This window comes from Triticum urartu, chromosome 3, assembly GCF_003073215.2.
Source record: "Triticum urartu cultivar G1812 chromosome 3, Tu2.1, whole genome shotgun sequence".
Lineage (NCBI taxonomy): Eukaryota > Viridiplantae > Streptophyta > Magnoliopsida > Poales > Poaceae > Triticum > Triticum urartu.
Window position 1 is genome coordinate 611411388 of NC_053024.1, and position 72089 is coordinate 611483476.

At 44.3% G+C, this 72089-nt stretch overlaps 1 pseudogene; it reads left to right on the top strand.

Annotated features, from left to right (window-relative positions):
- The first annotated feature begins 70341 nt into the window (after positions 1-70341).
- LOC125547017 overlaps positions 70342-72089 on the top strand; it is a 1787-nt pseudogene continuing 39 nt past the window's right edge.

The following is a 72089-nucleotide window of genomic DNA, read 5'->3' on the forward strand; positions in this document are numbered from 1 at the left end:
GTCAATATTAAACTTTTGTCTTGAATCTTATGGATCTAAATATTCTTGCCACAATAAAGAGAACTACATGGATAAATATGTTAGGTAGTATTCCACATCAAAAATTCTGTTTTTATCATTTACCTACTCGAGGACGAGTAGGAATTAAGCTTGGGGATGCTGATACGTCTCCAACGTATCTATAATTTTTGATTGTTCGATGCTATTATATTATCAACCTTGGATGTTTTATATGCATTTATATGCTATTTTATATGATTTTTGGGACTAACCTATTAACCCAGAGCCCAGGGTCAGTTTATGTTTTTTTTCCTTGTTTTAGAGTATCACAGAAAAGGAAAATCAAATGGAGTCCAATTGACTTGAAACTTCAAGGAACTTATTTTTGGAACGAAAGCAATCCAGAAGACTTGTGGTGCACATAAGGGAAGCAACGAAGAAGGCACGAGGTAGGGGGCGCCCTCCACCCTCGTGGCTCCCCCGACGTACTTCTTCCTCCTATATATATCCATATACCCTAAAAAATCCGACGAGCACAATAGATCGGGAGTTCCGCCGCTAGAAGCCTCCGTAGCCACCGAAAACCAATCTATACCCGTTCTGGCGCCCTACCGGAGGGGGAATCCCTCTACGGTGGCCATCTTCATCATCCCGGTGCTCTCCATGACCCCGAGGGAGTAGTTCTCCCTTGGGGCTGAGGGTATGTACCAGTAGCTATGTGTTTGATCTCTCTCTATCTCGCGCGTTCTTGAGGTGATACGATCTTGATGTATCACGAGCTTTGCTATTATATTTGGATCCTATGATGTTTCTTCCCCCCTCCACTCTCTTGTAATGGATTGAGTTTTCCCTTTAAAGTTATCTTATCGGATTGAGTCTTTAAGGATTTGAGAACACTTGATGTATGTCTTGCGTGGGATAACTGTGGTGACAATTGGCTATTCTATTGATTCCCTTGATGTATGTTTTGGTGATCAACTTGCGGGTTCCGCCCATGAACCTATGCATAGGGGTTGGCACACGTTTTCGTCTTGACTCTCCGGTAGAAACTTTGGGGCACTCTTTGAGGTTCTATGTGTTGGTTGAATAGACGAATCTGAGATTTTTTTGATGCATATCGTATAATCATACCCACGGATACTTGAGGTGCCATTGGAGTATCTAGGTGACATTAGGGTTTTGGTTGATTTGTGTCTTAAGGTGTTATTCTAGTACGAACTCTAGGGCTGTTTGTGAGACTTATAGGAATAGCCCAACGGATTGATTGGAAGAATAACTTTGAGGTGGTTTCGTACCCTACCATAATCTCTTTGTTTGTTCTCCGCTATTAGTGACTTTGGAGTGACTCTTTGTTGCATGTTGAGGGGTAGTTATGTGATCCAATTATGTTATTATTGTTGAGAGAACATGCACTAGTGAAAGTATGAACCCTAGGCCTTGTTTCCTAGCATTGCAATACCGTTTACGCTCACTTTTACCACTTTTTACCTTGCTGTTTTTATATTTTCAGATTACAAAAACCTTTATCTACCATCCATATACCACTTGTATCACCATCTCTTCGCCGAACTAGTGCACCTATACAATTTACCATTGTATTGGGTGTGTTGGGGACACAAGAGAATCTTTGTTATTTGGTTGCAGGGTTGCTTGAGAGAGACCATCTTCATCCTACGCCTCCTACGGATTGATAAACCTTAGGTCATCCACTTGAGGGAAATTTGCTATTGTCCTACAAAACTCTGTACTTGGAGGCGCAACAACGTCTACAAGAAGAAGGTTGTGTAGTTGACATCAGGATCACGGGTACAAAAGTTTGCGGTGGTGGAATTAGGTTTTCGTGGTGCTCCTCGATGGTTTGGGGGTACGTAGGTATATATAGGAGGAAGAAGTAGGTCGGTGGAGCCACGAGGGGCCCACGAGGGTGGAGGGCGCACCCAGGGGGTAGGCGCGCCCCTGCCTCTTGGCCTCCTCGTTGATTGCTTGACGTCCACTCCAAGTCCTCTAGATCACGTTTGTTCCAAAAATCACGCTCCCGAGGGTTTCATTCCGTTTGGACTCAGTTTGATATTATTTTTCTGCGAAACACTAAAATAGGCAAAAACAGCAATTTTGGCTGGGCCTCCGGTTAATAGGTTAGTCCCAAAAATAATATAAAAGTGTATAAATAAAGCCATTAAACATCCAAAACAGAATATATAATAGCATGGAACAATCAAAAATTATAGATACATTGGAGACGTATCAAGCATCCCCAAGCTTAATTCCTGCTCGTCCTCGAGTAGGTAAATTGTCGTGGAATTGTCATGGCAGATGTCCTAGGGAAAGGACTTAGTCGTAGGGCCATCGCAACTAGGAAGCTTAATGTGGTTAATTGGGACAAAGGACACGAGAGGTTTATACTGGTTCGGCCCCTTACGGTGAAGGTAAGGCCTAGTCCAGTTGATGTTGTATTGCTAGGTTTCGATGACCAAGGAGCGAATCCGCTAGCTTGGCTAACGATCTATTGATTCTTGTCCTAAGCTGCCACCGGGTCGTTCCCTTATATACAAGGGTTGATGCCTGGCGGCCTACAGAGTCCCGGCCGGCTCATAAAACGTGTCCGTCTCGGTGACTTCTTTTATATGCCTTTCTTTACAAGTCTTTCTTTACATATGGCGGTTCACAACATTGGGCCTTAAGCCGCCTCTGGGCTTAGGCCTTCTATAAGTCTTAATAAACTATCACCTTGAATAATTACTGGGCTTCTTTTCGTAACCCGCCATTGGGGTTGACCTGGCCCCTCCTGGGCGGGTCATACCTGGTAGCTATATCCCCAACATTAGGCCCCAGGTTGACTTGAACTTTGTTCTTTGTCAATCTTCAACACTTAGACGAAATCCATCTTCCTCTGTCTGTAAAAACTCTGTAACCCGCCATGACGTCATCTTCCGAAAACATGAAAGCCTGCCATGATGTCATCTTCAGCGGATCTTTATCTTTTAATATCTTCCGAGAATCGAGGCGTCCGTTTAGCTGGATAATCGTTATTTTGGTCTTCCTCAATTTTCGCGCGTGCCTGTTCACTTATCCCCTTATAAATAGGCTTGGCCGGTCTTTCCCCTTTCTTCTTCTTCCTTCCATCTTCTCGCCACCTCTCTGCCTCTCGAGCTCCGCCATCGCCATAGCGCCCACCGTCGCCTCTCAACGTCGGCCGCTGCATCACCCTGAGCTTGTCCCGAGAACCGCGGCAACCCTTCACAGAAGCTCTGCATTTGTAAGTTCCTACCTTTCTGCGCCCTTATATCTGTTTAGGGTTACGAGTTCATCAGCGTTCTTCGCCGTTCATCATGGACCTTCTTGTAGTTTCTTCTCCGTACCCTCTTTTGATCTAGAAGAGAAGTAGAACTTATGCGGTAGTGGTTTTACACCCATTTTAGATGCTAGTAGATCATTTTCCTTTGCACAGATACCTTGTTAGAGCTGATGAACTCCTTCGTGTTCGTTCTTTATGTCTAATTTTTTTTTCTTTTCTGACCCATTTTGATCTAGAATACTAGCAATAGCTTGGGAAATCTGTTTGTCTCAACACTTAGCCAATTCTGTTTCTGGTTTCCTTCGAATGTCTTTAGTCATGGCGGCTTATCACGCTGGCTCACTTTTCCCTTATATGTCATTAGCCCTTACTTAAGCCGCCGTTACTCATTTGCACCATCATCATTTAACTTTTAATTTCACCATTGAATTGAACCAGCACATTACTTTCTTTCCAGTTTGTCCTTTGCTCATCATGCCGTCAAAAGCACCAGCTGTCTGCAACTGGGTCCCTTCCACAGTTACTGAGGATACCTTGAAGGAATTTGTCACCATAGGATTTTTGCCAGGGAAAAATGTTATGTCTTATCGTGCACCTGACCCGGATGAAGAATGGCCTCAGCCCAAAGACGGTGAAGTTATCATTTTCACTGATCACATGAACCGGGGCTTTTCTCCACCCGGCTCAAAGTTCTTCTGAGACGTTCTACATTTTTTCAAGCTTCGCCCACAAGACATTGGACCCAACTCTATCTCCAATATCTGCAATTTTCAAGTTCTTTGTGAGGTATATCTTCAAGAAGAACCGATTGTGGTACTCTTAAGAGAATACTTTTACTTGAACCGACAGAATGAATGCACCAATAGCCTTAGTTTGGAGCTTGGTGGAATCTCAATCCATCGCCGATAAGGCGCCATCTTTCCCTTAATAGTCTTACCGAGCCATCCCAAAGATTTGAATCAGACCTGGTTCTACTGCCAAGACACGTCACCAGCCAATGAAAAACCACTGTCGGGTTATCGCGCGGAGCATCTGGATTCCAAGTTTGTGCTCCCTGACAAGCTTACCACTGCTGAACGCAAGAAGCTTATTCCATCTATTAAGAGGATTCAAGCTTTATTGGGGAACAACTTAACTGGAGTTGACCTGACCCGTTGCTGGGTCGCATGGCGGGTCATCCCTCTAAGCCGCCGATCCAAGTTAATGTATGAGTATAGCAGAGGCCCAAATGACTCTCTGCGTTATAGCACTGTTCAATTCACTGAAGAAGACGTTGTTGCAATGTCAACCATCCTCGTGAACGGTAAATACGAGGACTGCAGTAAGGTTGGGTTAAACCCCTTCTGCAAACTCAACCCGGCCCTAGAGGTGAAAACCCCTGACCTCTCTCTTTTTGTGTTTTCCTTAGTAGTTTAAATATTTGCATGACCTTTCAACCTCTTTATTTATTTACAGGCCAAATCTGACTTCTGGAAGGTCAAGTATGATCATGAAGCTCCTAAGAAGGCCAGAGCCGCTGCCATAGCCGCCAGGAGAACGACCCGGAAGCCCAAGAAGAAGAAGACTGCATCTGACTTATTCCACCTGGATGATGCTTCTGAGTCGGAGGTAGCCCTTGACTCCCTTGGCCAATTTTTTAACTATCGTATTGACACTGACTATTGCCAGGACGACACGGGGGCCAGCCAGGCCGTGGAAGAAGAGGTAACTATTTCCTCCGACTCAGCCCCTTTGCCAAGACAGAAACTTCGACTGGTAACCCGGAAAGTAAGGTTTTCGCACCCTTTGGCTTATCTGGACCATCATTTTCTTTTGAAAAAGAAGCAACATGAGAGCCGCCGTCAGGCCCGGACTAATGATGAGGATGAACCACCTTCCGATTTAAAACAAACTCCTCAAAAACGCCAAAATGAGGTTTCTTTCATCTTTGTCTTTTGCTTTCATTAATGGATCGATTCCCTTGCATCACTGACTTTATTTTACCTTTTGCAGGAGGTTTCTCGCTCTTCTGGCGACTCATCTCAGACTCAATTTCTGGATTTCAAAACTGTTCCTGGGTAAGGAAAAAAAATCATCTTTCCTCTGTATCTTTTAAAACTGCATCCTTACACTAACTGTCTCATAAAATCTTTCTTAGTGGTCAAGCCAAATCCAAGAAGGCCAAGGTGATTAAGCCATCAGAAGACCCGAAGGTTCCTGCACTTGAGCCGGCCATGCCAACTCCTCCCTCTCAAACTGAAGCACCTGAAGACCCGGCTATTCGTACTCAATTGGACCCTCCTGAGTTGTCAGCCGATGAGACCACCCTTAATCCGACCATTACTGAACCATCTAGCTCAGCTAATCCGCCAACAACTTCTGATACTGACGTGTTGATTACTGGTAGCCGGTTTGTTGAACCAGGGACCCCCACTGTACTAGCCCGTCATACTGCTAAGGAAGAAGCTTTGGAGAAGCAGAAAGTGCATTTTGATATCTCCCATTACACTCACCTTAATGTCAATGATGTGCTATCCGGCTATCTCAGTCATGTGCACTCCAGCCGTGACTCGGAAATCGAGATGGTCAAACAATTGCAGCTAAAATATGAGGTATGTTCTCCGGTTTACTTATACTCTGCCAGCCCCCAAGTCTTTAGATGATGAACTTGAATGATCTGTAGACTTTATGATATAAGTTGATACTTTGCCTCTAGGCTTTTCGGAAGTCCAATAGAGTAACGTAAAATTCACCTGTAGTCCCCAAGGGGCGGCTCAATTTATCATAAATGAACCAGTACTTAATTGCATAACTGTCTTTGGCTAGTCTCAATAAGTTTTGAGATCCGGCTCAATCGTGAAAAAACTTTCTGAATATTATGCATTAGCCCCCAAGTGCCAAGTGTTGTTACTTTGTAAAAGCCTTGGGACTTGAAACATATAAAAGTCATAAAAAATTGCTTTGGTAGACATTAGCCCCCAAGTGTCAAGTGGTATTGCAGAGCAAAGTACTTGAGACTTGAACCTTTATGACTTTTAGTTTAAGTCTTGACACACCTGTGAATGTTTTGTAGAACGCCTTATCTGAGTTGGGCTCACAGTTGACGGATGCCAAGACCCGGTTGGCGGAGCAGGAGACAGAGATAAAGACCACTGACTCTAAACTCCAATTGAGCCTCTCTGAATCTGAGAAATTGAAGACCAGCTTATCTGCAAAAAACAAGTCCTGGGCCGAAGAAAAGAAGCTACTGATACAACGTGCTGAGATAGCTGAGGCGACTCTTGAGGAGGTCACCACGGAGCTCACCGGCTTAAAAAACCATGTGTCTCAAATGGTCTCCGCCATCTTCGGTAAGTCATTTGTATTAATCACTTATACTTTATTTTGGCCAGGAATATAAGCCGCTTGCTGAACCTTTGTTAAAAACCACTCGCAGGTCCACGAAGTAGAAATCTAAGCCAAGATAGTGTGACAAAGCTGAAGGCAGTTTATACCTTGGTGGAGCAATTGTATACTAGCGCTCAACGAGCACTTGCCACTATCTCTCCTGCTAACCAAGGACCCAATCGGTTGAGCGATGTCTTGAAGAAGTTATCGATCTTACCCGCCAGGTTTCAAGAGGTCAAATGATCTTGTGCCAGAGCCGGAGCCCTAACTGCCCTGAGCCGCTCCAAAGCCTGGGTGCCAGATCTAGACCCGGTGGATGTGGCTAAGGGGTACCCTACCATGAAGGAAGACGAGGCTCCATTTGAGCAAGATAACTTTATTGCCTGTGTGAGGGGAGTTCATCCTCAAGCTACCATTCTTGGAGAGGAGACCAACATCGATAAATATCAGCCGGGTTTTGATATGGAGAATAAGAAGATGGAGACTCCCTCTTATAAGGTGACAGACCTTATCCCACCAGTTCGTCAACACACTTTTGCTCCGGAAGTTGACCCAGTCGGCCTGATTGACGATGAAGGGGAGTTCATCGCTCCGAACGGCTTTGACTGGTCCAATCCCAGCTTCCAACCAGTAGAAGGAGGTGAACCGGCAAGGGGAGAGTCATAACCATCTTGTGGGCTCTCAAAGCCTTGTAATAGATTATCTTGAAAACCGCATGTTTTGCCTATGCCATCGCGCATAAAATGTTGCATACGACTCTTTGGCAATGATGTCAATATAAATATGCAGCACATCTGCGATTACATCTACAATGTTTTAACTCTGTTCCTGTAAAAAGTGAAAGAGCTGGCCTGGCGGTTTAGCACCGGACGGGTCAAAACACCCGGTATATGTCTTTATGAAATTATCATAGAGGAAAAGATAAACAAGGCTGAAAAAACCCTTTGATTAATGAAAAAACACATGGAAACCTGTTCGTGAACGACACTGTCATACTTGTGTTCTTTGAATATGGATTGCCGGTTTTCATGACTCGGATGATGAGGTTGATAACCCAATCTTTTGTAGAAGTCAATACTTCCATATGCCTGATGACCGTTGATACGTCCATTTTGCATCATGCTTTTATATCAATATTTATTGCATTATGGGTTGTTATTACACATATTTCACAATACTATGCCTATTCTCTCTTATTTTACAAGGTTACATAAAGAGGGAGATGCTGCCAGCAGGGATTCTGGGCTGGAAAAGGAGCAAATATTAGAGACCTATTCTACAACAGCCCAAAAGTCCTGAAACTCCTCGAAAGACGATTTTTCCAAATAATATAAAAAAAATACTGAGAGCGAGAACTTCACCAGGGGGCCACACCCTGGCCCATGAGGTGGGGGCGCGCCCCCCTACCTCGTTGGGCCCCCTGGTGGCCCTCCGGTGGCCATCTTCTGCTATATGAAGTCATTCGATGGGAAAAAAATAAGAAGTCATCTTCTCAGACGAAACTCCGCCGCCACGAGGCGTAACCTTGGCGGAACCAATCTAGGGCTCTGGCGGAGCTGTTCTGCCGGGGAAACTTCCCTCCCGGAGGGGGAAATCATCGCCATCGTCATCACCAACGCTCCTCCCATCGGGAGAGGGAAATCTCCATCAACATCTTCATCAGCACCATCTCCTCTGAAAACCCTAGTTCATCTCTTGTATCCAATTCTTGTCTCCAAGTCTGGGATTGGTGCTAGTAGGTTGCTAGTAGTGTTAATTACTCCTTGTAGTTGATGCTAGTTGGTTTAATTGGTGGAAGATCATATGTTCAGATCCTATATGCATATTAATACCCCTCTGATTATGAACATGTTTATGCTTTGTGAGTAGTTACTTTTGTTCCTGAGGACATGGGAGAAGTCTTGCTATTAGCAGTCATGTGAATTTGGTATTCGTTCGATATTTTGATGAGATGTATGTTGTCTCTCCTCTAGTGGTGTTATGTGAACATCGACTACATGACACTTCACCATGGTTTGGGCCTAGAGGAAGGCATTGGGGAGTAATAAGTAGATGATGGGTTGCTAGAGTGACAGAAGCTTAAACCCTAGTTTATGCGTTGCTTCGTAAGGGGCTGATTTGGATCCATATGTTTCATGCTATGGTTAGGTTTACCTTAATACTTTTGTTGTAGTTGCGGATGCTTGCAATAGAGGTTAATCATAAGTGGGATGCTTGTCCAAGTAAGGACAGTACCCAAGCACCGGTCCACCCATATACCAAATTATCAAAGTACCGAACGCGAATCATATGAGCGTGATGAAAACTAGCTTGACGATATTCCCATGTGTCCTCGGGAGTGCTTTTCTCTATATAAGAGTTTGTCCAGGCTTGTCCTTTGCTACAAAAAGGATTGGGCCACCTTGCTGCACTTTATTTACTTTTGTTACTTGTTGCTCGTTACAAATTATCCTATCACAAAACTATCTGTTACCACTTATTTCAGTACTTGCAGAGAATACCTTGCTGGAAACCGCTTATCATTTCCTTCTACTCCTCGTTGGGTTCGACACTCTTACTTACCGAAAGGACTACGATAGATCCCCTATACTTGTGGGTCATCAAGACTCTTTTCTGGCGCCATTGCCGGGGAGTGAAGCGCCTTTGGTAGGTGGAATTTGGTAAGGAAAAATTTATATATTGTGCTGAAATTTACTGTCACTTGTTATTATGGAAAGTAATCCTCCGAGGGGCTTGTTCGGGGTATATTCACCCCGAACAGTAGAGCAAAGAGTTGCTCCTCAACCTACTCAACCTACTGAAAATGAAAATGAAAATGCCTGCTTTGAAATTCCTTCGGGTATGATAGAAAAACTGCTAGCTAATCCCTTTTTAGGAGATGGAACAAAACATCCTGATGAGCATCTAATATATGTGGATGAAGTTTGTGGATTATTTAAGCTTGCAGGTGTACACGGGGATGTTGTTAAGAAGAAGGTCTTCCCTTTATCTTTGAAGGGAGACGCATCGACATGGTATAGGCTATGTGATGATATGGGGTCTTGGAATTACAAACGATTGAAATTGGAATTTCATCAGAAGTTTTATCCTATGCATCTTGTTCATCGTGATCGCAATTACATATATAATTTTTGGCCTCGCGAAGGAGAAAGCATCGCTCAAGCTTGGGGGAGGCTTAAATCAATGTTATAGTCATGCCCCAACCATGAGCTCTCGAGAAAAATGATTATTCAAAATTTCTATGCTCGGCTTTCTGATAACAATCTCACCATGCTTGATACTTCTTGTGCTAGCCCTTTTATGATGAAGACTATTGAATTCAAATGGGATTTATTGGAAAGAATTAAACGAAACTCTGAAGATTGGGACCTCGACAAAGGTAAGGAGTCAGGTATAACACCTAGTTTTGATTGTGTTAAATCTTTTATGGATACCAATATTTTTCGTAAATTTAGTACTAAATATGGACTTGACTCTGAGATAGTAGCTTCTTTCTGTGGATCTTTTGCTACTTATGTCGATCTCCCCAAGGAGAAGTGGTTTAAATATCATCCTCCCATAGAAGTAAAAGTAGCTACACCAATTAAAGTTGAAGACAAGATTGTCACTTATAATGACCCTATTGTTCCTACTTCTTATGTTGAGAAACCACCTTTCTCTGTTAGGATAAAGGATCATGCTAAAGCTTCAACTGTAGTTCATAATATCAATATTAAAACATATACACCTCCTGAGAAAGTTAAAGTTGAACCTCATATTGCTATTATTAAAGATCTCTTGTCCGATAATATTGATGGGCATGTTATTTATTTCTGTGATGAAACTGCTAGAATTGCTAAACCCTGTGCTAAAGATAAACCTAGACCTGTGGTAGGCATGCCTGTTATTTCTGTTAAAATAGGAGATCATTGTTATCATGGCTTATGTGATATGGGTTCTAGTGCTAGTGCAATACCTTATTCCTTATACAAAGAAGTTATGCATGATATTGCACCTGCTGAGATGGAAGATATTGATGTCACAATTAAACTTGCCAATAGAGATACTATTTCACCAATGGGAATTGTTAGAGACGTTGAAGTCTTGCGTGGGAAAACTAAATATCCTGCTGATTTTCTTTTTCTTGGTTCCCCACAAGATAGCTTTTGCCCCATTATATTTGGTAGACCCTTCTTGAACACTGTTAATGCTACCATAGATTGCAAAAGAGATGTTGTTACTATCGGTCTAGATGATACGACTCATGAATTTAATTTCTCTAAATTTAGTAGACAACACCGTGAAGAAGAATTACCTAGTAAGGATGAAATTATTGGTCTTGCTTCTATTGCCATACCTCCTAGTGATCCTTTAGAACATATTTGCTAGACCATGAAAATGATATGTTTATGAATGAAAGAAGGGAATTAGATGAGGTATTCTTTAAACAGGAACCTATTCTGGAAAATAATTTACTTGTTGAAATCCTAGGGGATCCTCCTCCGCCCAAGGGTGATACCGTGTTTGAGCTTAAACTGTTACCTGATACTCTTAAATATGCTTATCTTGATGAGAAAAAGATATATCATGTTATTATTAGTGCTAACCTTTCAGAGCATGAGGAAGAGAGATTATTGAAAACTCTCAATAAGCATCGTGCTGCTATTGGGTATACTCTTAATGATCTTAAGGTCATTAGTCCCACTCTATGTCAACATAAAATTAATTTGGAAGAAGATGCTAAACCAGTTCGTGATCATCAACGATGGCTGAATCCTAAAAATGAAAGAAGTGGTAAGAAAGGAAATACTAAAGCTCCTTAAGGCAGGTATAATCTATCCCATTGCTGATAGTCAGTGGGTAAGTCCTGTCCATTGTGTCCCTAAGAAGGGAGGTACTACTGTCGTTCCTAATGATATAAAGATGAATCGATTCCTCAAAGAATTATTACAGGTTATAGGATGGTAATTGATTTCCGCAAATTAAATAAGGAAACTAAAAAGGATCATTACCCCTTACCTTTTATTGATTAAATGCTAGAAAGATTATCCAAACATACACATTTTTGCTTTCTAGATGGTTATTCTGGTTTCTCTCAAATACCTGTGTCAGCCAAAGATCAATCAAAGACTATTTTTACATGCCCTTTTGGTACTTTTTCTTATAGACGTATGCCTTTTGGTTTATGTAATGCACCTGCTACCTTTCAAAGATGCATGATGGCTATATTCTCTGACTTTTGTGAAAAGATTTGTGAGGTTTTCATGGACGACTTTTCCATCTATGGATCTTCTTTTGATGATTGCTTAAGCAACCTTGATCGAGTTCTGTAGAGATGTGAAGAAACTAATCTTCTCTTGAATTGGGAAAAGTGCCACTTTATGGTTAATGAAGGTATTGTCCTGGGGCACAAAGTTTCTGAAAGAGGTATTGAAGTTGATAAAGCCAAGGTTGATGCTATTGAAAAGATGTCATGTCCCAAGGACATCAAAGGTATAAGAAGTTTCCTTGGTCATGCCGGATTTTATAGGAGGTTCATTAAGGACTTCTCAAATATTTATCGGCCTCAGACTAATTTATTACAAAAAGATATACCATTTGTTTTTGATGATCATTGTGTAGAAGCATTTGAAATACTTAAGAAAGCATTGATCTCTGCACCTATTGTTTAGCCACCTGACTGGAATTTACCCTTTGAAATTATGTGTGATGCTAGTGATTACGATATAGGTGTTGTTCTAGGGCAAAGAGTTGATAAGAAATTAAATGTTATTCAATATTCTAGTAAAACCCTAGACAAAGCTCAAAGAAATTATGCTACCACTGAAAAAGAATTCTTAGCAGTTGGATTTGCTTGTGATTAGTTCAGACCTTATATTGTTGATTCTAAAGTAACTATTCACACTGATCACACTGCTATTAAATATCTCATGGAAAAGAAAGATGCTAAACCTAGACTTATTAGATGGGTTCTATTGCTGCAAGAATTGGATTTACATATTGTTGATAGAAAGGGAGCTAAGAACCCCGTTGCAGACAACTTGTCTAGGTTAGAAAATGTGTGTGATGACCCACTACCTATTGATGATAGCTTTCCAGATGAGCAATTAAATGTCATAAATGCTTCTCATACTGCTCCATGGTATGCTGATTATGCTAATTATATTGTTGCTAAGTTTATACCACCTAGTTTCACATACCAGCAAAAGAAAAAGTTCTTCTATGATTTGAGGCATTACTTTTGGGATGACCCACATCTTTATAAAGAAGGAGTAGATGGTGTTATTAGACATTGTGTACCTGAGCATGAACAGGAACAGATCCTACGCAAGTGTCACTCCGAAGCTTATGGAGGACACCATGCTGGAGATAGAACTGCACATAAGGTATTGCAATCTGGTTTTTATTGGCCTACTCTCTTCAAGGATGCCCGTAAGTTTGTCTTATCTTGTGATGAATGTCAAAGAATTGGTAATATTAGTAGACGTCAAGAAATGCCTATGAACTATTCACTCGTTATTGAACCATTTGACGTTTGGGGCTTTGACTATATGGGACCCTTTCCTTCCTCTAATGTATATACACATATTTTAGTTGCTGTTGATTACGTTACTAAGTGCGTAGAAGCTATTCCAACTAGTAGTGTTGATCATAACACTTCTATTAAAATGCTTAAAGAAGTTATTTTTCCAAGATTTGGAGCCCCTAGATATTTAATGACTGATGGTGGTTCACATTTCATTCATGTGCTTTCCGTAAAATGCTTGCTATATATGATGTTAATCATAGAATTGCATCTCCTTATCACCCTCAGTCTAGTGGTCAAGTAGAATTGAGTAATAGAGAGCTCAAATTAATTTTGCAAAAGACTGTTAATAGATATAGAAAGAATTGGTCCAAGAAACTTGATGATGCATTATGGGCCTATAGAACTGCATACAAAAATCCTATGGGTATGTCTCCTTATAAAATGGTTTATGGAAAAGCATGTCACTTACCTCTCGAACTAGAACACAAGGCATATTGGGCTATTAAAGAGCTCAATTATGATTTCAAACTTGCCATTGATAAGAGGTTATTTGATATTAGCTCACTTGATGAATGGAGAACCCAAGCCTATGAAAATGCCAAGTTGTTTAAAGAAAAAGTTAAAAGATGGCATGACAAAAGGATACAAAAGCGTGGGTTTAATGTAGGTGATTATGTATTTCTATACAACTCTCGTTTAAGATTTTTTGCAGGAAAACTTCTCTCTAAATGGGAAGGTCCTTACGTTATCGAGGAGGTCTATCGTTCCGGTGCTATAAAAATCAACAACTTCGAAGGCACAAATCCGAAGGTGGTGAACGGTCAAAGAATTAAACATTATATCTCAGGTAATCCCATAAATTTTGAAACCAATGTTATTGAAACCGTAACCCCATAGGAATACATAAGGGACACTTTCCGGAACGTTCCAGACTCCGAAAAGGAATAGGTATGTGGTACGGTAAGTAAACCGACTCCAAAACAGTTTTTGAGGCAATATTTCTCCGTTTTGGTATATTTAGAAAAATGGAAAAATAAGTAGCAGTCCGGGAAGGACACGAGGGCTCCGCGAGGGTGGAGGGCGCGCCCCCCTACCTCGTGGGCACCTCGTGTGCTCTCCGGACTCCGTTTTCGTTCACGACACATATTTTGCTCGGTAAAAATTCATTATATAATCTCCCGGGGGTTTTGACTCCCGTATCACGCAAAAATCTCCTGTCTTTGTTTCGAGCTGTTTTTGTGATAGATCTAGATTATCATGACGTCTCCAAGTGCTCCCAAGGACAAGTTCTTCGAGAAGGTCATCAACCCTTACCTCGCGGAGGTGCAGCGAGACCCTCAAAAACCATTGAGAAGCGTGATGGGTTGCTACACATCCGTCATGCTGAGGGGCCGAAGGGGACCGGAAGCATGGAGACGAGGCTCGAAGCAATGGATCAACAAGTTTTCAAGTGTCAGGGGATGGTGGAGCGTGGACTCAACTCCAACCACATGATGATCGCAGAGTTCACCAACAAACACAAGCTGGATGCCGACAACATCGGGGAGACCATCTTCAAGCTTCACGAGAAAATCGAGCACCTTCAAGCTCAAATCTATGACCTGCAAAACCAAAACTATAAGTATGAATATAGATTCAAAAGGATGAGTTTGGCTGCAGATTTGAGTATCCCGGAGACTCGATCATCCTTCTATGATGGTGAGCCTATGCCTTGGAAGAAGGACGACAAGCCTACGCCATCAACAAAGTCACCACCGTCTCCACCAACAAAGAAGAATTGAGTATCTGGTATGGGCACTCCACTTGGCAACTGCCAAGCTTGGGGGGAGTGCCCCGGTATCGTATCACCATCACTTTTATCTTTACCGTTTCTCTTAGTTCGATCCTTTTGGTAATATCTTGATCTAGTAGAATAACAGTTCTTAGTATGATCTAGTTGTGAGTTTTGCTTTATTATCCTTCTATGTAATTGAGTCCGTGAGCTATATATAATAACGATTAGTGTTGAGTCAAAGGCTTGATTATTTTGCCATGATCCTAAGTGAATAAAAGAAAAGAGAAAGAAATAAAAAGAAACAAAGAGATCATATGGATCTTATGGAGAGTAATGAGCTCACATAGAAAAAGTATGATGAATAAAAGTTGTTGAGAGTTGACAAACATAGTTTTGGTCATCGTTGCAATTAATAGGAAGTAATAAAGAAAGAGAGGTCTTCACATATAGATATGCTATCTTGGACATCTTTTATGATTGTGAGCACTCATTAAAATATGACATGCTAAAAGAGTTGACGTTGGACAAGGAAGACAAAGTAATGGGTTATGTTTTCTTACATCTGAGATAAATTATATTATCAGGGATCTTCCAACATGGTTGAGCTTGCCTTTCCCCCTCGTGCTAGCCAAATTCATCGCACCAAGTAGAGATACTACTTGTGCTTCCAAATACCCTGAAACCAGTTTTGCCATGAGAGTCCTCTATACCTACCTATGGATTGAGTAAGATTCTCCAAGTAAGTTGTCATCGGTGCAAGCAATAAAAATTGCTCTCTAAATATGTATGACTTATTAGTGTGGGAGAAAATAATCTTTATATGATCGTGTGATATGGAAGAAATAAAAGCGACAGACTGCATAATAAAGGTCCATATCACAAGCGGCAATATAAAGTGACGTTCTTTCGCATTAAGATTTTGTGCATCCAAGCATAAAAGCGCATGACAACCTCTGCTTCCCTCTGCGAAGGGTCTATCTTTTACTTTTATCTCCTACCTTGCATATGAGTCATGGTGATCTTCACCCTTCCTTTTTACATTTTATCCTTTGGCAAGCACAGTATGTTGGAAAGATCCTGGTATATATGGCTAATTGGATGTGAGTGTTCATGAACAATTATTGTTGACATTACCCTTGAGGTAAAACGTTGGGAGGCAAAACTATAAGCCCCTATCATTCTCTGTGTCCGATTAAAACTCCATACCCATAAGTATTGCATGAGTGTCAGCAATTGTGAAAGACTATATGATAGTTGAGTATGTGGACTTGCTGAAAAGCTCTTATATGTTGACTCTTTCCTATGTTATGATAAATTGCAATTGCTCCATGACTGAGATTACAGTTTGTTAGTTTTCAATGAAGTTTACGATTCATACTTGAAATTGTGATTGAATTATTACTCTAGCATAAGAAATCATATGACAAGAATTATATAAGTTGTTGTTCTAAGAATGATCATGATGCCCTCATGTCCGTATTTTATTTTTATCGACACCTCTATCTCTAAACATGTGGACATATTTTTCGTTTTCGGCTTTTCACTTGAGGACAAGCGAGGTCTAAGCTTGGGGGAGTTGAGACGTCCATTTTGCATCATGCTTTTATATCAATATTTATTGCATTATGGGTTGTTATTACACATTATGCCACAATACTTATGCCTATTCTCTCTTATTTTACAAGGTTTACATAAAGAGGGAGAATGCCGGCAGCTGGGATTCTAGGCTGGAAAAGGAGCAAATATTAGAGACCTATTCTGCATAGCTCCAAAAGTCCTGAAACTCCAAGGAAGACATTTTCCAAATATATAAAAATATTGAGAGCAAGAACTTCACCAGGGGGGCCACACCCTGCCCACGAGGGTGGGGGCGCGCCCTACCCCCCTAGGCACGCCCCCTACCTCATAGGCCCCCTGGTGGCCCTCTGGTGGCCATCTTCTGCAATATGAAGTCTTTCGATGGGAAAAAAATTAGAAGCCATCTTCTCGGACAAAACTCCGCCGCCATGAGGCGGAACCTTGGCCGAACCAATCTAGTGCTCTGGCGGAGCTGTTCTGCCGAGGAAACTTCCCTCCCGGAGGGGGAAATCATCGCCATCGTCATCACCAACGCTCCTCTCATTAGGAGAGGCCAATCTCCATCAACATCTTCATCAGCACCATCTCCTCTCAAAACCCTAGTTCATCTCTTGTATCCAATTCTTGTCTCCAAGTCCGTCATTGGTGCTAGTAGGTTGCTAGTAGTGTTAATTACTCCTTGTAGTTGATGCTAGTTGGTTTAATTGGTGGAAGATCATATGTTCAGATCCTATATGCATATTAATACCCCTCTGATTATGAACATTTTTATGCTTTGTGAGTAGTTACTTTTGTTCCTGAGGACATGGGATAAGTCTTGCTATTAGTAGTCATGTGAATTTGGTATTCGTTCGATATTTTGATGAGATGTATGTTGTCTCTCCTCTAGTGGTCTTATGTGAACGTCGACTACATGACACTTCACCATTGTTTGGGCCTAGAGGAAGGCATTGGGGAGTAATAAGTAGATGATGGGTTGCTAGAGTGACAGAAGCTTAAACCCTAGTTTATGCGTTGCTTCGTAAGGGGCTGATTTGGATCCATATGTTTCATGCTATCGTTAGGTTTACCTTAATACTGTTGTTGTAGTTGCGGATTCTTGCAATAGAGGTTAATCATAAGTGGGATGCTTGCCCAAGTAAGGACAGTACCCAAGCACCGGTCCACCCACATACCAAATTATCAAAGTACCGAACGCAAATCATATGAGCGTGATGAAAACTAGCTTGACGATATTCCCATGTGTCCTCGGGAGCGATTTTCTCTATATAAGAGTTTGTCTAGGCTTGTCCTTTGCTACAAAAAGGATTGGGCCACCTTGCCGCACTTTATTTACTTTTGTTACTTGTTGCTCGTTACAAATTATCCTATCACAAAACTATTTATTACCACTTATTTCAGTACTTGCAGAGAATACCTTGCTGGAAACCGCTTATCATTTCCTTCTGCTCCTCGTTGGGTTCGACACTCTTACTTATCGAAAGGACTACGATAGATCCCCTATACTTGTGGGTCATCAACCGTTATGCCTTGGCAATTCATTGTCAAATAACCGAGCCGGTTTAATTTGAAACCATACTGACGGTTAGATTTGAGATCAATAAGACAATAACATTAAGCTTCACACAATGTAAATCAAAACATTTATTTAAAAACTGGAGGCTTCTGATTCGAATACGATCAGTAAACCGGACCAAAGGGGTTAAGCTAAGATTCGAATACGATCATATAGCCCCCTGTGGCTTTGGCGTTGCGCCGATCAAGAGGGTGCCGACAGCTATGTTCTCTTTGGTTCAAATACGACCTATGTTTGAATAGGAAGCCCCCAAATGACCTTGAGAGGTTTTTAACGACCCTGATTCGAATACGATCCAAGTCGGACCCAAAAGGGGTTAATCTATGATTCGGATACGATCAAGAAGCCCCCTAGTGAGTTTGGCCTTGAGCCGATCAAGAGGGTTACGACATCTATGTTCTCTTTGGTTCGAATACGACCTATGTTTGAAGAGGAAGCCCCCAAGTGACCATGAGGTTTACAGCTACATTCGAATACGATCATGAGCCGGACCAAAAGGATTAAGCTATATTCGGATACGATCAGCCCCCTTTTGGTCATTTTAAACAATGAAAATAATAAAGATATATGATCATTGAAAGGGAAAAGGACAGAGGTCCTGCTTTATTACTTATCATAATATATACAACGTCAAAGTATGTACATGACGAGAGTCGGTGGCTTAAGTATAGTATGGCCGAAGTTGAGCAATGTTCCATGGCCGGCGGGTCTCCTCCTTCGACTTACGTGAGTCTTTATGCTCTCGAACGTCAATGAGGTAATATGACCCGTTGTTTAGGTTCTTGCTGACCACAAAGGGGCCTTCCCAAGGCGGGGATAGCTTGTGTGCATTAGACAGACCCTGGATGAGCCGGAGCACCAGGTCACCTTCTTGAAAGGTTCTGGACTTAACCCGGCGGCTGTGATAACGGTGCAGGTCCTGTTGATAAATTGCTGATCGAGCCGCTGCCAAATCTCTCTCCTCATCTAACAAGTCAAGTGCATTCTGTCGGGCTTGTTCATTATCAGCTTCAACGTAAGCCGCCACGCGAGGCGAGTCAAGACGGATGTCACTAGGCAGCACTGCTTCTGCCCCATAAACCATGAAGAAAGGTGTATAACCTGTAGACCTGTTAGGAGTGGTATTAATGCTCCACAACACCGAAGGTAATTCCTCTACCCAACAACCCGGCGTCTGATGTAAGGGAACCATAAGTCGGGGCTTGAGACCTTTTAGGATTTCCTGATTTGCTCTCTCAGCTTGACCATTGGATTGGGGTGAGCTACTGAAGAAACATCAAGGCGGATATGCTCACGTTGACAAAACACCTCCATAGCACCTTGGGACAAATTAGTGCCATTGTCGGTTATAATGTTGTGTGGAAAACCAAAGCGAAAAATCTCCTTTTTCATGAACTGAACCGCCGTGGCTGCATCACACTTGCTCACTGGCTCTGCCTCAACCCATTTCGTGAATTTGTCAACTGCCACCAAAAGATGTGTCTTTTTATCTTTGGACCTTTTGAAAGGCCCGAGCATGTCAAGCCCCCAGACTGCAAACGGCCATGTGATTGGAATCATCCGCAACTCTTGAGCCGGCACGTGCGCTCGCCGTGCAAATTTTTGACATCCATCACACCTACTGACCAGCTCCTCCACATCAGCGAGAGCCGTTAGCCAGTAAAAACCATGATGAAAAGCTTTGGCCACAAGAGACTTTGATCCGGCGTGATGAACACAATCCCCTTCATGGATCTCACGAAGAATTTCTTGACCTTCTTCAGGAGAAACACAACGTTGAAACGCTCTAGTGACGCTGCGATGATACAACTCACCGTCAGAAATTGTCATTGACTTCGACCGCCGGGTTATCTGTCGGGCCAGGGTCTAGTCCTCTGGCAACTCGCCCTGGGTCATATAAGCCAAGAACGGTACTGTCCAATCTGGAATGACATGAAGAGCCGCCACTAACTGTGCCTCCGGGTCAAGAATGGCCAAGTCTTCCTCTGTAGGCAACTTAACGGACGGGTTATGTGAAACATCCAAAAAGGTGTTAGGTGGTACTAGCTTACGCTGAGATCCCAACCGGCTTAACGCATCGGCCGCTTCATTCTTTCTGTGGTCAATGTGTTCCACTTGATAACCCTTAAAATGCCCCGCAACAGCGTCGACCTCACGGCGGTAAGCCGCCATGAGAGGATCCTTGGAATCCCACTTGCCTGACACCTGTTGAACCACCAAATCTGAATCGCCAAGGCACTGTACCTGGCTCAGACTCATCTCTTTAGCCATTCGAAGACCATGGAGCAAGGCTTCATATTCTGCTGCATTGTTAGTACAAGGAAACATCAATCGCAACACATAACAAAACTTGTCACCTCGAGGAGAAGTTAAAACAACTCCAGCCCCCGATCCTTCCAACTGTCTGGACCCATCAAAGTGAATCGTCCGATATGTGTTGTCTGGTTTCTCCTCTGGCATCTGCAATTCTGTCCAGTCATTAATGAAGTCAACCAGCGCTTGAGATTTGGTCGCAGTATGCGGCACATACTTCAAACCATGAGACCCAAGTTCAATAGCCCACTTGGCAACTCGTCCCGTGGCTTCTCTATTTTGAATAATGTCTTCTAGAGGAGCAAAGCTAACCACAATGATTGGGTGACCCTGAAAGTAATGTTTGAGCTTCCGGCTTGCCATGAACACCCCATAAACGAGCTTCTGCCAATGTGGATATCTTTGTTTAGATTCAATGAGCACCTCACTGACATAGTAAACCGGCCGTTGGACCGGATGTTCCTTGCCAGCCTCATTGCGCTCCACAACAATGGCCACACTAACAACACGTGAGTTAGCAGCCACATACAACAACAACGGCTCTTTCTCAACTTAAGCAGCAAGAACCGACCGCTCAGCGAGCTGTTTCTTGAGATCCTCAAAAGCAGAGTTAGCAGCATCACTCCAGACAAAATTATCCGCCTTCTTCATCATTTGATATAAAGGCGTCGCCTTTTCCCCTAACCGGCTTATGAACCGGCTTAAGGTTGCGACACGACCCGCCAACCGCTGGACGTCATTGATGCACGCCGTTTTAGCCAGAGATGTAATTGCCTTAATTTTCTCCGGGTTAGCCTCAATACCTCTGTTAGACACCAAAAAAAACCCAAGAGTTTGCCAGTTGGGACTCCAAAAACACCTTTGGTCGGGTTAAGCATCATCTTGTAGACCCGAAGGTTATCAAAGGTCTCCTTCAGATCAGTTACCAAGGTTTCCTTCTCTCTAGATTTCAGCACTATGTCATCCACATAAGCATGAACATTACACCCAATCTGACTGTGAAGGCAATTTTGTACACATCGTTGCTAAGTCGCCTGGGCACTTTTCAGCCCAAAAGGCATAGACACATAGCAGAAGGCTCCAAACGGAGTGATGAAAGCTGTCATCTCCTGGTCCTTAACTGCCATCTTGATCTGATGATAACCCGAATAGGCATCCAAAAAACTCAAACGCTCGCAACCCGCCGTAGCATCAATGATCTGATCAATGCGAGGGAGGGCAAAAGGGTCAGCCATACAAGCTTTGTTTAAATCGGTGTAATCCACACACATACGCCAGGTGTCATTCTTTTTTAGTACAAGCACCGGGTTAGCCAACCACTCCGGGTGAAAAACTTCAACAATGAACCCGTCCACCAAGAGCCGGGCCACCGCTTCTCCAATTGCCTTGTGCCTTTCCTCATTAAACCGTCGAAGAAACTACCTGACTGGCTTAAATCTCGGATCAATATTGAGAGTGTGCTCAGCGAGTTCTCTCGGGACACCCGGCATGTCAGAAGGCTTCCATGCAAAGATGTCCTGGTTCTCACGGATGAACTCGATGAGCGCGCTTTCCTATCTTGGATCCACTGATAATGAACTGTTTGGATGAGTCTCCAGGCACAAAATCAACCATCTTAGTGTCATCAGATGAGCGCTTTATTAGTAACAATATCTTTTATATACTTAGCATAAGGATTCATTTTGAGCATATCAGTTAATCTCATACTCAAAAAGATAGGTCTAATCATTTCTGCAAAGCGCTCAAAATCCTCATCATCCTTTTTCTTGGATGGTTTGGGAGGAAAAGGCATGGGTTTCTGAACCCAAGGCTCTCTTTCTTTACCATGTTTCCTAGCAACAAAGTCTTTCTTATCATAACATTGATTCTTTGATTGTGGGTTATCAAGATCAACAGCAGGTTCAATTTCTACATCATTATCATTACTAGGTTGAGCATCATCATGAGCATTATCATTAACATTATTACTAGTTTCAGGATCATTACCAGATTGAATTTCAGCATCAGAAATAGAAATATCATTTGGATTCTCAGGTGTTTCAGTGATAGGTTTACTAGAAGCATGCAAAGTCCTATCATTTTTCCTTTTCTTCCTTTTAGAAGGACTAGGTGCATCTATATTATTTCTCTGAGAATCTTGCTCAATTCTCTTAGGGTGGCCTTCAGGATACAAAGGTTCCTGAGTCATTCTACCAGTTCTAGTAGCCACTCTAACAGCATTATCATTATTCTTACTATTCAATTCATTGAGCAAATCATTCTGAGCTTCAAGTACTTGTTCTACTTGAGTGGTAACCATAGAAGCATGTGTACTAATAAGTTTAAGTTCACCTTTAACATTAGCCATATAATCACCCAAGTGTTCAAGCATATTTGACTTGTATTTCAATTGTCTACAAAAATAAGCATTAAAATCTTCTTGCTTAGCCATAAATTTATCAAACTCATCTAAGCATGGGCTAGCAATTTTAGTAAATGGGATTACAGCTTTATCATATCTATAGAGAGAATTTAACTTTACTACCTGTGTCGGGTTATCAAGACCATGAGTTTCTTCAATAGCTGATGGATCAATATCATATGTTTCTTCAACAGGCGGTAAATTAACACCGTGTATTTCTTCAATAGGAGGTAAATTCTTAGCATCTTCGGCGTTAATACCTTTTTCTTTCATAGATTTATTTGCCTCTTGCATATCTTTAGTACTGAGAAATAGAATACCCCTTTTCTTCGGAGTTGGTTTAGGAATAGGCTCAGGAATTGGCTCCAGAGGCGTCCAATTATTTTCATTTGTCAACATATTATTCAATAGAATTTCAGCTTCATCCGGTGTTCTTTCCCTGAAAACAGAACCAGCACAACTATCCAGGTAATCTCTGGAAGCATCGGTTAGTCCATTATAAAAGATATCAAGTATTTCATTTTTCTTAAGAGGATGATCAGGCAAAGCATTACGTAATTGGAGAAGCCTCCCCCAAGCTTGTGGGAGACTCTCTTCTTTAATTTGCACAAAATTATATATATCCCTTAAAGCATCTTGCATAAGCAGGGAAATATTTGGCAGAGAAGTAATAAATCATATCCAGGGACTACGCACACAACCAGGATCAAGAGAATTAAACCATATCTTAGCATCACCCTTTAATGAGAACAGAAATATTTTAAGGATATAAAAGTAACGAGTTCTCTCATCAGTAGTGAACAGGGTGGCTATATCATTTAATTTAGTAAGATGTGCCACAACAGTTTCAGATTCATAACCATGAAAAGGATCAGATTCAACCAAAGTAATTATATCAGGATCAGCAGGGAATTCATAATCCTTATCGGTAACACAGATAGGTGAAGTAGCAAAAGCAGGGTCAGGTTTCATTCTAGCATTTAGAGATTGCTTGTTCCATTTAGCTAATAACCTCTTAAGTTCGTATCTATCTTTGCAAGCTAAAATAGCTAAAGAGGCTTCTTGATCAAAAACATAACCCTCAGGAATAACAAGTGATTCTTCATCATCACTTTCATCAGTATTATCAGATTCAATATTTTCAATCTCTCTAGCCCTAGCAAGTTGTTCATCAAGGAATTCACCAAGTGGCACAGTAGTATCAAGCATAGAAGTATTTTCATCATAAGTATCATGTATAGCAGAAGTAGCATCATTAATAACATGCGACATATCAGAACGAATAGCAGAAGCAGGTTTAGGTGTCGCAAGCTTACTCAAAACAGAAGGTGAATCAAGTGCAGAGCTAGATGGCAGTTCCTTACCTCCCCTCGTAGTTGAGGGATAAATCTTGGTTCTTGGATCTTTCAAGTTCTTCATAACGATAAGCAGATATAAATCCCAAGTGACTCAAAGAATAGAGCTATGCTCCCCGGCAACGGCACCAGAAAATAGTCTTGATAACCCGCAAGTATAGGGGATCACAACAGTTTTCGAGGGAAAAGTATTCAACCCAAATTTATTGATTCGACACAAGGGGAGCCAAAGAATACTCTCAAGTATTAGCAGCTAAGTTGTCAATTCAACCACACCTGGAAACTTAGTATCTGCAGCAAAGTATTTAGTAGCAAAGTAATATGATAGTAGTGGTAACGGTGGCAAAAGGTAACAGTAGTAAAAGTAATGTTTTTGGTGTTTTGTAGTGATGATAACAATAGCAATGGGAAAGTAAATAAGCGAAGAACAATATATGGAAAGCTCGTAGGCAATGGATCGGTGATAGAGGATTATGCCGGATGCGGTTCATCATGTAACAGTCATAACCTAGGGTGACACAGAACTAGCTCCAGTTCACTGATATAATGTAGGCATGTATTCCGAATATAGTCATACGTGCTTATGGAAAAGAACTTGCATGACATCTTTTGTCCTACCCTCCCGTGGCAGCGGGGTCCTTACGGAAACTAAGGGATATTAATGCCTCCTTTTAATAGAGTACCAGAACAAAGCATTAACACATAGTGAATACATGAACTCCTCAAACTACGGTCATCACCGGTAAGTATCCCGATTATTGTCACTTTGGGGTTAACGGATCATAACACATAATAGGTGACTATAGACTTGCAAGATAGGATCAAGAACTCTCATATATTGATGAAAACATAATAGGTTCAGATCTGAAATCATGGCACTCGGGCCCTAGTGACAAGCATTAAGCATAGCAAAGTCATAGCAACATCAATCTCAGAACATAGTGGATACTAGGGATCAAACCCTAACAAAACTAACTCGATTGCATGATAGATTCCATCCAACCCATCACCGTCCAGCAAGCCTACGATGGAATTACTCACGCACGGCGGTGAGCATCATGAAATTGGTGATGGAGGATGGTTGATGATGACGATGGCGACGGATTCTCCTCTCCGGAGCCCCGAACGGACTCCAGATCAGCCCTCCCGAATGGTTTTAGGGCTTGGCGGCGGCTCCGTATCATAAAACGCGATGAATTCTTCTCTCTGATTTTTTTCTCCTCGAAACACGATATATAGAGTAGGAGTTGGAGTCGGGGAGGCACCAGGGGGGCCACGAGGTAGGGGGGCGCGCCCCCCACCCTCGTGGAGAGGTGGTGGGCCCCCTGGCCTTCATCTTTTGCAGGTATTTTTTATATTTTCCAAAAAGTTTCTCCGTGAAGTTTCAGGTCATTCCGTGAACATTTGTTTCTGCACATAAATAACACCATGGTAATTCTGCTGAAAACAGCGTCAGTCCGGGTTAGTTCCATTCAAATCATGCAAGTTAGAGTCCAAAACAAGGGCAAGAGTGTTTGGAAAAGTAGATACGACAGAGACGTATCAACTCCCCCAAGCTTAAACCTTTGCTTGTCCTCAAGCAATTCAGTTGACAAACTGAAAATGATAAAGATAAACTTTTACAAACTCTGTTTGCTCTTGTTGTTGTAAATATGTAAAGCCAGCATTCAAGTTTTCAGCAAAGATTATAACTAACCACATTCGCAATAACGCTTAGGTCTCAAGTTTACTCATATCAATGGCATAATCAACTAGCGAGCAATAATAATAAATCTCGGATGACAACACTTTCTCAAAACAATCATAATATGATATAACAAGATGGTATCTCGCTAGCCCTTTCTGAGACCGCAAAACATAAATGCAGAGCACCTTTAAAGACCAAGGACTGACTAGACATTGTAATTCATGGTAAAAGAGATCCAGTCAAGTCATACTCAATGTAAATTAACAGTAATGAATGCAAATGACAGCGGTGCTCTCCAACAGGTGCTTTTTAATAAGAAGATGATGACTCAGCATAAAAGTAAATAGATAAGCCGTTCGCAGAGGGAAGCAGGGATTTGTAGAGGTGCCAGAGCTCAGTTTTGAAACAGAGGTGAATAATATTTTGAGCGGTATACTTTCATTGTCAACATAACAACCAAGAGATGGTGATATCTTCCATGCTACACACATTATAGGCGGTTCCCAAACAGAATGGTAAAGTTTATACTCCCCCTTCCACCAACAAGCATCAATCCATGGCTTGCTCGAAACAACGAGTGCCTCCAACTAACAAGAGTCCCAGAGGGAGTTTTGTTTGCAATTATTTTGATTTAGTTTGCATAAAGCATGTGACTGGGCATCCCGGTGACCAGCCATTTATCTCGTGAGTGAGGAGCGGAGTCCACTCCTCTTGAGAATAACCCGCCTAACATGGAAGATACGGACAGCCCTAGTTGATACATGAGCTATTCGAGCATACAAAAGAGGATATTTATTTGAAGGTTTAGAGTTTGGCACATACAAATTTACTTGGAACGGCAAGTAGATACCGTATATAGGTAGGTATAATGGACTCATGTGGATTAACTTTGGGGTTTAAGGGATTGGATGCAAAAGCAGTATTCCCGCTTAGTACAGGTGAAGGCTAGCAAAAGACTGGGAAGCAACCAGCTAGAGAGCGACAATAGTCATGAACAAGCATTAAAATTAATCAACACCGAATGCAAGCATGAGTAGGATATAATCCACCATGAACATAAATATCGTGAAGGCTATGTTGATTTTGTTTCAACTACATGCGTGAACATGCGCCAAGTCAAGTCACTTAAATCATTCAGAGGAGGATACCACCCTATCATACCACATCATAACCATCTCAGTAGCATGTTGGCACGCAAGGTAACCCATTATAACTCATAGCTAATCAAGCATGGCACAAGAAACTATGATCTCTAGTTGTCATTGCAAACATGTTTATTCATAATTGGCTAAATCAGGAATGATGAACTAATCATATTTACAAAAACAAAAGAGGTCGAGTTCATACCAGCTTTTCTCATCTTAGTCAGTCCATCATATATCGTCATAATTGCCTTTCACTTGCACGACCGAATGATGTGAATAATAATAATAGTGCACGTGCATTGGATTAAGCTGGAATCTGCAAGCATTCAATAAATAGGAGAAGACAAGGCAATATAGGCTCTTTTGTCAGATCAACAATAATGTATACAAGAGCCACTTCAACAATTTAATCATGGTCTTCTCCTATCGACCCCCAAAGGAAAGAAAAGAAATAAAACTATTTACACAGGAAAGCTCCCAACAAGTAAAAGAAGAGCATGAAATATTTTTGGGTTTTCTTTTAATTTACTACTACAAGCATGGAAAGTAAACTAATTAAAAGCTACAACTATTTTTTTGGTTTTTCTTAAGGTTTATTAAACACACAAGAAGAAAGCATAAAAAGGGAAATAAACTAGCATGGATGATACAATGAAAAAGTATGAGCACCGACATCTAGCAATGAGTGTGTAAATAAATGTAATGTTAGTGGGAAATACGTACTCCCCCAAGCTTAGGCTTTTGGCCTAAGTTGGTCTATGGCCATGACTGGCCTGGTGGATATCCATAATAATTGTTGGGGTTGTACTGAGAAGAAGAAGACTCCGATTGCCACTGGCTAGCAATCATCTCTGGATCCCACTGGTAATTAGACTGTCGTGAGGGATCAACTTGTGGTTCCGGTTCTGGCTCTATGGCTGGTGCAGGGTTCTGGTAGGCGTGAATAGCCTTCAACGGAACAAGGCACTGGCCTGCAGATAAATCAAACAAAGAAGGAGCAAGCAGGGTAATAGTCTCAGGATGATGTTTATCAAAAAACAATTTATATTTAAGCTCTCCTTCTCTATTCTTAACAATAAAATCATGTGCCACCATACTTTTATAATCTAGATAAACACGAGGCAGCACTTTTTCTTCCTTCTCATAATTCCTAATAGGTATGTTAAAATGTGCAGCTAGGCGTGAAGCATAGATGCCTCCAAAGATGGGGCCCTTGGTACGGTTCAGACTTAACCGTTTAGCAATAATGCCGCCCATACTAACAGAGTTATGACTGAATAAACCTTGGAGCAAAATAATAATATCAGGGACACTAAGGTTTCCACAGTTTCCGCGACCAATTAAACAACGACTAGCAAATAATGCAAAATATCGTAAAACAGGAAACTGTATGCTAGTGATTCGTGCATCGGAAACCTTCCTTGTTTCCCCTACAGTGATAGTATCAATAAACTCGTCCACATCATCGCGATGTGGTTCCTGTGTCTTGCCCTCGAAAGGGACTAAACAAACCCGACAAAAATCATAAGGTGACATCTCCTTATGCTCATCATATAAATGAAACTCCACCGTAGGTGGGGAGCTCCTAGAATGGAAATGAAAGTTTTGCACAAAGATATTTGTGAGTAAGAGATACTGATCGCATTGGTCGTGGAGGAAAGCGGTGAGGCCTGCATTCCTAGCCAATTCATGAAAATCTTCATAAATCTCGGCTGCTCTCAAGAAATCATCGGAAGGCCATTCACACGCCAGAACCTCCATGGTGTGAGGAACATTATACTTAGGCTTCGGTGCCTTTTCCTTCGAGCTTCGGCTCGATGAGCCCCTCAAAAGTCTCTTCATCGTTTTCTGAAAAATTCTGAAATTTTTAGTAACTTCAAAATAAAAGTAAACCAAACTCAATAATATTGATAGCAACTACTCCTACAAGTGCTTACAGGTGTCCTTGAAGTTCTGAATGAACCGGGCCTTTAACTCCGCCCATGAGCCGATGGAGTTGGGTGGCAACCCTTTCAACCAAGTGCGTGCTGTTCCATCCAACATCATAGTGAAATATTTAGACATTGTTGCGTCGCTGACCCCCAATAGCTCCATCGCCATCTCATAACTCTCAATCCATGCCCCAGGCTGCAAGTCGGCCGTGTAATTAGGCACTTTACGAGGCCCCTTAAAATCTTTTGGCAAGCGCTCATTACGTAGAGGCGGCACCAGGCAAGGGACACCTCCTGTCCTTGTGGCCACTCCTGCCTCGACAGAGGTTGCTGGATAAACCGGAAAAGCCTGATGAGCCGCCTGCTCAGCTGCCAGTTGAACCGCCCGCTTAGCCTCCTGACGGATCCTCTCCTGATCCAACAAGTTAAAAGCTCCGTCCTGCGCCGGGTCATGCCTGTGCGGTTGGTTACGGCGTTGGGCATTGCTTGACATAGCCGCTGAATACATATGCCTTCTATAGCTCAGGCTCCGGCTTGGGCGAGGGGTTGAATGCATCCTGTCTCGACTACAAGAATACGCATCCTGCTGTGCCAGGGCTGTCTGATGAAGTTCTCTAAGCCTTCAAGTTTCGATTGTCGTTGGAGAGTCGCCTTCCATTGGGAGAGCCGCCAAACGGGCCGACGCAGCAATTAAATTCTCCAAAGGGTTAGAGAAGTGACCTGGTGGTACTGGCGCGTAATGAGGCAGAGCTGTATTCACACGGGGTGGTTCCATGACCCTTGGCTGAACCGGCGCCCCCGGCCCGGGTGTTGTGATCCGGTTTGCCTCCGACGGGTTGCTGGGACCGGCTCCGAGTGTGTGGAAAAGGTTCCTGGGATCGTAAGCCAGAGGTAGACGTGATTGAGTTTTCTAGTGTCTTCTCTTCACGACCTCATTTGAGGCGTTCAGATCCACCGAGAGCCGGAAAGTCTCTGCTTGAAGCTGCTGAGCACGAGCATCCAAAGCCGCCCACTCCACAACCATCATGACTTCTTCTTCTGCTAAATTTCCTTGGCCTGTGCCATCTCTTCGCGTAGTCGTGCCACCTCTGCGTCATGCTGAGCCTTATCCGCCGGCTCCACTACAGCAGTCAACAAAGCCGTCATCTTATCCATGAGGTCCATTAGTACCTAAGCCGGAGGGCGCGCGGGGTCTCCTGACCCGGCTGCTGCCGACCCGGTGGTTATTATTGCCACAGCCGTAGAGTTCTGCCCGGGTTGAGTGCCAGCCATGAAGACTCCGGCTCGATTCGGCGGCTCAGAGGGGTCCGGAATACTGTTGCCATCGGAACAGCCCCCAAGCACGCCATCTTGTAGCTGATACAAAGAATCGGTCTCGCCTGTTGACGACGCAGCGTCGGAATAGATGGCCGTCTCACCACTGTCTATTGATCCTTCAGAAAACTCCCCTCCATGGATGCAACCCACGAAGGCGCGCCGCACGGCAGGTTGAGCCCGGGCGGGTCTCGCTCGCTGAGCCGTCTCGATGAGGTCGGTGCAGATGTCCGGCTCAGGGCCCGGCTCGCCGATCCGGCCGATGAAGACGTGGATTCCGCCGAAGGGGACCCGGTACCGTACTCAATTGAGCCGGCGTCGGGGCCCAACCTTCATCGTTGATGTAGAGCTTTCCGCGATGACTCTTGGTCATCCGGCCCACAGCGTATCCCATGAGCCCTTCGAAGTTGCCCTTCAAGAACTCAAATCCATCGTGCGCTGGCCCCACGATGGGCGCCAACTGTCGTGGAATTGTCACGGCAGATGTCCTAGCAAAAGGACTTAGTCGTAGGGCCATCGCAACTAGGAAGCTTAAAGGGGTTAATTGGGACAAAGAACACGAGAGGTTTATACTAGTTCGGCCCCTTACGGTGAAGGTAAGGCCTAGTCCAGTTGATGTTGTATTGCTAGGTTTCGATGACCAAGGAGCGAATCCGCTAGCTTGGCTATCGATCTGTTGATTCTTGTCCTAAGCCACCGCCGGGTCGTCCCCTTATATACACGGATTGACGCCTGGCGGCCTACAGAGTCCCGACCGGCTCATAAAACGTGTCTGGCTCAGTGACTTCTTTTATATGCCTTTCTTTACAAGTCTTTCTTTACATATGGCAGTTCACAATATTGGGCCTTAAGCCGCCTCTGGGCTTAGGCCTTCTATAAGTCTTAATAAACTATCACCTTGAATATTACTGGGCTTCTTTTCGTAACCCGCCATTGGGGTTGACCCGGCCCCACCTGGGCGGGTCATACCTGGTAGCTATATCCCCAACATAAATGATAAAAACAGAATTTTTGATGTGGAATGCTTCTTAGCATAATTTTCAATGTAATCCTCTTTATTGTGGCATGAATATTTAGATCCGAAAGATTCAAGATAAAAGTTTAATGTTGACATAAAAACAATAATACTTCAAACACGCTAACCAAGCAATTATGTCTCATCAAAATTACATAGCCAAAGCAAGCTTATCCCTACAAAATCATATAGTTAGGCTATGTTTCAATTTCGTCACACAAAACGTTCTCATCATGCATAACCCCAATGACAAGCCGAGCAATTGGTTCATACCTTTTAACGCGCTTCAGCCTTTTCAACCCTTAGGCAATACATGAGTGCAAGCCATGGATATAGCACTATGGGTGGAATAAAGTATAATGATGGGGGTTATGAGAAGACAAAAAGGTAGAAAGTCTCATATTGACGCGGCTAATCAATAGGCTATGGAGATGCCCATCAATTGATGTCAATGAGAGGAGTAAGGATTGCCATGCAACGGATGCACTAGAGCTATAAATGTATGAAAGCTCAACAAAAGAAACTAAGTGGGTGTGCATCCAACTTGCTTGCTCACGAAGACCTAAGGCATTTTGAGGAAGCCCATCATTGGAATATACAAGCCAAGTTCTATAATGAAAAATTCCCACTAGTATATGAAAGTGACAATATAGGAGACTCTCTATCATGAAGATCACGGTGCTACTTTGAAGCACAAGTGTGGAAAAAGGATAGTAACATTGTCCCTTCTCTCTTTTTCTCTCTTTTTTAAAGTCCAGAATCTCATCCCGACTTGTGGGGGAATCATAGTCTCCATCATCCTTTCCTCACATGGGACAATGCTCTAACAATGATGATCATCACACTTTTATTACTTACAACTCAAGAATTACAACTCAATACTTAGAACAAAATATGACTCTGTGTGAATGCCTCCGGCGATGTACCGGGATATGCAATGAATCAAGAGTGACATGTATGAAAAATTATGAATGGTGGATTTGCCACAAATACGATGTCAACTACATGATTATGCAAATCAATATGACAATGATGGAGCGTGTCATAATAAACGGAACGGTGTAAAGTTGCATGGCAATATATCTCAGAATGGCTATGGAAATGCCGTGATAGGTAGGTATGGTGGCTATTTTGAGGAAGATATAAGGAGGTTTATGTGTGATAGAGCGTATCATATCACGGGGTTTGGATGCACCGGCAAAATTTGCACCAACTCTCAAGGTGAGAAAGGGCAATGCACGGTACCTTAGAGGCTAGAAAATTGTGGAAGGTTGAGAGTGAGTATAATCCATGGACTCACATTAGTCATAAAGAACTCATATACTTATTGCAAAAGTTTATTAGCCCTCGAAGCAAAGTACTACTACGCATGCCCCTAGAGGGATAGATTGGTAGGAAAAGACCATCGCTCGTCCCCAACCGTCACTCATAAGGAAAGCAATAAAATAACACCTTATGTGTCAAAATTGTCACACAACTTTTACCATACGTGCATGCTACGGGACTTGCCAACCTTAACACAAGTATTTCTCAATTTCACAATTACTCAACTAGCACACTCTAATATTACCACCTTTATATCTCAAAACACTTATCAAGTATCAAACTTCTCATGATATTCAATGAACTCAATATGGAAGTTTTTATTATGCTCATCTTAGATGCCTATCGCCTTCGGATTAATTTCACAATTAAAGCAAATTACCATGCTGTTTAAGACTCTCAAAATAATGTAAGTGAAGCATTAGAGATCAATAATTTCTATAAAATAAAACCACCACCATGCTCTAAAAGATATAAGTGAAGCACTACAGCAAAAACTATATAGCTCAAAAGATATAAGTGAAGCACGTAGAGTATTATAACAAATTCCGAATCATGTGTGTCTCTCTCAAAAGGTGTGTACAGCGAGGATGATTATGATAAACTAAAAAGCAAAGACTCAAATCATACAAGACGCTCCAAGCAAAACACATATCATGTGGTGAATAAAAATATAGCCCCAAGTAAAGTTACCGATAGACGAAGATGAAAGAGGGGATGCCTTCCGGGGCATCCCCAAGCTTAAGCTTTTGGTTGTCCTTGGATTTTACCTTGGTTTGCCTTGGGAATACCCAAGCTTAGGCTCTTGCCAATCCTTGTTCCATAATCCATCAAATCTTTACCCAAAACTTGAAAACTTCACAACACAAAACTTAAAAGAAAATCTCGAGAGCTCCGTTAGTAAAAGAAAACAAACCACCACTTCAAGGTACTGTAATGAACTCATTATTTATTTATATTGGCATTAAATCTACTGTATTCCAAATTTTCTATGGTTCATAAACTCTATTAGTAGCCATAGATTCATCAAAATAAGCAAACAACACAAGAAAAACAGAATCTGTCAAAAACAGAACAGTCTGTAGTAATCTGTAGGTTTCGAATACTTCTGGAACCCCAAAAATTCTAAAATAAATTGCTGGACGTGAGGAATTTATCTATTAATCATCTTCAAAAAGAATTAACTAAATATAACTCTCCAATAAAAAATGGCAGCAATTCTCGCGAGCGCTAAAGTTTCTGTTTTTTACCAAGAATAATAGGGAAGTGTTCCATGCCTTTCCTTAACGGAAATTGGAATCTAATATTCCCTTGCTTCATATCAATGATTGCACCAATCGTTCTAAGGAAAGGTCTACCAAGAATAATAGGACATGAAGGATTGCAATCTATATCAAGAACAATGAAATCTACGGGCACATAATTCATATTTGCAACAATAAGAACATCATTAATTCTTCCCATAGGTTTCTTAATGGTGGAATCCGCAAGGTGAAAGTTTAAAGAACAATCATCAAATTCACGGAAACTTAGAAAATCACACAAAGTTTTTGGGATCGTGGAAACACTAGCACCCATATCACACAAAGCATAGCATTCATGATCTTTAATTTTAATTTTAATTGTAGGTTCCAATTTATCATAAAGTTTTCTAGGGATAGAAACTTCCAACTCAAGTTTTTCTTCATAAGATTGCATCAAAGCATCAAAAATATGTTTAGTAAAAGATTTATTTTGACTATAAGCATGAGGATAATTTAGCACAGATTGCAACAAGGAAATACAATCTATCAAAGAGCAATTATCATAATTAAATTCCTTGAAATCCAAGATAGTGGGTTCATTGCTATCTAAAGTTTTAACCTCTTCAATCCCACTTTTAACAATTTTAGCATCGAGATCTAAAAACTCCGAACTTTTGGGACGCCTTCTAACTAAAGTTGAATCATCTCCAGTCCCATCATTATCAAGATTCATATTGCAAAACAAAGATTTAATAGGGGACACATCAATAACTTTTAGATCTTCATCTTTATTCTCATAAAAACTAGAAGAACACTTATACGTCCATTTTGCATCATGCTTTTATATCGATATTTATTGCATTATGGGCTGTTATTACACATTATGTCACAATACTTATGCATATTCTCTCTTATTTTACAAGGTTTACATGAAGAGGGAGAATGCCGGCAGCTGGGATTCTGGGCTGGAAAAGGAGCAAATATTCTAGACCTATTCTGCATAGCTCCAAAAGTCCTGAAACTTCACGGAAGTTATTTCCAGAATATATAAAAAATATTGAGCGAAGAAAGTTTCAGAGGGGGGCCACACCTTGGCCACGAGGGTGGGGGCGCGCCCCCTGCCTCGTGGGCCCCCTGGTGGCCCTCCGATGCCCATCTTCTGCTATAAGAGGTCTTTCGTAGAGGAAAAAATGAGAAGCAAGCTTTGGGAAGAAACTCCACCGCCACGAGGCGGAACCTTGGCAGAACCAATCTAGGGCTCTGGTAGAGCTGTTCTGCCGGGGAAACTTCCCTCCGGGAGGGGGAAATAATCACCATCGTCATCACCAACGATCCTCTCATCGCGAGGGGGTCAATCTCCATCAACATCTTCACCAGCACCATCTCATCTCAAACCCTAGTTCATCTCTTGTATCCAATCTTTGTATCCAAACCTCATATTGGTACCTGTGGGTTGCTAGTAGTGTTGATTACTCCTTGTAGTTGATGCTAGTTGGTTTACTTGGTGGAAGATCATATGTTCAGATCCATTATGCATATTAATACCCCTCTGATTATGAACATGAATATGCTTTGTGAGTAGTTAGGTTTGTTCCTGAGGACATGGGAGAAGTCTTGCTATTAGTAGTCATGTGAATTTGGTATTCGTTCGATATTTTGATGAGATGTATGTTGTCATATCCCTCTAGTGGTGTCATGTGAACGTCGACTACATGACACTTCACCATTGTTTGGGCCTAGAGGGAGGCATTGGGAAGTAAAAAGTAGATGATGGGTTGCTAGAGTGACAGAATCTTAAACCCTGGTTTATGCGTTGCTTCGTAAGGGGCTGATTTGGATCCATATGTTTCATGCTATGGTCAGGTTTACCTTAATACTTCTGTTGTAGTTGCGGATGCTTGCAATGGGGGTTAATCATAAGTGGGATGCTTGTCCAAGTACGGACAGTACCCAAGCACCGGTCCACCCACATATCAAATTATCAAAGTACCGAACGCGAATCATATGAACGTGATGAAAACTAGCTTGACGATAATTCTCATGTGTCCTCGGGAGCGCTTTAATTCATATAAGAGTTTGTCCAGGCTTGTCCTTTGCTACAAAAAGGATTGGGCCATCTTGTTGCACCTTATTTACTTCTATTACTTGCTACTCGTTACAAATTACCTTATCACAAAACTATCTGTTACCGATAGTTTCAGTGCTTGCAGAGAATACCTTACTGAAAAATGCTTATCATTTCCTTCCGCTCCTCGTTGGGTTCAACACTCTTACTTATCGAAAAGGCTACGATAGATCCCCTACACTTGTGGGTCATCAAACACGCCTTCACAAAGCAATCTTTCTTAGCACGCATCCTAGCGGTTCTTTCCTTGCACTCATCAATGGAAATTTTCATGGCTTTGAGAGACTCATTGATATCATGCTTAGGTGGAATACATCTACGTTTCAAAGAATCAACATCAAGAGAAATTCTATCCACGTTCCTAGCCAACTCATCAATCTGAGGCAATTTTTCTTCAAGCAAAGCATTGAAATTCTTTTGAGAAATCATAAATTCTTTAACACTAGTCTCAAAATCAGAGGGCATCTTATTAAAATTTCCATAAGAGTTGTTGTAGGAATTACCATAATTATTAGAGGAATTATTAGGGAACGACCTAGGATTAAAGTTTCCTTTATACGCATTGTTACCAAAATTATTCCTACCAACAAAATTCACATCCAAAGATTCATTATTATTCTCAATCAAAATAGACAAAGGCATATCATTAGGATCAGAAGAAACACTCTTATTTGCAAACAATTTCATAAGCTCATACATGTTTCCATTCAAAACATTAATTTCTTCAATCGCATGAACCTTTTTACTAGTAGATCTTGCAGTGTGCCATTGAGAATAATTAACCATAATATTATCTAGGAGTTTAGTAGCTTCTCCTAAAGTGATTTCCATAAAAGTGCCTCTCGCGGCCGAATCTAAAAGATTTCTAGAAGCAAAATTCAATCCGGCATAAAAAAATTGTATAATCATCCATAAATTCAAACCATGAGTAGGGCAATTACGTATCATTAATTTCATCCTCTCCCAAGCTTGTGCAACATGTTCATGATAAAGTTGCTTAAAATTCATAATATCGTTTAAAAGAGAGATGATCTTAGCGGGAGGAAAATACTTAGAGATAAAAGCATCTTTGCACTTATTCCAAGAATCAATACTATTTTTAGGCAAACCTGAAAATCAAGTTTTAGCGCGATCTCTAAGAGAAAACAGAAATAGCTTCAATTTAACAATATCATTGTCCACATCTTTCTTCTTTTGCATATCACACAAATCAACAAAGCTATTTAGATGGGTAGCAGCATCTTCACTACGAAGGCCGGCGAATTGATCTTTCATGACAAGATTCAACAAAGCAGCATTAATTTCACAAGATTCAGCTTCAGTAAGAGGAGCAATCAGGGTATTAAGAAAATCATTGTTGTTGGTATTGGTAAAGTCACACAATTTAGTATTGTCTTAAGCCATCATGACAAGCAAGCAATCCAACACGCAAGCGAACAAGAAGCAAGCGAAAAAGAGGCGAACGCAAAAGAGGGCGAATAAAACGACAAGGGTGAAGTGGGGGAGAGGAAAACGAGAGGCAAATGGAAAATAATTCAATGCGGGGGATAAGAGTTTGTGATGGGTACTTGGTATGTCTTTACTTGTGCGTAGACTCCCCGGCAACGGCGCCAGAAATCCTTCTTGCTACCTCTTGAGCACTGTGTTGGTTTTCTCTTGAAGAGGAAAGGGTGATGCAGCAAAGTAGCGTAAGTATTTCCCTCAGTTTTTGAGAACCAAGGTATCAATCCAGTAGGAGGCCATGCTCAAGTCCCTTGCACCTACACAAACAAACAAGAACCTTGCAACCAACGCGATAAAGGGGTTGTCAATCCCTTCACGGTCACTTGCAAAAGTGAGATCTGATAGAAAAGATAAGATAATATTTTTGGTATTTTTATGATAAAGACTAAAAGTGAAGAAAGCAAAATAATCGGTGCAAGAAATAGCTTGTTGACGGGAGATTAATATGATGGAAAATAGACCCGGGGGCCATAGGTTTCACTAGTGGCTTCTCTCAAGATAGCATAAGTATTACGGTGGGTAAACAAATTACTGTCGAGCAATTGATAGAATTGAGCATATTTATGAGAATATCTAGGTATGATCATGTATATAGGCATCACGTCTGTGACAAGTAGACCGACTCCTACCTGCATCTACTACTATTACTCCACACATCGACTGCTATGCAGCATGCATCTAGAGTATTAAGTTCATAAGAACGGAGTAACGCTTTAAGCAAGATGACATGATGTAGAGGGATAAACTCATTCAATATGATATAAACCCATCTTTTTATCCTCGATGGCAACAATACAATACGTGTCGTTTCCCCTACTGTCACTGGGATCGAGCACCGCAAGATTGAACCCAAAGCTAAGCACTTCTCCCATTGCAAGAAAGATCAATCTAGTAGGCCAAACCAAACTGATAATTCGAAGAGACTTGCAAAGATAACCAATCATACATAAAAGAATTCAGAGAAGATTCAAATATTGTTCATAGATAATCTTGATCATAAACCCACAATTCATCGGATCTCGACAAACACACCAGAAAAGAAGATTACATCGAATAGATCTCCAAGAAAATCGAGGAGAACTTTGTATTGAGATCCAAAGAGAGAGAAGAAGCCATCTAGCTAATAACTATGGAGCCGAAGGTTTGAGGTAAACTACTCACACATCATCGGAGTGGCTATGGTGTTGATGTAGAAGCCCTCCGTGAACAATGCCCCCTCCGGCGAAGCGCCGAAAAAGGCCCCAAGATGGGATCTCACGGGTACAGAAGGTTGCGGCAGTGGAATTAGGTTTTCGTGGTGCTCCTCGATGGTTTGGGGGTACGTAGGTATATATAGGAGGAAGAAGTAGGTCGGTGGAGCCACGAGGGGCCCACGACGGTGGAGGGCGCGCTCAAGGGGGTAGGCGCACCCCCCTACCTCGTGGCCTCCTCGTTGATTGCTTGACGTCCACTCCAAGTCCTCTGGATCACATTTGTTCCAAAAATCACGCTTTCGAAGGTTTCATTCCGTTTGGACTCCGTTTGATATTCTTTTTCTACCAAACACTCAAATAGGCAAAAAAACAGCGATTTGGGATGGGCCTCCGGTTAATAGGTAGTCCCAAAAATAATATAAAAGTGTATAAATAAGCCCATTAAACATCCAAAACAGAATATATAATAGTATGGAACAAACAAAAATTATAGATACGTTGGAGACGTATCAGTTTCCGGCGAGGAATGCCCTATCTAGCGGTGCAGGGCGGTGGGCGGCGCCGGGATCGGCAGGGTGGTGGCCGAGCGCGCGGGGGTGGGAGGCGAATCTGGACGATTGGCTTGACTTTTCGCCTGACAGTGTGGCCCAGGCGTGTTTTCCCCTTGCGCCCCCTGTGCACTGGGTTCGGCCTGCGATCGCCGGGCCCAAAAACGGGCCGAGCCAACGGATTTCGACGTCTTGGGGCCGCAAGTGGAGGGTTTTTTCGACGCCGGCACGTAAAAAGTGTTGGAAATATGCCCTAGAGGCAATAATAAATTAGTTATTATTATTATATTTCATTGTTGATGATAACTGTTTATTATCCATGCTATAATTGTATTGATAGGAAACTCAGATACATGTGTGGATACATAGACAACACCATGTCCCTAGTAAGCCTCTAGTTGACTAGCTCGTTGATCAATAGATGGTTACGGTTTCCTGACCATGGACATTGGATGTCGTTGATAACGGGATCACATCATTAGGAGAATGATGTGATGGACAAGACCCAATCCTAAGCCTAGCACAAAGATCGTGTAGTTCGTATGCTAAAGCTTTTCTAAATGTCAAGTATCATTTCCTTAGACCATGAGATTGTGCAACTCCCGGATACCGTAGGAGTGCTTTGGGTGTGCCAAACGTAAAAACGTAACTGGGTGGCTATAAAGGTACACTACAGGTATCTCCGAAAGTGTCTGTTGGGTTGGCACGAATCGAGACTGGGATTTGTCACTCGGTGTAAACGGAGAGGTATCTCTGGGCCTACTCGGTAGGACATCATCATAATGTGCACAATGTGACCAAGGAGTTGATCACGGGATGATGTGTTACGGAACGAGTAAAGAGACTTGCCGGTAACGAGATTGAACAAGGTATCGGGATACCGACGATCGAATCTCGGGCAAGTATCGTACCGCTAGACAAAGGGAATTGTATACGGGATTGATTAAGTCCTTGACATCGTGGTTCATCCGATGAGATCATCGTGGAGCATGTGGGAGCCAACATGGGTATCCAGATCCCGCTGTTGGTTATTGACCGGAGAGTTGTCTTGGCCATGTCTGCATGACTCACGAACCCGTAGGGTCTACACACTTAAGGTTCGATGACGCTAGGGTTATAGGGAAAGTAGGTATGCGGTTACCGAATGTTGTTCGGAGTCCTGGATGAGATCCTGGACGTCACGAGGAGTTCCGGAATGGTCCGGAGGTAAAGATTAATATATAGGAAGTATGGTTTTGGCCACCGGAAGTGTTCTGGGCATCACCGGTAGTGTTCCGGGACCACCGAAGGGGTCCGGGGGTCCACCAGGTGGGGCCACCAGCCCCGGAGGCCTACATGGGCCAATAGTGGGAAGGGACCAGCCCCTAAGTGGGCTGGGGCGCCTCCCCACCAAGGCCCATGCGCCTAAGGGGAAAAGGGGGCAAACCCTAAGGGCAAATGGGCCCTAAGGCCCATGCCTGGTGCGCCTCCCTCTCCCCCTCCACTTGGCCGCCACCCCAGATGGGATTGGGGCTGCCGCCACCCCTATGGTGGGAACCCTAGGTGGGGGCACAGCCCTCCCTCTCCCCCTATATATAGTGGAGGCAAAGGGGCATCCCAACACGCGATTCAATCTCCCTGTTGGCGCAGCCCTACCCCTCTCCCTCCTCGTCTCTCGTAGTGCTTGGCGAAGCCCTGTTGGAGTACCGCGCTCCTCCACCACCACCACGCCGTCGTGCTGCTGCTGGATGGAGTCTTCCCCAATCTCTCCTTCTCCCCTTGCTGGATCAAGGCGTAGGAGACGTCACCGGGCTGTACGTGTGTTGAACGCGGAGGTGTCGTCCGTTCGGCACTAGGATCATCGATGATTTGGATCACGACGAGTACGACTCCATCAACCCCGTTCACTTGAACGCTTCCGCTTACAGATCTACAAGGGTATGTAGATGCACTCTCCTTCCCCTCGTTGCTAGATTACTCCATAGATTGATCTTGGTGATGCGTAGAAAATTTTGAATTTCTGCTACGTTCCCCAACAGTGGCATCATGAGCTAGGTCTATGCGTAGTTACTATGCACGAGTAGAACACAAAGTAGTTGTGGGCGTCGATATTGTCAATTATCTTGCCGTTACTAGTCTTATCTTGATTAGGCGGCATCATGGGATGAAGCGGCTCGGACCAACCTTACACGCACGCTTATGTGAGACCGGTTCCACCGACTGACATGCACTAGTTGCATAAGGTGGCTGGCGGGTGTCTGTCTCTCCCACTTTAGTCGGATCGGATTCGATGAAAAGGGTCCTTATGAAGGGTAAATAGAAATTGGCATATCACGTTGTGGTTTTGGCGTAGGTAAGAAACGTTCTTGCTAGAAACCTATAGCATCCACGTAAAAACTTGCAACAACAATTAGAGGACGTCTAACTTGTTTTTGCAGCATATGCCTTGTGATGTGATATGGCCAAAAGGATGTGATGAATGATGTATGTGATGTATGAGATTGATCATGTTCTTGTAATAGGAATCACGACTTGCATGTCGATGAGTATGACAACCGGCAGGAGCCATAGGAGTTGTCTTAATTTATTTATGACCCGCGTGTCAACATAAACGTCATGTAATTACTTTACTTTATTGCTAAAGCGTTAGCCATAGTAGAAGAAGTAATGGATGACGTGACAACTTCAAGAAGACACAATGATGGAGATCATGGTGTCATGCCGGTGACAACGATGATCATGGAGCCCCGAAGATGGAGATCAAAAGGAGCAAAATGATATTGGCCATATCATGTCACTATTAGATTGCATGTGATGTTTATCATGTTTTACATCTTATTTGCTTAGAACGACGGTAGCTTAAATAAGATGATCCCTCATTAAAATTTCAAGAAAGTGTTCCCCCTAACTATGCACCGTTGCGAAAGTTCGTCGTTTCAAAGCACCACGTGATGATCGGGTGTGATAGATTCTAACGTTCACATACAACGGGTGTAAGACAGATTTACACACGCAAAACACTTAGGTTGACTTGACGAGCCTAGCATGTACAGACATGGCCTCGGAACACAAGAGACCGAAAGGTCGAGCATGAGTCGTATGGTAGATACGATCAACATGAAGATGTTCACCGATGATGACTAGTCCGTCTCACATGATGATCGAACACGGCCTAGTTGACTCGGATCATGTTTCACTTAGATGACTAGAGGGATGTCTATCTGAGTGGGAGTTCATTAGATGAACTCAATTATCATGAACATAGTCTAAATTGTCTTTGCAAATATGTTGTAGATAAATAGCTCACGTTGTAGCTCCCTGTTTCAATACGTTCCTAGAGAAAAATTAAGTTGAAAGATATTGTAAGCAATGATGCAGACTAGATCCGTAGTCCGAGGAGTGTCCTCACTGCTACACAGAAGGCTTACGTCTTTGATGCACCGCTCGATGTGCAAACCCCTACAACGTCGTCTGTGTATATTGTGAACACCTGACAGACACGTCCTGATGACTACTTGATAGTTTAGTGCACCATACTTTACGGCTTAGAATCGGGATTCCAATGACGTTTTGAACGCCACAGAACATATGAGATGTTCCAAGAGCTGAAATTGGGATTTCAGGCTCATGCCCGTGTTGAGAGGTGTGAGACCTCTGACAAGTTCTTTTGCCAACAAGATGGAGGAGAATAGCTCAGCTAGTGAGCATGTGCTCAGAATGTCTGGGTGCTACAATCACTTAAATCAAGTGGGAGTTAAACTTCCAGATAAGATAGTGATTGATGGAGTTCTCTAGCCACTATCACTGAGCTACTAGATCTTCGTGATGAACTATGACATGCAAGGGATGGAGTTGTTCCCAGAGCTGTTCGCGGTGCTTAAGACTGCAAAAGGTAGAAATCAAGAAGGAGCATCAAGTGTTGATGGTTTAATAAGACCACTGGTTTCAAGAAGGGCAAGGGCTAGAAGGGAAACTTCATGGATGGCAAACCAGTTGCCGCTCCAGTAAAGGAACCCAAGGTTGAACCCAAACCCGAGACTAAGTGCTTCTATTGTAAGGGGAACGGTCACTGGTAGCGGAATTACCCCAAATGCATGGTAGATAAGAAGGCTGGCAACTTCAACAAAGTAAATACGTGTTATTAATGTGTACCTAACTAGTACTCCTAGTAGCACCGAGGTATTGGATACCGGTTCAGTTACTATTATTGGTAACTTGAAGCAAAAGCTACATACTAAACGGAGACTGGCTAAGGGCGAGGTGACGATGTGTGTTGGAAGTGTTTCCAAAGTTGATGAGATCACCATCGCACGCTCCATCTGCCTTCGGGATTAGTATTGAACCTAGATACATGTTATTAGGTGTCTACGTTGAGCATGAATATGATTAGATCATGTTCATTGCAATACGGTCATTCATTTAAGTTAGAGAATAATGGTTATTCTGTTTACATGAATGATACCTTTCATGGTCATGCACCCTATGTGAATGGTTCATTGAATCTCGGTCGTGGTAATACACATGTTCACGCCAAAAGATGTAGAGTTAATAATGATAGTACCACTTTCTCGTGGCACTGCCGCTTAGGTCATATTGGCGTAAGATGCATGAAGAAACTCCATGTCGATGGATGTTTGGAGTCACTTGATTTTGAATTGCTTGACACATGCCAGCCATGCCTCATGGGCAGGATGACTAAGACCCCGCTTTCAGGTACAATGAAACGGGCAAGTGACTTGTTGGAATCATACATGTTGATGCGTGTGATCCAATGAGAATTGAAGCGTGTGGTGGATATCGCTATTTTCTCATCTTCACTGACGATTTGGGTAGATATAGGTATATCTACTTAATGAAGTACAAGTCTGAAACGTTTGAAAAGTTCAAGCGATTTCAGAGTGAAGTTAAGAATCATCATAACAATAAGATCATGTTCCTACGATCTGATCAAAAGGGGATTTTCTGAGTTATGAGTTTGGCAAATCACTTAAGACATTGTGGAATTGTTTCGCAGTTGAATCCACCTGGAACACCACAGTTGTAATGGTGTGTCCGGACGTCGTAATCAAACCCTATGAAATATGGTGCGATCTATGATGTCTCTTACCAATCTACCATTTTCAGTTTGAGGTTATGCGTTAGAGACAGCTGCATTCACTTTAGATAGGACACCATCTAAGTCCGATGAGACGATGTCGTATGAGCATTGGTTTGGCAAGAAACCAAAGTTGTCGTTTCTTAATGTTTGGGGCTGCGATGCTTAAGGCTTCAGCCAGAGAAGCTCGAACCCAAAGCGGACAAACACATCTTCATAGGATACCCAAAGGTGATAGTTGGGTATACCTTCTATCTCAGATCCGAGGGCAAATTGTTTGTCGCTAGGAACGGGTCCTTTCTCGAGAAGGAGTTTCTCTCGAAAGAATTGAGTGGGAGGAAGATAGAACTTGATGAGGTTGTCGAACCTTTATTTCAACCAGAGAGTGATGCAACACAGAAAGATGTTTTCTGTGGAGCCTACGTCTGTTGAATAGGAAGTTAATGATAGTGATCATGAAGCTTCGGATCAAGTTGCTATCGAACCTCGTAGGTCGACAAGGATATGTACTACTCCTAAGTGGTACGGTAATCCTGTCTTAAATGTCATGTTGTTAGACAACAATGAACCTACGAGCTATGGAGACGCGATGGTGGGCCCGTATTCCGACAAATGGTTAGAAGCCATGAAATCCGAGATAGGATCCATATATGGACTTTGGTGGACTTGCCCGATGATCGGCAAGCCATTGAGATAAATGGATCTTTAAGAAGAAGACGGACGTGGGCGGTAATGTTACCATCTATGAAGCTCGACTTGTGGGAAAGAGTCTTTTCACAAGTTCAAGGAGTTGACTACGATGAGAATTTCTCACCCGTAGCGATGCTTAAGTCCGTCGGAATCATGTTAGCATTAGCTGTATTTTTCGATTATGAAATCTTACAGATGGATGTCAAAACAAGTTTTCTTACCAAGTTTTCGTAAGAGAAGTTGTATGTGATACAATAAAAGTTTTTGACGATCCTAAGGATGCTAAAAGGTATGCTGGCTCCAGCAATCCTTCTATGGACTAGAGCAAGCATCTCGGAGTCGGAATATATGCTTTGATGGAGTAATCAAAGCTTTTAGGTTTATAAAATGTTTGTTAGAAACTTGCATTTACAAGAAAGTGAGTGGGAGCACTACAACATTTCTGATAAGTATATGTGGATGACATATTGTTGATCCGAAATAATGTAGAATTTCTGGAAAGCATAAACGGTTTGTTTGAAGAGTGATTTTCAAAGGAAGACCTGGATAAAGCTGCTTACATATTGGGCATCAAGATCTATAGATATAGATCAAGACGCCTGATGATACTTTCAAAGAACGCACACCTTGACATGTTTTTGAAGGAGTTCAAAATAGATCAGTCAAGGAAGGGGTTCTTACCTGAGTTGTAAGGTGTGAAGTTGAGTAAGACTCAAAGATTGACCACGGCAGAAGAAAGAGGAAGGACGAAGGTCGTCCCCTATGATCTTGTCATAGGCTCTATACAGTATGCCATGCTGAGTACCACATCTGATGTGTGCCTTGCCACATGTCTGGCAAGAGGGTACAAAGGTGATCTAGGAGTAGATCACCAGATAGCGGTCAAAATTATCCTTAGAGGAATAAGGAAATGTTTCTCGGTTATGGAGGTGATAAAGAGTTCAACGTAAAGAGTTACGTCGATGCAAGCTTAACACCTATCCGGATAGCTCTGAGTAGAGATACCGAATATGTATAATGGAGCAACAATTTGGAATAGCTCCAAGTGGAACGTGGTAGCAGCATCTACGATATAAAGTTTTGCGAAATACATAGGGATCTGAATATGGCAAGACCTGTTGACTACAACCTCTCTCACAAGCATAACATGATCAAACCCAGAACTCTTTGAGTGTTTATCACATAGTGATGTGAACTAGATCATTGAGTCTAGTAGACTCTTGGATGTTGGTCACATGGCGATGTGACCTGTGAGTGTTAATCACATGGCGATGTGAACTAGATTATTGACTCTAGTGCAAGTGGGAGACTGTTGGAAATATGCCCTAGAGGCAATAATAAATTAGTTATTATTATTATAGTTCATTGTTCATGATAATCGTTTAGCATGGCATACTGTATAGAGCCTATGACAAGTATCATTTCCTTAGACCATGAGATTGTGCAACTCCCGGATACCGTAGGAGTGCTTTGGGTGTGCCAAACGTCACAACGTAACTGGGTGGCTATAAAGGTACACTACATGTATCTCCGAAAGTGTCTGTTGGGTTGGCACGAATCGAGACTGGGATTTGTCACTCCGTGTAAACGGAGAGGTATCTCTGGGCCCACTCGGTAGGACATCATCATAATGTGCACAATGTGATCAAGAAGTTGATCACGGGATGATGTGTTACGGAACGAATAAAGAGACTTGCCGGTAACGAGATTGAACAAGGTATCGGGATACCGACGATCGAATCTCGGGCAAGTATCGTACCGCTAGACAAAGGGAATTGTATATGGGATTGATTAAGTCCTTGACATCGTGGTTCATCCGATAAGATCATCGTGGAGCATGTGGGAGCCAACATGGGTATCCAGATCCTGCTGTTGGTTATTGACCGGAGAGTTGTCTCGACCATGTCTGCATGACTCACGAACCCGTAGGGTCTACACACTTAAGGTTCGATGACGCTAGGGTTATAGGGAAAGTAGGTACGCAGTTACCGAATGTTGTTTGGAGTCCCGGATGAGATCCCGGACGTCACGAGGAGTTCCGGAATGGTCCGGAGGTAAAGATTAATATATAGGAAGTATGGTTTTGGCCACCGGAAGTGTTCTGGGCAGCACCGGTAGTGTACCGGGACCACCGGAGGGGTCCGGGGGTCCACCAGGTGGGGCCACCATCCCCGGAGGCCTACATGGGCCAATAGTGGGAAGGGACCAGCCCCTAAGTGGGCTGGGGCGCCTCCCCACCAAGGCCCATGCGCCTAAGGGGAAAAGGGGGCAAACCCTAAGGGCAGATGGGCCCTAAGGCCCATGCCTGGTGCGCCTCCCTCTCCCCCTCCACTTGGCAGCCACCCTAGATGGGATTGGGGCTGCCGCCACCCCTAGGGTGGGAACCCTAGGTGGGGGCGCAGCCCTCCCTCTCCCCTTATATATAGTGGAGGCAAAGGGGCAGCCCAACACGCGATTCAATCTCCTTGTTGGCGCAGCCCTACCCCTCTCCCTCCTCGTCTCTCGTAGTGCTTGGCGAAGCCCTGCTGGAGTACCGCGCTCCTCCACCACCAACATGCCGTTGTGCTGCTGCTGGATGGAGTCTTCCCCAACCTCTCCTTCTCCCCTTGCTGGATCAAGGCGTAGGAGACGTCACCGGGCTGTACGTGTGTTGAAAGCGGAGGTGCCGTCCGTTCGGCACTAGGATCATCGGTGATTTGGATCACGACGAGTACGACTCCATCAACCCCGTTCACTTGAACGCTTCCGCTTAGCGATCTACAAGGGTATGTAGATGCACTCTCCTTCCCCTCGTTGCTAGATTACTCCATAAATTGATCTTGGTGATGCGTAGAAAATTTTGAATTTCTGCTACGTTCCCCAACAAAAAGGCGTCTGGAGGGGCTGTTGGGGGCGCGGCTAGAGATGCCCTAAGAGCATTTACAGTCGGACTTGGCAAATCCGCCCCCTCAAACGCCCGCAGACGCGTTCGGACGTGTCCGCGGGCACTGCCCGATCGTTCCTTAAATAATGGTGTTCACATCCGGACATCTCAATTACCATAACTCAAATTCATACAAACTCATGCAACTACGTCGATGCACACACATCGTCCGGTTACTCCATCACCACTAAACTACATATCATCGGACTACCAAAATTTGACAAGTTTGGCTATGGTAGAGTTCATCCACGGCTGCCCTTGCCCTTCCTGGCGCCCTTGCCGTCCTTCTCATGGAAGTACCGGTCGAAGACGCAATACGGATCGAGCCGGATCTGCTCGTCGCCGGAGATGTCCTCACCGTAGCTGTCTTCCTTCTCCTCCTTCGGCGGCAGTCTGGTCATGGCACGGACCGCCCGATTCTGCTCTCGGGCGAGGGCGCACGTGTTCCTCCCCTGCCGTTTTCTTCACAATGCCGGCGCGGATGGCTTGGTCCTCTGCGGCCGCCCGCGCCACCGCATCAGCCGCCTCAGCCGCCGCCATGTTCGCCTCGATACGGGCCTCGGCAGCCCTTATCCTCTCCTTCCCACGGCGGGCCGCCCGGTCCCGAAGGGACTCATACTCTGCCGGACTGGTGATCGGGAAGGAGTTCCGGCCGGGACTGCGAGGATCCAACCCCAGACGACCCGAGCGCCAAGTGAGTCGACGCTATGGAGTCGCGGCGGACAGATACGTCCGTCGGCCGGGCGCTGTCCTCCCGGGAGCGACAGAGTGCAATGCGGACAGTCATTGCCTCCTCCAACCTGCACGGGATGACACCGCAGTCGACGGATCCGGAGTGGTCCGTGTCTGATCCGTTGCCTGCCATGCCGGAGACAACCGGAACTCGTCGGAGACGAGCTCGGTTGGCGGAGGGGAGGGGAGTGGAGTGAAGTGAAGTGGCTAGGGTTTGCTCCGGCGAGCGGATGGGGACGAATATATGCGGGGTCGGGTGGGCCAACATGGACCGGGTCCGACGTGGCAGGCGTGCCCGGACGAGCCCGGACGCCTCCGTATCCGCCCCATATTTGAGTTGGATATGAGGGGTGTCGGCCAGCCTGGACATTTGAGGCCTGTTTGAGGTATCCATCTGAGTCAAAAAAACGTGATCAGGCAGCCCGTCCGAACGTATGAAACGAGTTTGAAAGGTCCGGCTGTAGATGCTCTAACACGGTGCGTTTCAGGGGTCAGGCTGCTGCAGTGTCGATTAATTGGGGCTGAATCGCCACTGCTGCTCGATGGGTATCTTCCCAGCGCGCGCCAAGTTTTTATATGATGAAATGCGGTGCAAGTTTACAACTCAAAAAAAAATCGGTCCAAGTTGGTTTGCTTTTACCGTCGGAGAGGACGTGCTCACTGATAGGTATGTCCTCGATTAATCGAGCTGCATGCCTCGTAAGAACCGACGTGGCAGCTTCATCATGTCGTCCTGGGTCCGATTGCACTGTCAGTTCTAGGTAAACAAAAGCAGGGAGTAGTGCCGCATGATTGTTGCTTATTTTTGAACAAAAGTAGTGGTACCGCCGCATCATTGCTCAACTCTCTCCGCCTCTGAAAAACAATATATAGGGTACGTACGTCAGTCATCAGCCCAACCAGGGGGTCAAGAGAAACCATGTGGATGTGGTACTACGTGCATGTGGCTCATCTTTCAACTGCCAGTTACAACTAATAAATCTCCTGCATGTGGTACGTGCTCAATTTGAGAAGGGATCCGATCCATCATGCTTGTATTATTCAGCATGCGTGCGTACGAAAAAAGGATGGCATAGTACCAAACTAGAGCAACGGCCCGGCCAACAGAAACCTACTGTTTGGCAACATGAAGTCGACATGTACAACAAATTAAGCAAACCGTGAACAGGTACAGGGGAACAGGTGGCATGAATCATTACCTGATAAGTTATGAAAACATGAGCAGACCCACCGAATCTAGCGGAGAAATGATATCTTGACTCGATGCTTCACGCACTTAAATCCGAGCGGCTATGTCGCATGCAAATATATACAGTTGCATGGATCGCTGCAGTATTCTATGCTATCCAGGGCGATGAGATTCCCGGGGCGTGCGTAATAATGTACCAGACACGTATAGCAAGCCATGTGAGCACGTATACAAGTAATAACAAGTTCAATCAAAGAAACGGCGCCAACGTCTTCGTCATTGCTCCGGTCATGTGTCTTCGTGGCAATATTTGGATGGGGACACCAATCTTTGTCTATGCAAACGAAAAATTATCCTATTTTTGCTGTCTACCTCTCACCCTTTCGAAACTGGATAAATTTGTGGTTGTATCTAACACTAGATAATTTTTAATCTATATATATGCTGAGTTTGTATGGCATGTTTGGTTGCTTGGGTCATTTTTGTCACCCTAGTATGTGTGAGTCGGCTGAGCCGGACAGGACTAATGTTAGCTCTAACCATGTTCTGCAGTTTGCTTGATGGCCCACAAAATTACAGGCTGCATTAGAGCATAAATACTATCATGACGTTTGGTTGCAAAAACGCAGAAAAAAACTTAAATAAGCTAAAACATGAAAACCCTACTAGAAACCCTAAACCCTAAAAGACCTAATAATCCTAGTAGTGAATCTAGTAGTAAACCCTAAAAGACCTAATATTATGTGCAATCGGTATGAGAACTGACCATTGAGTACTCCTAGTAGTGAATCTAGCTAAAAGGATGAGACATGCAGTGGTCAGTTCGAAATCATTTTTTGGTTTATCACAAAGTTCGGAAGCATGTTGGTTTTCGAAATCTATTCATTTCTCTCGTTGAAACGGGGGTTGGAGAGCCAAAGCACATGTCAGATGGAGGAAGCTTTTGCCAACACGTATTACTTTGGCGTCATTCTGCAGGATGCGCCCGTGTGATGTTGCGGCGGAGAACTTAGCAATATATTCATCAGCAGAAGTACGGCTGAATTTGAAAAATAATTGTATGCTGATGGCATGCTAATAATAGTGCTTGTCATACTAACTAATGATTCCCTGGAGGTGTACGCATGCTGAAGGAAACTTATGCGAGGTCCCACGGTGTGTATTTTATTTATACACTTGTTGTTCTTGCCGCCACGCAATGATTTATGATTATATTGTATTAGTGTTGTCTAGAAGGATGTATATACTAAAGTTAATGTAAAGTTGAGTCATTTATTTTGGTACGGAGGGAGTAGCCCACATGTATGATTAGGTAATCATGTGCGACAAAGATTCCTATTCGTCATCTCTGAAATGCAGTTCTTTGCGGTGATGGTTAGCAACGTTTAGCTGCTAGCCACGAGCAGCTAACCAGGTACCGTAGACCATTTCTTTGGTGCTTGGCTAAAGGCAAAGCTAGCGTGATTAATATTTCTACCGTGTCACGTGGACTCAGTCAATCAAGAGACAAAAAGGGCAATAGCTTCTAGTATGTGGTACAAAGGACTACTGTTAGTCTGCTAGGTGTCAGCGTATTAGCTGTTTTTAGTGGTTTCTACGCGTATATCCTCCAACTTTGCACATGCATCCTTTTCTAAAAAGAAAAACTTTGCACATGCATGAAACGACTTGTTTTCTCTTCCGCCTGTTGTTTACCTGTAATAACTTCTGATAGACCGGAAACCTCCTACGGTGCGTGAACTCACAGACGTTATGATCATGAGCTGACAGATAGGATCTCTGACCAATCACCCACGGCTCACATGTGATATCGCATGTGCATCCATCCCGGCACCTCCCTAGGGCTAAGCACAACCATGAATGAGCACTGGTTGATCGGGACATGTGAGTCGATCGAGGCCAAACACACATGACCGCGAAAGAAAGAAGCAAGAGTGTCTTGGATAATTTCGTCCACCCCATGCATGCCGTCCCAGCTGGGTTATCACGCAGTTGTAGAATCTGCCAACACACTGCCCCAGCCAGTACGAGCAGCACGAAGACAAGATCGCGCTGTAACTATCGGTTGGCCAACACCTGCACGTACAGCGATACAGGTGGTCGGTCATGGTGCCGTGCAGTGCCCATGAAGCCCCGAGTCCAACTTCCGAGGGCGGGCGCGATCCTATCTTGATAGTAGATGATATATGGCTTGCGCGTTTCGAGCAAAAAGACACGGCCGGAAAGGAACGAGTCGACCGACGATCCTATCCGGATCACGTGGCCGGTAGCCCTAGCTACGTCCGCAGGCCCGTCCCGACACGGCAGCCGGCGCGAGGCCCCGGCCGCCCCTCCTTTCCGGGCGACCCGGCTGCATGCGATGCCAATTCCCGCGTGAGTGACATCCCGGATCTAGTACGTAGTACGCGTCAAGCAGCAACGGGCCAAGCTTTCCCTAGCGCGCTCGCGGGCAACGCCGATCGCTCACGCTACGTGCATGTCTTGACTCACCGGGAGCGCTAGCCCTGGCCGTGCTGACATGGTCGCCGGCTCGCCGCTCGCGCGCGCGAGATGCCCCGACGCGCGCGGCCAGGGGAGCCTATCGCCGGCACGGCGGTTCCAGAAGATGCCATGCATGAAGCGGTCACCGCGCGCGTGATCCGGCGAGCCAAAAGCACGTGCTCCCAGTGGCCCGCTCGCCGCCGTATGTCTCCAGCCAGCCGCCGATCCCACGTAGGATGAGGTTTTTTTGTCAACACGGTGGCCGGAAAAAACACGCAGGTCCTACAGAAGCCATGATTTGGTCTCCACGCATCTAGAATCTAGCAGTAGCCTCGTCGATCGATCTCCGGCCCCGTCCCCGTCGCGCCCGCTTTCCTCTTGCTAGCCAGCGCTTATCCTCTTCCCCCCGTACGTATTATTATCTCCTCCGGAAGCGCGCCAAATGAGCGTCGCTGTCTCTGTGTGTTTTCTTGCACCGGAAATGTTCCGGCCGGCCAAATGATTCCGGCCGGCGGGTCTCTTCTCCATCTCCGGGGTTAGGCCTACACCATTAATTCAAATACTGTGCGCTTGCTGTTTGTTCCGTGAATCGTGAAAGGTGAAAGATCCGGGCGCGCCTATGAAAGATCGGCAGGACCCATGCATGCGGGTCAATTATATTAGTAGTGCCGGTTAAATGTGCCATCCATTATGATTCTCTTCTTTTGAAGGTCTTACAAAAGGTTAAATGGATCATTCCATGATTTCCTTCCTTTTTGAAGGTCTTGGAAAAAAAAGCTTGCCTGCTTTTCCTTCATGTCTAGCTAGACTCCTAGTCCTAGTACATGTTTGATTTGCTTCAATTAGCACCGCTAAGCATAGTGCTAGTGGCTGTTTCACAGTGGAGCTAAGCTTAGGTTAGGAGAAAATATGCGCCGCCCCATGAGGGATGGAAAGCCAAGGGGAGACGATGCCTCGAACACCACGGGTGAAAGGCACTCCCGCACTAGGTGCTCGTTTGTTTCGTACCTGGTGAGGCAAAGTTTACAGTACCTCGTCATGCGATGCGTATTTTCTCCTGTCTTGAGGATTGCTGGTACTCTCATTCCCTGGGGCTTGATGTCGCCCTTGTGCTATGCAGTACTTCCTCTATTCTCGTTGGTGCGTCCACGCTTTCCGAGACTCAGTGGTATAATTTTTGCTTCCATCGCAGTCGGTCTCGTTGGTTAATTTTATGATCAAACTTAGATCTCGAGAAGCACGGACATACTACATTGTGGAATGGAGGGCGTATGTAACTTGTTTTTCTTTTTGCTACGAATATAACTAACTCTTGTACATTTTTCTCCTTTCTTCCCATCTATATGAAACGGGCAGCGCACCTGCCTTTCACATCAGAAAAAAAACTTAGGTTAGGACTTGGGAGTGGCAGAGTACAATGTCTGACGAAAATCCGCAAAAAAAAGTCTGATGAAAATCTTCAGGGACATCGGATCATTGTCTATTCTCCATTATTATTGCTACTAATTTTACCCACAAAAAAAGTTATTGCTACTAATTTCCTCGAGATGTGATTGGTGACCTCTCACCGCTCTAGCTAGATCACATGTCAATATGTCATTTAGGGAAGGGAAACCTTGTCACCTTGCACACCTTTCCGTTTTTTTTACTGTGTCTTCTGTCCGACGCTCCATCAAAGTCGCAAACGGTAGTCGTTTCCCGCGGTTTTATTCGTGGCAGGTGAAAAAAGGAGCGGAACTTCGCAACGCCGCGACAAAGGTGGCAAATCCGATGGCATACTTTAACTACCTCGAAACAAGTACTATTTCCTTGTGTTGTAATGGTGATGCAGCGCCATTAGCAGTCCATTATTAGGATAAACAAGAACCAAACCAACCACGTCATAGTTTAATCATGAAGCATGACACGCAATAAGACAAAGGGGTTCTGCGGCACGAAGGTGGCTCTGTCGAAAACGAAAGAAACAATTGCTGCGATGGGCACGTTTTAGACAGCGGACGGGAACCTACTCCGTCACCTCAACTCAAGTCTCAAGCGTGACGGCGACCAGTGCGGGCAGGGGCCGGGATTCTCGTCGCCCAATCGCGCTCGACCTCGACCGCTCGACGCCTCGGGGTGCAGCCGTGATACTACCGATCAACCGGCCTATTTTCGGGGGACGGATGTCACTGCACAAAGATGCCTCGCTCGCTCTCCCCGCCCGCCTCCATCTGAAGTACAGAGAGAGTGTGATTTATCCAGCGGAAGGTGAAGCAATTACCACTAAACACTGTATGAAATGACAGTAGACCAGTAGGGTGTACTGCACTTCATCTGCCACTACATACACATGGTAGGGCATACGTCCTTGAGTGACTCCTAGAGCGGCGAGACCGATCTCCAGTGCGGCCGTTCCCATGTCCCTCCCTCCTCCATTCTCATTAGTGCCGAAAGGTGTGTTTAGCCGCTTATTAGGTGCCCCGTGCGACATCTGGCATTGGAGCCTGATAAAGAAACGGCAGCGACAGCGAGAGGCGAGACAAGTATGGCGCCGCTTGCTTGGCCGAGAGCGTCTGTTCCTGCACATGAGCTGAACGTGCAGTGGGCGTCCGGGAGCATGTAGACACAAACGATACAAGACAGTCAGACACTGCAGCGACGTACTACGCGCATACGGGATTTGACCACAGAGCAGTGTGGCAAAGGACGGGATACTACTACGTTTCTGTATTATCATCACACCGGAAACAATGGGCTTGGCCTGACCAGGCAAGCGCGTAAGGCCAATTTCACCGCGTGATCCTAAACGGACGTTTGCTTTGCCCGGATTTTATCCGTTTGGATAGGGCGATGGGGTCGTATGCGGGCCTGTTCTGAAATACGGTGGCCGTGCGTCAGTGTGTGGCCGCATCCTTTTGCCCCATCTTGTCCGTCTTCATTTTAAAAACAACAACATTCGAAATACCAAGCCCTAGTTTACGCTGACAATAGAGCCGACGGCCTACACGTCCTCGCCGGCAACACAGCCAGCGGCTGGCAACACAGCCAACCTCCAAAATCAATAGTTTTGTTCGCCGGCAACACAGCCAGCCTCTAAAATGAATGTGTTTCTCGTCGGCACACAACCAGCGGCTCAGCGGGCAGCACCCATGCCAGCTTAAAAAAACGGCCACGGCCGATCGGGTGACCTAATTCAGGCCGTCGGCGTCGAACATCTCCTTCTGCCTGGCCTCGAACCAGCTCGTCTTCTCGCTCATCTTGATCAAGTTCACGCTCATGATCGCAACGGCCACCTCTTTTGCTTTGGTTGCGGCATTGGTGGCCTCGATGTCGAGCTGCCTCTGCCTAGCCTTGACATTGGCGGCCTCGATGTCGAGCGGCCTTTGCCGAGGACGCCTCCTCCATGTCGATCTTCCTCTTCTTGGCCGCCTCCTCCATCTCAAGCTTTTTCCTTTGAAGCTCTAGGTATTGCTTCATTTGCTCGTCCTTGCTTTGTTGTTTCTTCTCGTCCCTCACATCCTTTTGAGACATCATGCCATGCAAAGTCTTATACAAGGCCATGGATGAGGCATCACATATGTCGTCCACCTTGGAGTTGGTCTTGTCCCTCGACCTCTTCAACGCCTCGCCATCTCCACCTCCGGTCAACTTGGCCGTCTTCTTGCCTCTCTTCCTTTGAAGTTCACGGTATTGATCCTTGAACTTAGGGCAATTGTTGATGATCGTCCAACAATTCGTAAGAGTGAATGGCTTGTCATTGTACCGGGCCTTGAATGCTTCCAAAGATTGAAGCCTACACCACATGATCAACAACAATTGAACATGCAAACATATACAAGGCCGAAGTCTCATGGCCGTAACAACGAAAGAACTAGGTGTTGGAAATATGCCCTAGAGGCAATAATAAATTGGTTATTATTATATTTCCTTGTTCATGATAATCATTTATTATCCATGCTAGAATTGTATTGATAGGAAACTCAGATACATGTGTGGATACATAGACAACACCATGTCCCTAGTAAGCCTCTAGTTGACTAGCTCGTTGATCAATAGATGGTTACGGTTTCCTGACCATGGACATTGGATGTCGTTGATAACGGGATCACATCATTAGGAGAATGATGTGATGGACAAGACCCAGTCCTAAGCCTAGCACAAGATCATGTAGTTCGTATGCTAAAGCTTTTCTAATGTCAAGTATCATTTCCTTAGACCATGAGATTGTGCAACTCCCGGATACCGTAGGAGTGCTTTGGGTGTGCCAAACGTCACAACATAACTGAGTGGCTATAAAGGTACACTACAGGTATCTCCGAAAGTGTCTGTTGGGTTGGCACGAATCGAGACTGGGATTTGTCACTCCGTGTAAACGGAGAGGTATCTCTGGGCCCACTCGGTAGGACATCATCATAATGTGCACAATGTGATCAAGGAGTTGATCACGGGATGATGTGTTACGGAACGAGTAAAGAGACTTGCCGGTAACGAGATTGAACAAGGTATCGGGATACCAACGATCGAATCTCGGGCAAGTATCGTACCGCTAGACAAAGGGAATTGTATACGGGATTGATTAAGTCCTTGACATCGTGGTTCATCCGATAAGATCATCGTGGAGCATGTGGGAGCCAACATGGGTATCCAGATCCCGCTGTTGGTTATTGACCGGAGAGGTGTCTCGGTCATGTCTGCATGTTTCCCGAACCCGTAGGGTCTACACACTTAAGGTTCGATGACGCTAGGGTTATAGGGAATAGATATACGTGGTTACTGAATGTTGTTCGGAGTCCCGGATGAGATCCCGGACGTCACGAGGAGTTCCGGAATGGTCCGGAGGTAAAGATTTATATATGGGAAGTCATGTTTTGGTCGCCAGAAAAGTTTTGGTTGCTATCGGTAATGTACCGGGACCACCGGGAGGGTCCCGGGGGTCCACCAAGTGGGGCCACCGGCCCCAGAGGGCAGCATGGGCCAAGTGTGGGAGGGGACCAGCCCCAGATGGGCTGGTGCGCCCCCCACAAGGGCCCAAGGCGCCTAGGGTTTAGGGAGGGGCGCCTCCACCTTACTTGGGGGGCAAGTCTCCCCCTCTGCCCCCCCCCCTTGGCCGCCGCCCAGATGGGTTTTGGGGCTGCCGCACCCCTTGGGGTGGGAACCCTAGAGGGGGCGCAGCCCCCTCCCTCTCCCCTATATATAGTTGAGGTCTTTGAGGCTGCCAACACATGAGTTTTGACCTCTCCCTGGCGCAGCCCTACCTCTCTCCCTCCTCATCTCTTGCGGTGCTTGGTGAAGCCCTGCTGGAGTACCACGCTCCTCCACCACCACCACGCCGTCGTGCTGCTGCTGGATGGAGTCTTCCCCAACCTCTCCTTCTCCCCTTGCTGGATCAAGGCATAGGAGACGTCACCGGGTTGTATGTGTGTTGAACGCGGAGGTGCCGTCCGTTCGGCACTAGGATCATCGGTGATTTGGATCACGACGAGTACGACTCCATCAACCCCGTTCACTTGAACGCTTCCGCTTAGCGATCTACAAGGGTATGTAGATGCACTCTCCTTCCCCTCGTTGCTAGATTACTCCATAGATTGATCTTGGTGATGCGTAGAAAATTTTGAATTTCTGCTACGTTCCCCAATAGTGGCATCATGAGCTAGGTCTATGCGTAGTTACTATGCACGAGTAGAACACAAAGTAGTTGTGGGCGTCGATATTGTCAATTATCTTGCCATTACTAGTCTTATCTTGATTCGGCGGCATCGTGGGATGAAGCGGCCCGGACCAACCTTACACGTACGCTTACGTGAGACCGGTTCCACCGACTGACATGCACTAGTTGCATAAGGTGGCTGGCGAGTGTCTGTCTCTCCCACTTTAGTCGGATCAGATTCGATGAACAGGGTCCTTATGAAGGGTAAATAGAAATTGGCAATTCACATTGTGGTTTTGGCGTAGGTAAGAAACGTTCTTGCTAGAAACCTATAGCAGCCACGTAAAAACTTGCAACAACAATTAGAGGACGTCTAACTTGTTTTTGTAGCAAGTGTTTTGTGATGTGATATGGCCATAGGATGTGATGAATGATATATATGTGATGTATGAGATCATGTTCTTGTAATAGGAATCACGACTTGCATGTCGATGAGTATGACAACCGGCAGGAGCCATAGGAGTTGTCTTTATTTTTTGTATGACCTGCGTGTCATTGAGAAACGCCATGTAAATTACTTTACTTTATTGCTAAACGTGTTAGCCATAGTAGTAGAAGTAATAGTTGGCGAGCAACTTCATGGAGACACGATGATGGAGATCATGATGATGGAGATCATGGTGTCATGCCGGTGACAAGATGATCATGGAGCCCCAAGATGGAGATCAAAGGAGCTATATGATATTGGCCATATCATGTCACTATTATTTGATTGCATGTGATGTTTATCATGTTTTTGCATCTTGTTTACTTAGAAAGACGGTAGTAAATAAGATGATCCCTCATAATAATTTCAAGAAAGTGTCCCCCCTAACTGTGCACCGTTGCGACAGTTCGTTATTTCGAAGCACCACGTGATGATCGGGTGTGATAGATTCCAGCATTCACATACAACGGGTGTAAGACAGATTTACACATGCAAACACTTAGGTTGACTTGACGAGCCTAGCATGTACAGACATGGCCTCGGAACACAGAAGACCGAAAGGTCAAACATGAGTCGTATAGAAGATACGATCAACATGAAGATGTTCACCGATGTTGACTAGTCCGTCTCACGTGATGATCGGACACGGCCTAGTTGACTCGGATCATGTAATCACTTAGATGACTAGAGGGATGTCTATCTGAGTGGGAGTTCATAAGATGAACTTAATTATCCTGAACATAGTCAAAAGGTCTTCGCAAATTATGTCGAGGCTCGCGCTTCAGTTCTACTGTTTAGATATGTTCCTCGAGAAAATTTAGCTGAAAGTTGATAGTAGCAATTATGCGGACTAGGTCCGTAAACTGAGGATTGTCCTCATTGCTTCATAGAAGGCTTGTGTCCTTAATGCACCGCTCAGTGTGCTGAACCTCGAACGTCGTCTGTGGATGTTGCGAACATCTGACATACACATTTTGATAACTACGTGATAGTTCAGTTAAATGGTTTAGAGTTGAGGCACCAAAGACATTTTGAAACGTCGCGAAACATATGAGATGTTTCGAGGGCTGAAATTGGGATTTCAGGCTCGTGCCCACGTCAAGAGGTATAAGACCTCCGACGATTTTCTTAGCATGCAAACTAAGGGAGAAAAGCTCAATTGTTGAGCTTGTGCTCAGATTGTCTGAGTACAACAATCATTTGAATCAAGTGGGAGTTGATCTTCCATATGAGATAGTGATGTTTCTCCGAACTCATTACCACCAAGCTGCTAGAGCTTCGTGATGAACTATAATATATCAGGGACATATATGATGATCCTTGAGATATTCGCGATGTTTGACACCACAAAAGTAGAAATCAAGAAGGAGCATCAATTGTTGATGGTTGGTGAAACCACTAGTTTCAAGAAGGGCAAGGGCAAGAAGGGATACTTCATGAAACGGCAAATCAGCTGCTGCTCTAGTGAAGAAACCCAAGGTTGAACCCAAACCCGAGACTAAGTGCTTCTGTAATAAGGGGAACAGCCACTGGAGCAGAATTACCCTAGATACTTGGTAGATGAGAAGGCTGGCAAGGTCGATAGAAGTATATTGGATATACATTGTGTTAATGTGTACTTTACTAGTACTCCTAGTAGCACCATGGTATTAGATACTGGTTCGGTTGCTAAGTGTTAGTAAACTCGAAATAAAAGGCTGCGGAGTAAACGGAGACTAGCTAAAGGTGAGCTGGCGATATGTGTTGGAAGTTTTTTCCAAGCTTGATGTGATCAAGCATCGCACGGTCCCTCTACCATCGAGATTGGTGTTTGCGTTGAGCATAGACATGATTGGATTATGTCTATCGCAATACGGTTATTCATTTAAGGAGAATAATGGTTACTCTGTTTATTTGAATAATACCTTCAATGGTCTTGCACCTAAAATGAATGGTTTATTGAATCTCGATCGTAGTGATACACATGTTCATGCCAAAAGATATAAGATAGTAATGATAGTACCACCTACTTGTGGCACTGCCACGTAAGTCATATCGGTATAAAACGCATGAAGAAGCTCCATGGTGATGGATCTTTGGGCTCACTCGTTTTTGAAAAGTTTGAGACATGCGAACCATGTCTATTGGTGTATATGCATGAAGAAACTCCATGCAAATGGACCGTTTGGACTCACTTGATTTCGAATCACTTGATACATGCAAATCATACCACGTGGGCAAGATGACTGAAAGCCTCGTTTTCAGTAAAATGGAACTAGAAAGCAACTTGTTGGAAGTAATACATTTTGATGTGTGCAGTTCAATGAGTGCTGAGGCGTGTAGTGGATATCGTTATGTTCTTACTTCACAGATGATTTGAGTAGATGTTGAGTATATTTACTTGATGAATCACGAGTCTGAATTATTGAAAGGTTCAAGTAATTTCAGGGTGAAGGTGAGAGATCGTCGTGACAAGAGGATAAAATATCTATGATATGATCATAGAGATGAATATCTGAATTACGAGTTTGGCACAGAATTAAGACATTGTGGAAATTGTTTCACAACTAATACAGCCTAGAACACCATAGTGTGATGGTGTGTACGAACATCATAACTGCACCCTATTGGATATGATGCATACCATGATGTCTCTTATCGAATTACCACGATAGTTTATGGGTTAGGCATTAGAGACAACCACATTCACTTTAAATAAGGCACCACGTAATTCCGATGAGATGACACCGTATGAACTATGGTTTAGAGAAACCTAAGCTGTCATTTCTTAAAAGTTTGGGGCTGCGACGCTTATGTGAAAAAGTTTCAGGCTGATAAGCTCGAACCCAAAGCAGATAAATGCATCTTCATAGGACACCCAAAACAGTTGGGTATACCTCCTGTCTCAGATCCGAAAGCAATAAGGGATTGTTTCTAGAATCGGGTCCTTTCTCGAGGAAAAGTTTCTCTCGAAAGAATTGAATGGGAGGATGGTGGAGACTTGATGAGGTTATTGAACCGTCTCTTCAACTAGTGTGTGGCAGGGCACAGGGAGTTGTTCCTGTGGCACCTACACCAATTGAAGTGGAAGCTTATGATAGTGATCATGAAACTTCAGATCAAGTCACTACCAAACCTTGTGGGATGACAAGGATGCGTACTACTTCAGAGTGATACGTAATCCTGTCTTGGAAGTCATGTTGCTAGATAACAATGAACCTACGAGCTATGGAGAAGCGATGGTGGGCCTGGATTCCAAAATGGCTCGAGGCCATATAATCCGAGAGAGGATCCATATATGAAAACAAAGTGTAGACTTTGGAAGAACTACTTGATGGTCGTAAGGCTGTTAGGTACATATGGATTTTAAAAGGAAGACAGACAATGATGGTAAGTATCACCATTAAGAAAGCTTGACTTGTCGTTAAGATGTTTTCCGACAAGTTCAAGGAGTTGACTACGATGAGACTTTCTCACTCGTAGCGATGCTAAGAGTCCGTTGGAATTATATTAGCGATTACTGCATTATTTATGAAATCTTGCAGATAGGATGTCAAAACATTGTTTCCTCGACGATTTTCTTGAGGAAATGTTGTATGTGATATAACCGGAAGGTTTTGTCAATCCTGAAAGATGCTAATAAGTATGCAAAGCTCCAGCAATCCTTCTAAGGACTGGAGTAAGCATCTCGGAGTTGGAATGTATGCTTTGATGAGATGATCAAAGATTTTGGGTGTATACAAAGTTTATGAGAAACTTGTATTTCCAAAGAAGTGAGTGGGAGCACTATAGAATTTCTGATGAATATATGTTGTTGACATATTGTTGATCAAAAATGACGTACAATTTCTGGAAAGCATATAGGGTTATTTGGAAAGTGTTTTTCAATGGAAAGCCTGGATTAAGCTACTTGAACATTGAGCATCAAGATCTATAAGGATAGATCAAAACGCTTAATGGTACTTTCAAATGAGCACATACCTTGACATGATCTTGAAGGTGTTCAAGATGGATCAGTCAAAGAAGGAGTTCTTGCCTGAGTTGTAAGGTATGAAGTTAAGACTTAAAACTCGACCACGGCAGAAGAAAGAGGAAGGACGAAGGTCGTCCCCTATGCTTTTGTCATAGGCTCCATACGGTATGCCATGCTGAGTACCACACCTGATGTGTGCCTTGCCACATATTTGGCAAGAGGGTACAAAGGTGATCTAGGAGTAGATCACCAGATAGCGGTCTAAATTATCCTTAGAGGAATAAGGATATGTTTCTCAGTTATGGAGGTGATAAAGAGTTCGACGTAAAGAGTTACGTCGATGCAAGCTTAACACCTATCCGGATAGCTCTGAGTAGAGATACCGGATACGTATAATGGAGCAACAATTTAGAATAGCTCAAATGGCTCCAAATGTAGCGTAGTAGTTGCATCTACAAGATGACATAGAAATTTGCGAAGTACATACGGATCTGAATGCTGCAGACCCGTTGACTGAAACCTCTCTCACAAGCATAACATGATCAAACCCAGAACTCTTTGGGTGTTAGTCACATGGGGATGTGACCTTGAGTGTTAATCACATATTGATGTGAACTGGATTATTGACTCTAGTGCAAGTGGGAGACTGTTGGAAATATGCCCTAGAGGCAATAATAAATTGGTTATTATTATATTTCCTTGTTCATGATAATCGTTTATTATCCATGCTAAAATTGTATTGATAGGAAACTCAGATACATGTGTGGATACATAGACAACACCATGTCTCTAGTAAGCCTCTAGTTGACTAGCTCGTTGATCAATAGATGGTTACGGTTTTCTGACCATGGACATTGGATGTCGTTGATAACGGGATCACATCATTAGGAGAATGATGTGATGGACAAGACCCAATCCTAAGCCTAGCACAAGATCATGTAGTTCGTATGCTAAAGCTTTTCTAATGTCAAGTATCATTTCCTTGGACCATGATATTGTGCAACTCCCGGATACCGTAGGAGTGCTTTGGGTGTGCCAAACGTCACAACGTAACTGGGTGGCTATAAAGGTACACTACATATATCTTCGAAAGTGTCTGTTGGGTTGGCATGAATCGAGACTGGGATTTGTCACTTCGTGTAAACAGAGAGGTATCTCTGGGCCCACTCGGTAGGACATCATCATAATGTGCACAATGTGATCAAGGAGTTGATCACGGGATGATGTGTTACGGAACGAGTAAAGAGACTTGCCGGTAACGAGATTGAACAAGGTATCGGGATACCGACGATCGAATCTCGGGCAAGTATCGTACCGCTAGACAAAGGGAATTGTATACGGGATTGATTAAGTCCTTGACATCATGGTTCATCCGATAAGATCATCGTGGAGCATGTGGGAGCCAACATGGGTATCCAGATCCCGCTGTTGGTTATTGACCGGAGAGGTGTCTCGGTCATGTCTGCATGTTTCCCGAACCCGTAGGGTCTACACACTTAAGGTTCGATGACGCTAGGGTTATAGGGAATAGATATACGTGGTTACTGAATGTTGTTCGGAGTCCCGGATGAGATCCCGGACGTCACGAGGAGTTCCGGAATGGTCCGGAGGTAAAGATTTATATATGGGAAGTCATGTTTTGGTCGCCGGAAAAGTTTTGGTTGCTATCGGTAATGTACCGGGACCACCGGGAGGGTCCCGGGGGTCCACCAAGTGGGGCCACCGGCCCCAGAGAGCAGCATGGGCCAAGTGTGGGAGGGGACCAGCCCCAGATGGGCTGGTGCGCCCCCCCCAAGGGCCCAAGGCGCCTAGGGTTTAGGGAGGGGGCGCCTCCACCTTACTTGGGGGGCAAGTCTCCCCCTCTCCCCCCCTTGGCCGCCGCCCAGATGGGTTTTGGGGCTGCCGCACCCCTTGGGGTGGCAACCCCAGAGGGGGCGCAGCCCCCTTCCTCTCCCCTATATATAGTTGAGGTCTTTGGGGCTGCCAACACATGAGTTTTGACCTCTTCCTGGCGCAGCCCTACCTCTCTCCCTCCTCGTCTCTTGCGGTGCTTGGCGAAGCCTTGCTGGAGTACCACGCTCCTCCACCACCACCACGCCATTGTGCTGCTGCTGGACGGAGTCTTCCCCAACCTCTCCTTCTCCCCTTGCTGGATCAAGGCGTAGGAGACGTCACCGGGCTGTACGTGTGTTGAACGCGGAGGTGCCGTCCATTCGGCACTAGGATCATCGGTGATTTGGATCACGACGAGTATGACTCCATCAACCCCGTTCACTTGAACGCTTCCGCTTAGCGATCTACAAGGGTATGTAGATGCACTCTCCTTCCCCTCGTTGCTAGATTACTCCATAGATTGATCTTGGTGATGCGTAGAAAATTTTGAATTTCTGCTACGTTCCCCAACACTAGGATGAGGAGAGCATACCATGTCCCCAACGCCGAGACCACTCACGGGCCGTGCTTCAACGCTCTCAAGTGTGGTGCAAAACTTATTGCACTCTTGTTAAATGAACAACCACCTCTTTTGAATCGAGGTGATCCCACGGTTGCTCGTAATTTGGTAGGGCTCAAACATCTTCCTTTCATGGAATGTTGTGTGGACCCTCGTCCAAAAAACAAGCCCCTTTTGTTCCGTGCCGGTCCTCGGATCTTGGCTAATCTCCATCCAACATTGGCAAATCAACTTATCCTCCTCTTGTGAATAAGAGCCCGTGTGAATGCTCTTCCTCCTCTTTTGTGCTTCCGCTCTTTGGGTGAGCTCGTCGATGAACAATGGCTTGCCACCAATATCAATGTCATTGCCTTCTTCTTCATCACCATCACCTTCGCAATAGATGTCATCGTCTTCATGCCACGGGTCACCATGGTCGTAGTCAGCACGGTCATCGGCCTCTTCATCGGCAACGTACTTGGCGCGGCCATCCTGACTTTGGGTGCCGTCGGGATCGTAGGAACGGCCATGCCCACCCTCGTAGATCACATCCTCCATGAACTGGTTGTGGAAGGGGTCGTCGACCATTGGCATTTGTGTTGGCATTCCGTCGAGCAGGACGGAGGGGGGGCATGGTGCATGTAAACGGTGGCCGTGCTTGCTTTCTTTGCATCTCGACGAATGGTCGGCCGCCGCTGCTGGACCCCAGCGTGACGTTGAGGTCGATGACGGCCAAGGGGCGTGGGGTGGACGGTGCGATCACGCCAACGACCGGCGACCCCGAGAAACGGGTCTGGCCGTCGTGCCTTGGCAGGGGAAAGCCTGGTGACATAGGCGTGGTCCGTGATGTCGGCGACTGGCAGTGTGGAGGCCTGGCGACTTACGAGCCTGTGCTCGTCGAGCTGACGGCCGCTGCAAAGAAACCCGCCGGACGACAAATGCCAAGCATGAGGAGGCAGTGGCGGAGCCAGGATTTTCGACATGGGTATGCGGAGTCAGAAATTTTTTGCTGCACAACAATGTATGACATAAAAAGGTTCATAGTAATAACAACATAACTATAAAGTATTCTTTGGCGTTCAAAGTCGATAGATACCGGTGTTGATGTTGATGTTGAACTTATCTTCAACGCCTTTGAATTGAAGCTCTGTCCCAGCAACGCTTCAAATCACCGCACTTGTTCTTCAGTTTTCACACCTATACAAAATAAATAAATAAACAAATAAATACATGTTAGACGGGGAGATGGTGGCATGGCGGTCAGTCTTACAAATTTGAATGTTCATAATTCTGGATTTTAAAAGGATACAATATTAAAATCCAACCTGTTTTTCTTGCACTTCTGCACAGGTTTTATAGCAAGCCAATGCAAACCACGCTAAAAATTGACTGGATGCTATAATAGATTAATCAAATTAGGGAATGAAACAATCAGGAATGAACATAGTCCTCTATTCTTTACTAACAACTTAAAGAAATAAAAATTAATAAACACTTAGAAGAAACAATCAGACCATGGTGAATTGCGCACGCGCCCCCATTGCTGACTTTTCTACTATAGATGGCAGATGTGCCGAGTGCGTACTGGGAAGGAGGACATGGGCAGGCTAAGCAGATTGATCGGCGAGGGGCGGCGATCCGCGGCGGTCGAAAATTGACGCGGCGGTTCCTTCCGATGGCCAATACGGGCATGCTGCATGGCGATGCTCAAGTTTCACGATACGGCGGTTGTATCAGCGGAATCGCAGGCTCAAGGCGCTGGCATAAAATATATATATTTTTTAGCGATCTCGGCGCTGGCTCGGTCCTGGACTTCGATCAATCGGCCAGTGTTAAGCGTCAATGATAAGGCCCAGTAGCAGAGCACCAGCCCAATATAGGCCTAAGTAGCGCTGAATCGTTCTTTTCATTGTTTCGACATACAGCTAGACAGCCATACGATCTAAAAAGGCACACATGAGCTTATATACTGAAACTTTTTTGTAAAAAACATTGGGTATGCATTGCATACCCTTGCATTAGCCTAGCTCCGCCCCTGTGAGGAGGGCGTGCGCTTTGTTGACAATGGCCTCCTTCTCCTCGACCTCGTCCTTGCGCCGCGCGGCCTCCATCGCATCACGCTCGGCGGCGTATTTGGCCGCGGCGGCATTGCCCTTGACAACCGCCCTCCGGTTCATCCTCTTCGCCGATTCCGCGTCCAGCTTGGCGAGCTTCTTCGGTGTGCACTTCGACCGCGGCTTCCTTGGCGCCTTGGCCGCCTTCTTCTTGACCTTTCCGGACGGGTCGACGGCCAGGCCGCCGGAATTCGGCTGGGCATTGGCCATGGACGGGGGAGGGAGGGGGCGGCGTGACGTGGGAGGGTTTGGAGGGAAATGGGCGCCAAATGGGGCGCGCGCGCGCGCGGGGGGGGGGGGTGGTGGGGGGAGGGGGTTGATTTGTCCCGTTTATTCGTTTTACCCCAAATGGATGCATCCGGATAGGATGGGGCCGCGCGGTGAAGTTGTCCTAAACCAGGCCTACTCCCGTCAGTTAGTTAGCACGCGCGCACCAACCTGTTTCCTCCGACACTTAACCGTCGGATAGCGCCTTCCCATCAGACAGAATCTTTGATTCTACAATCAAGGCTGCACGTACGACTGCGATCTAAACCCAATTGATGCCTCCATCCGAACGCGAGAAAGGCGATCCGCGTCATGCCGCAGCAGTGATTAGTGGGCGAGGAACACATGCAGCACGCAGGCAGGCACTGCAGTCTGCAGATAAGTGCGAGTCGGTTTATCTACAAGAAAGGTACATAAAATATACTCCTGTCCAGAAGATAATTACGCTGCAAACTGGCCTGCAGCTTGGTGGAAGATAATCAAGCTGCCTTGGGTACACAGTGCATGCGGGCACTAACAAGAAACCATGGGCTGGCTGGTTTACAGCGGCTCGGGGAGATTGCCATCCGTGGCATGTGAACAAGACTGCATGCAATGACAAACACATTGCGTGCGTGAGAGGTGAGACTGACTCGGGTAGCTTAGCTTAGCTAGCTGTCTTCACACTGTTGGCCTTAATACGGCACAGTCACTGCATGGCGCTGCTACTGTGCTGGTACATACGAGCCCAAGTCGATCAGAAGGCAACAGAAGAAGAATAGGCAGGCCCAATCGAATCCGGATGCTTCTGCCTTACGCTCCCTGCAAGTTCAGTGTATGATTGTACACTTCTTCTTCGGTATAACCCTCTGAACATATCAACGGACAAGATCTGTCCATACCCCTTCATAATAAAGGACAGGATGGTCTTTCTAGAAAATACAACGCGGAGATCTGTCATGTTTTGAGTTAATCTTGGGCCAGCCCATTAGTGAGTCTGTACGGTAGCACTGATCGAGAATCCAAAAAAATAATAAGCCTGCTAGGCATCGAACACAGGACCTCCAGGGGTTGTGAAACAGCTGATAATCACCAGAACCATCATAATTAGGTGATACATAAGGAGCGCAGACATTTATCACCTAGAATTGACGTACTGTAGGTGTTTATTTAATTACAAATACAGTAGCAGATCAAAATTGGTATTGTACAACTGGGTCGGACATTCTATCTGAAGCGTATTTTATAGCTAAAAAACTAATGTATTTTTCATCTTTTGGAATATTTTTTGAAAACATGAATATTTTTAAAGATACGAAAACAATTCAAATATTGAACTTCTTTTGGAAACACGCATTTTCTTCAAATTTCCGATCCTCTTTTATGAAAAATACTTTGATTTTGTGAATATTTTTCAAATTTTATGAACAGTTTTTCAGAATTTTCAACATTTTTCTGAAACTGCAAACATTTTTTCGAAAATAAGAATAATTTATAAAATTTGTGTACATTTTGCTGAAAACATGAACAATTTTTAAATTTCTGAACATTAAAAAAATGCCAACAGCTTCAAAAATTGGCGAGCATTATTCTAAAACACAAACATTTTTTTAAATTTACAAATATTTTTCAAATATACTAACATTTTATGAAAACATTTCTTATTTTCTCGGGCCTAAGCATTTTTTTGTTGCAATTATTTTCGTTTTTCTTCTCTTTTTGTTAATCCATTTTGCTAATTTTGAACTTTATTCGAACACTGTCCATTGAACATGGTATTCTTTGGAAATATCAAACCTGCCCCAAATTTTGGAAGCAAGTGGGCATGCCCATGTTAGGCATCCATGCCTGGTCTGAATGACTTGAAATGATCCCAACATTTTCCACTAGGTGGGCATGTCCTCATAGGCATCCATGCCAGGTTTGAATAATTTTCGACACCGTATGCAAGTTGCGACACATCGAGCCTTTTTTCTGCATTTTCTTACCGAGAAAACTCTAGAAAAAAATACAAAACTTGTCGGAAATCAAAACAACTTGTCATGGTGTCTTGAATTTGTCATATGAGGCAATGAAAAAAATTAGGTCCATTTCAAGGGTGTCGAAAAATAACGTGCTCTCTGACATACCCTTCTGGCCAACCTGAACACCTTCCGTTGAACATGGTGTTTTCGTGGACATCTTTGAAATTATCACAACTTTTGCCACTAGGTGGAGATGCCCATGGTAGGCATCCATGGCGGGTTTGAACTACTTCCGACACCATATGCAAGTTGCGACACATCTAGCCATTTATCGACCTTTTTGACAAAGAAAACTTTAGAAATGCAAATCTTGTCAAAACCCAAGCAACTTGGATTGATGTCTTGAATTGGTCATACAAGCCCATTGAAAGAAAATATTAGGGGCATGAATGCCTACTATGGGCATGCCACTTGCTGGGACATGTTGGGGTCATTTCAAGAATGTCTAGAAAACACCATATTTAGCGTAGCGTGTCCGAGTAGTCATCCACGCCAGGTTTGAAGGAAAATGTATTTAAATCATAATTTATATAGATACTTAAAACTGTAATTTTAAGTTTCTAACATAACTAACAAACACAAAATGATAGAATTGAAAATAACAAATGCTTTTTAAAGCATTTAATAAATATTTAAATAAAAAATTATTAAAATCATAATTTAAAATAGTTACTTAAAACTGTTATTTTGGTATTTCAATATTTTGAATAGGTTTCAAAAAATAATAATGTTTAAAACAGGATAAACGAAAATTAAAGAAAGATAGAAAAACAAAAAATAGAAAAGTAAAAGGTAAAAACAAAAAGTTTGAACAACATTTTGAAAGCATGAGCATTTTTTGAAAAATAAATAAGAAACATAAGAGGAAAAGTAAAATAAATAAATAAAAATTATGGAAAAAAGGCCAGTTCACAAAGTGTTTCTAAAATCTTTTTAGAATTCCCAAACCATCCATTACTTAATGTGTCTAACTTTATATTGGTCAAGAAACGTATCCTGTCGCAGTGGTTCTGGACGCACCTAATAATGTTCTAAGTGATCGTGGGTTCGAATCCCAGCTCGTGCCATCCTTGTTCGCTATTTTTTGATCGCATGCAATGGGCCGGCCCAAGTAAGCTGCCCTACTTTTCAACAAAAGTAGATACAAAATGTGAAAAGTCCATGCTATCCTACTTTTAATGGAGCAGTTGATAGTCTCGCCTCCCGGTTTATTTTCGTCGGTTTTTTTTCGCGTCATATCCCACCACCGTCTCTCTTGTTGGTTTATTTTCGTCCGCGCAGGCACTGCCCGTAAGGGTTTCCATGCCCTGCAAGGTCGGAGCGGTGGCGGCGGCGGCGGCGGCAGCAGCAGGCAGTCATACGCACGACGAATGGTGGTGGCGGCGGCGGCTTCTGGTCATCATCCTGTCAGGGTCGTCGTGCGCAAGCACCAACCAGACGGGTCCGGGCACCGGTCTCGAATGAGCTGGGTCCGTCCGAGGCGCGCCAAGGCATCGCCAAAGCCCAAGCCCGAGACTCCGGCCAATCGAACTCGGCAGCCCCCGTCTTGGCGATCTCACGACACTAGCCATGTCGGTGAGTATCCCTCCCTTCAGATCTCGACTCGCCCCCACTTGATGGCCCGCTCCCCTCGCCCCTGTAGATCTTCTCCGCCGCCAACGAGTGGTAGCAGCCCACACAACGTAGATATGCCGTCCTTTGTTCGCCCCACGAGCCGGTCACCCATGGCTGCCACATTGATTCGTTCATCCTCCCAGTAGTTGCACGCGGCGGTCCTGCCCTCTCCGGTCTGAGTAGAGGCCCGTTTTTCCTGATGGTGGTGCGCACCCGGAGATTGCGCGTCCTCCTGATGGTGCCAGCGGCGGTGGCTTTCTCCCAACTGTTTCTCCCTTCAATCCCTACCCCTGACTCTGGATGCAAGCGGAGCGAGCAGCGACCAGCCCGCACTGGCTAACGCGGGTGTTCGTCGTCCTACGGAGTATAGCTAACCTACACAAGATGCTGCACACTCATTGCCGCATCACACTCTTTGCCACCGGGTGCGCCACCACAACCACCCGCCCTCAGCTGATGCGCACAGCCGGACCAACTGGGTCATCATGAGCTCCGTGGCATGCCTGGTGTTGTTGCTGGGGCACAAATTGAGGAGCGCACGCTGTGTGGGATGAGCCTGTTATACAATACAGTCGTGCACCTCTATCGCGTCGAGAAGGACAGGAATTCTCAGGAGAGTTTTCTCCCTTTCGCAGGATACGCGAGACGGTGCGACGTCTGCTGGACAAAGCGGTCGGACTATTTGAGACCGCTTGACATGATGTGGTTGGCCCGGCGCTGTTTTGCGGGTTTTCTTCACGGGATGGCGCAGCGGCTTAGTGGGCTGTCCCCCCCCCTCCCCCACCCACACACACGCAAACACACACACTTGCATCCTTACCTCTAACCCATTGATTCTTCCCCGTTTGCTTTGAATTTGATGTTCAACTGTAGGACTGAATTTTGAAGTTTGTCTTGGTTCATCTTGAATTCCCTCTGCCCCCTAATCGTCTGTGTGTAGTAGAACTACTTGTCCTTCCTATACCTCCACTAACTTTTTTCTTACTATATCATAATTGTTTGATTATTGGCAAACAAAACAACAATTATTTACCTTATTCTTTTTATCTACAGATTGGTCCGGCAACATAGAGAGGAAGCTGCAAAGAAGCTCCAAGTGGATGTAGAGGTACATGTATCTGTGATTTTAGGACCACTACAGCCAAAGTTTTCATGAAAACTGCAGGGTTGCTTAAGAGGAACGAACAGTTCTTAAGTTCATTACATTAGAGTGGCTGCTCAGCTGTAAATTAGTAATACATGCACATAGAGACTAATCTGCTATGTTCAGTAGTAATACATCAATTAAGTTCAGTACATGGTTCATGTATTG